This window comes from Cucumis melo, chromosome 2 (assembly GCF_025177605.1).
Source record: "Cucumis melo cultivar AY chromosome 2, USDA_Cmelo_AY_1.0, whole genome shotgun sequence".
NCBI lineage: Eukaryota > Viridiplantae > Streptophyta > Magnoliopsida > Cucurbitales > Cucurbitaceae > Cucumis > Cucumis melo.
In genome coordinates, this window is record NC_066858.1 from 19,785,028 (window position 1) to 19,857,116 (window position 72,089).

The 72,089-nt window shown below is 33.8% G+C and overlaps 2 protein-coding genes across 2 annotated transcripts; both read right to left on the minus strand.

Annotated features, from left to right (window-relative positions):
* Window positions 1-20,407: 20,407 nt before the first annotated feature.
* Window positions 20,408-29,256, minus strand: LOC103503066 (probable glycosyltransferase At3g07620). The gene is made up of 4 exons (XM_008467240.3): window positions 27,927-29,256; window positions 27,705-27,841; window positions 21,730-22,075; window positions 20,408-21,455 (listed from the first exon to the last, which is right to left on the minus strand). Exons 1-4 carry the CDS (start codon window positions 28,650-28,652, stop codon window positions 20,787-20,789), a joined length of 1,878 nt encoding a protein of 625 aa, XP_008465462.1. The 5' UTR covers window positions 28,653-29,256; the 3' UTR covers window positions 20,408-20,786.
* Window positions 29,257-36,330: 7,074 nt separating this feature from the next.
* Window positions 36,331-41,152, minus strand: LOC103503067 (sugar transport protein 14-like). Its single transcript, XM_008467241.3, has 4 exons — window positions 40,589-41,152; window positions 37,746-38,068; window positions 36,999-37,628; window positions 36,331-36,895 (listed from the first exon to the last, which is right to left on the minus strand). The coding sequence occupies exons 1-4, from the start codon at window positions 40,731-40,733 to the stop codon at window positions 36,425-36,427; spliced, it is 1,569 nt and encodes a 522-aa protein (XP_008465463.1). The 5' UTR covers window positions 40,734-41,152; the 3' UTR covers window positions 36,331-36,424.
* Window positions 41,153-72,089: the final 30,937 nt, after the last annotated feature.

Genomic DNA, 72,089 nt, shown 5'->3' on the forward strand with positions numbered 1-72,089 from the left:
ATCAAATACGATTAAAGAAAAATTTAGATCTAAAACAAATATTTACTAAAATCATGGAAATGGAAAATTATTTGAATACATGTTTGATTGAATTAAACAAAAACATGGAAAGACCTACAATTAAAGAAGGCAAAAGGATATAATTCAAGTTTATGATATATATAAAATATTACTTATGAGATAAGTTAATTTTATAAATCTTTCAAGTTTCAACAATTGTTTTAGACCATAACTATTTTGTTTTTGAAAATTTTTAAAAATAGCAAAATGAACCAAAACATTTATAAAACATATTAAAATTTTAGATTCTATTAATGATAAGTAATGATAGACGTTGATAAATTGGTGTCTATTAGTGGCATTGATAGACATTTATAGAAGTCTATCAAATCTATCACCTACCATTGATAAAATCTAAAATTTTACTATATTTTGTAAATATTTTTAGCATTTTGTAAAAAAAAATTTAATTTTTGTTTATGAAAATTAAACTATAGACACTACTACTACTTCAAATCTTCTTCTTTTGTTATTTACATTCTACCAATAGCTTAAAAAACTATACCAAAATTTAAAAACTAAAAAAACTAGCTACCAAAAAAATTAGTTTTGTTTTTTAAATTTGGCTAAAAATTTAACCATCGTACTTACAAAGATGCAACCGTTACAGGACAAAAAGAGGAAATAAGTTTAATTTTCAAAAACAAAGAGAATGAACTTTGATAATTCTATAAAAAAAATCATTATTATAGGATGTGAAAGGTTTAGTTCTTACACTCATGGATCCCCTAATTAAAACTAGAGTAATATCTAAAAGAATTTTTTTAAAAAAATCAATTTCCTAAAACTAGGGGTGAAAAGACCCGACCCGAACCGATTCGGTTCGGTTTTGGTTGGATCTGTTAGTAACAACAGCATTACCGAACCGAACCAAACCGATTTGATTCGGTTCGGGTCGGATCGGGTTTAAAATTAACCGATTAGGTTAAAATTATTTCTTCGTCTGCGACTTCATTTCCTCTTGTCTTCGACTCTTCTTCACTTCTTCGTCTACAGACTCAGCGTCGGCATCATCTCTTCGTCTTCATCGCTTCGCCATTCCATCGTCTTCATTACTTGAGTTTTTGGGAGGTGGGTGTGTTTACCTATTGTTTTTGCCTTCCTTTTCGACCTTTTCTGTGTTTACCTAACCATGTCGGCCTCCGATTACAGCTTCCTCAAGCTTTCTCAAGTTTCCTCGTAACCTTCAAGATCTTCAGATTCTTAGGTATTGTTGGGTTTTTTTTCTGTTTATTTGGTGTTATTGCCTATTGGATGTTCATATAGGAACTTGGATGTTGGGTTTTTTTTTTAAAAAAATTATTGGCTATATAATCGGTAGACTGTGTTGTTTTCTCAATTTGTCATCTAGGTTCTCATAAATTTCTCAATTTCTCCGAGAAAACCAGAGTGTTTTAACAGATATAGAGAGGAGTTTGGACTCTTGTGAGGAGGTCTAGAAATACTAAACTTTAATGTTCTTCCATGTGGGGTTTTTGCGCCCGAAACTTCAGTACTACTTGTTTTGTCATCACTATGATGCTACCAAAGTTAACATAAACCACAGAATTGGGTTCCTTTGAATTCAACCATTCAATGCATTCATATTCCTCCACCCAAAGATTTGAACCTACTGCTCTTGTTTTTTCATCCTCAATTTGTTTGACCATCATGTGAAGTGGACCAACTGTATAATGATGAGGATTGGAGAAAGGGAAAGTGCTAGCCATTAATACATCCTTTTCAAGTTCATCATATGTGTTTAATATCATTGCAGTTGCTTGGTTACGTATGTTTATGAATTGAATAACAAGATTTAGCATGAAATCATTTGGATCTATTGTTCTAAACAAAGTAGGAAGATCCTTCAATAGTATATTCTCCTTTCTTATGCATTGTTCTTAACCATTTGCATAGAGAGAGAGAGAGAGCAATCACAGCCAGCCTTTTTCTTCTTCTTTCTTCTTCAAAACAAAATAGTGTTTTTGTTAAGGGACCACAGCCAGCATTGATGTTTAAAATCTACTCTCTCTCTCACTACACTAATTTAACTTCCACCTAGGATTAGTTGGTACTATGTGACTGTTCTCTCTGTGTGTTTGTGTGTGTGAAGATCATGCTTTCAACTGCGTGTTGTGTGTTGTGTGTCTCATCCTCCTAATTAACTTTATCATTTATCTACCTCCTCATCCAACAGTTATTCTATAATTTACATGTCAATTATGTGTGTACGTGTGCACATTAACTTTATTTTCTTACCTTCACATTTAACTTAACATTACATCATTATTAACAATATTGTTTTGGAAGGCTTTCTTATAGACTTTTGGCCTGATCGTGTAGTTTTTTTAAGATTTATGGCCATGTGAAATTACTCTTCAAGTTGAATTATAATCTACTCTTGAGGTTGAATTACATTAATATTATATTTACTTCTTTGTGATGGATTGTGTTAGGCATTTATGCTAATTGGGTATAGATAACTTGTTCATTGTTTGATTTCATGACTAGATTTTCATATATTTTAGTATATTTAATTTAATTTAAAATTTTTACAACTGAGTTTGAGAGTTTTTTTTATTCTGAGTATATTTAGTTAGGTTGACTTTTAAAAGTAATTTGCTAATTTGATTTTCAACCATTCAACTTGGTTTTCATATATGTGATTGCTCTCTCTCTCTCTATACAATTGTAAGCACTGGCTGTAAAGAACAATGCATAAGGAATCTTAAACGTACCTTGGCCAATAATAATTGTACTATGTTTATTACTTTGATTATATAAAATGAAAGCAAGTTATATGTTATGTGGATAATTTGGGGTTGTGTATGGATTACAATTAAGAGGTTTATTAATTTGACTTATCCTCACTCTATTTCCATTCACATAAATCAATCTTTTTAAGTGTATTTTGTTTTTAGTTTTTAGTGAAGTGTTTTTTTAGTGAAGTGTATTTTGTTTTTAGTTTTTAGTGAAGTGTTTTTTTAGTGAAGTGTATTTTGGTTTATGTTTTTAGTGAAGTGTATTTTGGTTTATGTCAAATCTAAAGACTTTATCTATAGAGAAGTCTTAATTATATCCATATACACGCACATTTTATTAATAAATTAAGTTTACTCGACGGTGTCCAATAGTATGAAACATTCCATCCTTCCTTCTCCTTGTCATTTTGAATTATGGAGTCAATTAGATCTTGGCTGGTTTGTGTTATTGCTTATAATTCAAGTGTTTGTATGAGAACTCGTAGTTATTGATTTGAGTGTTTTTTTTTCTATGTGTTTTGTTTGATGATTATTAGGATAACTTCATTCTCGGTAGATGAGACTTCAAATCAGAGTTGTTCTAGTCCAGTGTTAGGAAAAAGAAAACTGGTTAAACCACCATCCTCGGTATGGGAACATTTTATAAAAGTAGAAGGATGTGATCCTGAATATTCTAGGGCTGCTTGTAAACATTGTTGGGGGGGGGGGGGGGGGGGGGGGCTTCATATGCTTGTGATTCCAAAAGAAATGGTACCACTAATTTAAAAATACATTTAGAGAAATGTAAGATGTATGTAAATCCATTGGAAGATAACGTTGAAGGAGAGGGAGATTTTGAAAGTAGTTTGATGGCTGCATCATTCACTCAAGAAAATTATAGAAAAATGCTTTCTAGGATGGTTATCTTGGATGAATTACCATTTAAGTTCGTAAAAAGTGAAGGGTTTCACCAATTTTGTCGGGCATTAAATCCAAAGTTTGTGATTCCATCAAGAGTAACTATTGCAAAAGATTGTTTTCAAATGTATATGAGGGAGAAAAAAAGTTAAAAAATGCATTAACTCGAAGTGGAAAAGAGTTTGTTTAACAACGGATACATGGATTTCTGTGTAAAATATTAATTATATGGTTATAACGGCTCATTTCATTGATGATGATTGGAACTTGCACAAAAGAATTTTGAACTTTTGTCAAGTAGCTAATCATAAAGGAGATACCATAGGTAGAGCCATTGAAAAGTGCTTAGAAGGTTGAGGTACTGATAGGCTCTTTACTGTAACGGTTGATAATGCGAGTTCAAATGATAGCCATTGCCTACTTGGTTAAAAAATTTAAAGGCAGAAATGGGTTGGTGTTGGATGGTGAATTTATTCACATTAGATGTTGTGCCCATATTCTTAATTTAATTGTTAGTGATGCCTTAAAAGATTTGCATGTGTCTATCATTCGAATCAGAAATGCTGTGAAGTATGTTAGGTCATCTCCTGCTAGATTGCAAATATTTAAAGATTTTGCTAAAGAAGGTAAGATGTCAACAAAAATTGTCTTACAATGGATGTTCCGACACGATGGAATTCTACTTTTACTATGTTGGATGGAGCAATTAAGTGTCAAAAGACTTTTGAAATATTGGAGGAGCATGACTCTAGTTATTTGCCAAAGGATGATATTCCTACTACTGAAGATTGGGATAATGCAAAAGTGTTTGAAAAGTTCCTAAAGACTTTTTTAGAGGTAACAATGAAGTTTTCTGCATCTAAGTCTGTGACTTCAAACATATTTTTTCATGAACTTTGTTTGATCCAAGAAATAATTTGTGAATACTCATCGTATGAGAATGCATTATTGAGTCAAATGACATTAAGCATGCAGACAAAATTCAACAAGTATTGAGGTATAACTACAAGTGAGAAGACCAATTTATTATTGTATGTTTCTATAGTTCTTGACCCTACGTACAAGCTAGCTTATGTGAATTATTGTTTTGATGAATTTTTGGAGGAAGATTGTGTAAAAATATGGACGAATAAGGTTGAAGAAGCATTTCGTCGATTGTGTGATGATTATTATATGAGAATGTCAAAAGAAAAATATTCACAAACACAATCATGTACACCTATCGAAGGATTTGGCTTTCAAAGTCAAAGTGAAATACCTTTTATCTCATTTAGTGGATCTTATAAGGCATGTGTTGCTATTCATGATAGATTTAAACAAAGTAACAAAACATGTCTAGATGATGCTAAAACAGAGGTGGCTCGTTATCTGATTGAGGATCGTATAGATTCTATAGGCGATGAATATTTAGATTTGCTAACTTGGTGGAAGGTGAATTCCTCTCAATTTAAGATCATTAGCCAAGTAGCTAGGGACATCTATAGTATTTCTGTATCAACTGTGACTTCTGAGTCCACCTTTAGCACTGGAGGACGGGTGTTAGATTCTTTTCGAAGTTCTTTAACTCCTCAAACTGCAGAGGCACTCATTTGTGCTCAGAATTGGATTCAATCTAAACCTTTGGATGACATGACTGAAGAAATTGATGAAGGTAATATTCTTTTAGAAGTACACATTTAAAATTTTCAATTATCCCATATAAGCTAACTGTTTGTCATTTTGATCTAGAATTCATAAACATAAGAAAGGAGATGGAAGCCGCATTTGAGAATTTGAATAATGACTCTATGGTTTAAATCCCTACTCTCAAATATTTATTTATATTTTTTTAAAATTGTTAACTTGTTAAATATCGAATCTTGTTTTTTTAGAGTCTTGAAGCACAGTGATGGAAGCACAATGATGGAAGCACTTTGGGTTATACGAACAAGGTGGTCTCGTGAAGATGTTCATTAATTCGTACCTTCACAATTGTAAAGGTTGTGATCAAGAGGTTGATGTGTGATCAAGAAGCACTTTAACTGTAGGAAGTTTTTTGATCAAGAGGTTGCTACAATTGTTGTGGCAAGATTAATTCTATATTAGTGATGTGTTACATGGCGTAGGTTTGTAGAAGAATTATTTTGTTTGCATATTGTTTGAGATTTGAATAATTTTTTTCTTTTCCTTCCAGAAATCTTCATATCATGTGCATGTGTAGTTAGAAAATCAAATAGTTTATGTGCAGTTTTTATCCAAGTGCAGATATATGTTTTTCTCTCCTAGGTACTAACTATACTTTATTTAGCTTTTGATTAGAGATCTGCCACATTTCCCTTTATGTTCCATTTCTTTCGTCCTTATATTAAGCACATGACAATTGATAATCTCTTAGATGAGTTTACTTAAGAGGAATGAGCAATTTTTGGTGCATACCTGTCTTTCATCGAGAAGAAAGGATCTCTTGATGTCGTTTAGGATCTCTTGATGTCGTTTTGAAATTGTTGGAATTTGATGACTACATATTTTGTGTGGAAAATCATTAGATCTCTTGACTGGATTCGTATTGTTGTGTTTTGAATTGTGTGTTTGAAGAAGAAGAAGAAGAAGGAAAGAAAAAAAATGACCCGAACTTGGGTCGGGTCGGGTCGGGTTTGAAGAAAACCCGACCCGACCCGACCTAATTACACCCCTACCTAAAACAATACTCAATTAAAACCGTTTTGAACTATTTTATTAGTCGCCACAGTATCAATATAGAAAGACTAGCAGGAGCAATGACACTACATTTGGAATAAATGACATTCGCTCAAACTCGACAAGCTGAAAATGTGAGAGAGGTAGGCTTGGGGCAAGAGAATCACCAAAACAAATGTCAAAATTTATAATAGGAAAGCAAATAATAATAGTAAAATAAGGGAGAAACGTTATATTAAAAGGTATAAAAGAATCTCAAGAAGGCAACTAGGTGTAGTTACAACTATAGCTCATATTCCATCCCAGTTCCTCGAAAGGGACAAAAAATATAAAGCTGAATTATGATGAAAAAATTGAAAAAAAAATTGCACCAGTTTGTTGAATTATTGGATGTGTTGTCTACCAAGCTGCAGTAGTTGGTGCATAATAACAGATTCAATGAACAATCCTCCTGAAATAATCAAACAGTTTTTTTTATCAACTTTTGGCTGTGGCCTAGAGTCCAAAGACAATCTAACTTTGTTTAAAAGATAAGCTAAACATACCAAGACTACTTTTTATAGTGGCGCATAAGCTGTATAAAATTATCAATACAACAAAACAGGAAAACATATATGTATATAGATATGAGCCCAACAAATTCACGTTGTCTCCTTAAGACAAATTTACTCACCCTAGTGCTTGAGTTTTTAGAGTAATTGTCTCCTAGGATAGAACAAATTACCTTTCTTCTAAGAGTAGCACCCCGTCTAGAAGATCAGCGAACAAAACTTTGTGAATCTACCGAAGTGAAGATTGTGGATAATGGAGAGAAAATAGTTTTTGGAAGAAGACAAATGATAATCAAAATTTTTCTCTTTTTTCAACCAAATAGAAAATGACCTATTTATAGACTTATTCGTAGTCATTCGAAAAGTCGTGTCCTTTTTTCTATATCACTTTTCATGAAGTGATGCATCCACTCATGATGCATCCATTCATGAAGAAACATAAATAGTTATCGGTTTTTCATGAAGTGATGCATCCATTCATGATACATCCATTCATGAAGAAACACGAACAATAACCATTTATTCCAACAATCCCCCCCATAAATGGTAATTTGACAAATGGAAGAAAATAAGTGTTCGATGTTTTCTAATGGAGAACTTGCATGAGGATAGGTAGTATAAACTTTGAACTTTCCCTAGTGAACATCAATCGAGTTTACTTGGTTAATCAGTGGACATGATGCCTTGAACTGTCAACCGTTCTAGAGTAAACTAAAACAATAGATATCACACAACTTCTCATTATAACAAAGTTTGTTCTCATAATTGTGTTCGTTTTGGCCTTAAACACCGCCTGGTCTCATGAGTGTTTTAGAGAATTAGCCTTAAAATTTCATAGAAGCGGCTTCACACTTACATAGGTGATTCATGTACAGAACATCGTATATGCTCTTTTTATTAGTAAATATCACTCACATAAATAATTAAAAGCACGATGCTTACCCTAAACTCATACTAGCACTACTTCATCATTCGTAGAATGGGTAAAAGATGTTAATGCAGTGCTCATTCTGTTATCTAGAGATTGGTTTTCCCATTGAACCTAGATCTTGGGATCTCCAGTCAACTAGGTTGGGTTGCCTCTCTAGGTCACTTCATATTATAGGCTTTAATCCCATTCTTTTTTATGAACTTTCAACCAACTCTCTAGTTAGGCCTTTAGTAAGTGGATCAGCAATATTATCATTTGACCTCACGAAGTCAATTGTGATAATTCCACTAGAGAGTAGTTGCCTGATTGTATTATGTCTTCGTCTTATATGTCGAGACTTACATAATATTTCATCTTATACATAATATTTCATGCCCTTCCAATAGTTGCCTCGCTATAACTATGTATACATATTGTAGGCACCAGTTTAGACCAATTAGGAATATCTTCTAAAAAATTACGAAGTCGTTCTGCTTCTTCCCCAGCCTTTTCTAGAGCTATAAATTGAGATTCCATTATAGATCGTGCTATACATGTTTGTTTGGAAGATTTCCAAGATACAGCCTTACCGCCAAGGGTAAAAATGTAACCACTTGTGGATTTGGAGTCTTTAGTACTTGATATCCAGTTAGCATCACTATAACCTTCAAGTACAGCAGGATAACAAGTATAGTGTAATCCATAATTTTTAGTATGCTTTAAGTATCCTAAAATTCTCAAGATAGCTTTCCAATTATCTTGACCTCGATAACTTGTATAGCAACTTAACTTGTTTACAGCATACGCTATATCAGGACGTGTACAACTCATAATATACATTAAACTACCAATGATGTGAGAGTATTCTAATTGTGCTATACTATCTCCATTAGTTTTACCTAAATGGAGACTAGCATCAATTGGGGTCTTTGCAAATCACAATGTCATGTTTTTTATATTTCTACAATATTGTATCAACATAATGTGATTGAGACAGCATTAACCCTTGTGGGGTTCTAGAAATTTTAATACCTAGAATAACATCTGCGATACCCATGTAAAGAATCTCAAATTTATTGGCCAACATTTGTTTAGTAGTCTTAATAATGTTGATATTGCTACCTATAATTAGCATATCATCAACATACAGGCACACAATGACATGGTCATTCTGATTGCTTTTGACATATACATATCTGTCACATTCATTGATTTTAAATCCATTGGCCATCATTACACTGTCAATTTTTTCATGTCATTGTTTTGGTGCTTGTTTTAGTCCATAAAGAGACCTAATTAATTTGCAGACTTTCTTTTCTTGACTGGGGGAAACAAACCCTTCAGGTTGTTGCATGTAGATCTCTTCATCTAACTCACCATTTAAAAATGTTGTTTTAATCCATCTGATGTATCTCAAATCCATGCAAAGCTGATATTGCTATGAGCATGCGAATGGAAGTAATTCTAGTAACTGGTGAGTATGTATCAAAATAGTCAAGTTCTTCTTGTTGCTTATAACCTTTGGCAACAAGTCTTGCCTTATATTTATCTATTGACTCATCGGTCTTCATCTTTCGTTTGAAAAATTTACAACTAAGTGGTTTACTTCCTAATGGAAGATCAACTAGCTCCCAAGTATGGTTATGCATAATGGACTCAATTTCACTATTCACAGCCTCTTTCCAATATGGAGCTTCAGGAGAGAACATGGCCTCTTTAAATGTTTGGTTCGTTTTCTAACAAATATGTTAAAAAATCAGGCCCAAATGATTTTGAAATTCTCATCCTTTTACTTCGTCTAAGGTCCTCATCCTTGTTTAACTCATCATTTGATCTATTTTAAGATTCACTCATTATAACATCAAAAGAACGTTTTTGTAACCTTGCTTCACAAAACATTTTGTGTGGAAAAATATTCTCAAAGAATGTTGCATTCCTTGATTCCATGATAGTATTAACATGTATATCTAAGATATCTGATTAATGAACTAGGAATCGATATGCACAACTGTTGATAGCATAACCAATAAATATGCAATCAACAGTTTTTGGTCCTATTTTGACTATTTTGAGTTTAGGCACTGCAACCTTTGCTAGGCACCCCCACACTTTTAAGAATTTGTATGAAGGTTTTCTTCCTTTCCATTTTTCATAAGGAATATTTTGTGACTTCTTATGAGGTATCCTGTTTAATAAGTAGTTAGCTGTCAACAAAGCTTTTCCCCACAAATTTTGGGGTAAACCTGAACTTATAAGTATTGCATTCATCATTTCCTTAAGTGTTCCGTTTTTACGTTCAGTAATTCCATTAGATTGAGGTGAGTAGGGAGCAGTAGTTTGGTGAATAATACCATGTTCTGAACAAAATTGTTCAAAAGGAGGACCATATTCACCACCTAGATCACTTCTTATTGCCTTAATTTTTGTGCTAAGTTGATTTTCAACCTCTTATTTATAAAGCTTAAACACTTCAACTGCCTCATCTTTGCTTTTCAGCAGATAAACATAACAATATCTTGTGCAATCATCTATAAAAGTAATAAAATACTTTTTCCCACCTCTAGTTTGCACAAATTTCAAGTCACAAATATCACTGTGAATTAACTCTAAAGGTTTGGTCATTCTCTTAGTGGAATGAAAAGGTGCTTTGGTCATTTTTGATTCCACACATACTTCACATCTATGACTTGTATCAAAGGTGAATTTTGGAATCAAGTTCATATTAATCAGCCTACGCAAAGAATTGAAGTTGACATGTCCTAGTCTGCCATGCCAAACAAATGACTTAACAATATAAGCAAAAGTAGATAGTTTATTATTATTAATACTTTTGGGTACAATTGTGAGTACATTTAATTTAAACAGACCATCACTCAGATAACCTTTTCCAATGTACATCTCATTCTTGGAAAGTACAAATTTATCAGATACAAATACCAACTTAAAAGCCATTCTTACTAAGTAATGAACCAGAAATTAAGTTCTTGCGAATGTCAGGAACATGAAGCACATTGTTGAGAGTGAGTTCCTTCCCCGGGGTCATCTTAAGAATTACTTTTCCTTGTCCCTTGACCTTTGACGTAGAGGAGTTACCCATAAATAATTGTTCTCCATTAGAGACTGACACATATGAAATGAACAAATTCTTGTTGACACAAATATGACGAGTAGCACCAGTGTCTACCCACCATTCCTTGGAATTGTCCATCATGTTACACTCTAAAATGACTGCACAAAGGTCAATATCTGCAACACCATCTGATACTTCATCAACTTCTGTGATATGAGCTTGAGCATGTTTTTTCTGAAAGGTCTTTGGCTTACGACAATCCTTAGATTGATGTCCCATTTTTTTACAGTTGAAGCACTTGCCATTGAACTTTTTCGTGAATCGCGGTTTTTATTTGGACCTTCATCAGAAAATTTCCTTTTCTTGTTACTTTGTGGTCTATTTTCCACAATGTTGGGCTTGGGATCTATTGTACTATCTATAGTACACTTTTCTGCCTTTCTATTATTCTCTTCAATCCCAAGTCGAACTACAAGTTCCTCAAGCTTTATCTCTTTGTGTTTATGCTTGAGATAATTTTTGAAGTCCTTCCATGAGGGTGGCAATTTTTCAATTATTGATGCTACCTGAAAAGACTCACTCAAAGTCATATTCTCAGCATGTATATCATGTAGGATTACCTAAATTTCTTGAACCTGACTGATTACAGTTTTGGAGTCCACCATTTTGTAATCCAAAACTTTTCCAACGATAAATTTCTTTGCATCAGCAACTTCAGTTTTGTACTTCTTCTCTAATGAAGTCTAGAGATTTTTTGCTGAATCAACACTACTATACACATTGTATATAGTGTGTTGTCCAATCCATTCAGAATGTAATTCTTGCAAAGATATTTTGCATGTTTCCATGCATCAACTGCAAGTTGCTTTTCTTTGTCAATTCTCCCTCAGATAAAATGGGGGCATCCTCTGTGAGAAACTTTGCCAAATTTAAAGTGGTGAGATAGAACAACATTTTTTTTTGCCAACGTTTGAAATCAACAGCACCAAATTTTTCAGGATTCTCCCCATGAGAAACACCAGTTACAGGAATTGAATTAAAGTTTGTTGAAGTCATATCTTCAAAACAAGAAAATTTTAAACAAGTAATTAAAGCAAATCTCTCACATACAAACTAATGTAAAGAAAAAAAATAAATCTCACTCAAGTTAATATGCTACTGTGATATTTGAATTAAAAAGGAAACAAATTAAAAGCACTTAAGTTAATATGCTACTGTGATTTTTGAATTTAAAAAGAAACAAATCTAAACAATATATATATATATATATAACAAACTATGATATATAAAAACAAAAAAAAATTAAACAAAAGAAAATAATATAGAAGAGATGTATCCTTAAAAAAAAATACATAAGTGTTTTGTTGTGTGAATGATGGAAAATAACTATGAAAAAAAATTAGAAGAATTTCTAATAAAAAAAATTACGAATGATGAATAAAGTCACCGTGATTGAACCATTATCAACACATATAAGACCACTATATTGAAAAATAAAAAAAATACATATTTTGATTTAAATTCGAACTAAAGAAGATATACTAAATTTGTCTTAAGATTGTATAAAATTATCAATACTACAAAACAAGAAAACATATATGTATATAGATCTGAACCCAACGAATTCACGTTGTCTCCTTAAGACAAATTTACTTACCCTAATGCTTGAGTTTTTAGAGTAATTGTCTTCCAGGATAGAACAGATTACCTTTCTTCTAAGAGTAGCACCCCGTCTAGAAGATCAGCGAACAAAACTTTGTGGATCTACCGAACGTGAAGATTGTGGATAATGGAGAGAAAATAGTTTTTGGAAGAAGACAAATGATAATCAAAATTTTTCTCTTTTTTCAACCAAATAGAAAATGACCTATTTATAGACTTATTCGTAGCCATTCGAAAAGGCGTGTCCTTTTTTCTATATCACTTTTCATGAAGCGATGCATCCACTCATGATGCATCCATTCATGAAGAAACATAAATAGTTATCGGTTTTTCATGAAGTGATGCAATCATTCATGATACATCCGCTCATGAAGAAACATGAACAATAACCATTTATTCCAACATAAGCATAGATCAAATAGTCAAGCCGAAGACTAGACTCTCGGGGTTAGATATTTGAATTCTTCGCATCAAATTTTGCATGAAATGTTGTGTTGGACGAATAAAATGCAAATATTCAAAGGTAATTGTGAAACATAGGACCTGACATCAAAAGGGGAAAACTGACCTGAGATTGACTATGTAACTTCCCGTAGGGGACAGTGGAAACGATTGCCAAAGAAAATGAGGGCATTGGTCTTCCTTGACTAAATATTCCTCTGGAATTGAATACTATCTCATATGGAATATAAGACTGATGATTGTTCAAGTAGTAGTATATCGGAAGACGGGAATTGATCAATTCAAATACCCTGATAAAGCAATACATCACCACATAATTTGGTATCACATGATGATATTTGAAATTAGAAGTTTGGAACAATACATCACCAGGTTGTGACAAGCAAGCTTTCAGTGAAGAAGAAGCTAATTGAGCTAAAAGTAACTTATCAATCTGTCATTGAAGACCTTTGGCAGTTGGCACACACTGGTCACCCCAAGAGAAATTCAAAATGATAATACCTTCTATCCAGTAGTGTATGACATGATGCGTGTAACAACAGATGGAATGTCGTGCTTACCTTTTCCTCTAACCAACATCAGACTGGAGAGATTCAAGTCAAGCTTCCTTTTGTCAGGAGGGTGTATGATGTTATGGAAGCTCGACATACTTGCCCTTGCACCACATCCTTTGTTTCCCCCTTCACTTCACAGTTTTCTCATTCATAGCCTATTTATGTGGCTTTCCAACACCAGAGTCTAATTCTATAAATCAATTACTTTTCATCTGGAAAACTCGATTATACCATACTAAGTGAAGAATCATGTGAAATAAGTCATACTTCACTGGAATTTTGTGCCAAATGAAATGCTTTTGCACCATTTTCAGCCTTGCATGCTGATAGTAAATGGTAAGTTTTGGTCAAGATCATCATCATCATCATCATCATCATCATCATCATCATCATCATCATCATCATCATCATCATCATCATCATCATCATCATCATCATCATCATCATCATCATCATCATCATCATCATCATCATCATCATCATCATCATCATCATCATCATCATCATCATCATCATCATCATCATCATCATCATCATCATCATCATCATCATCATCATCATCATCATCATCATCATCATCATCATCATCATCATCATCATCATCATCATCATCATTTATTTATTTATTTATTTATTTATTTATTTATTTTTCAATTTCTATAATTGCGCAAAATGTATGAAGAATTCATTTGTTTTTTGCCATATGGATATAAAAGTTTGAGACAGGAAAGAATAATGTTCATTTATGGATTTTATGGTTCTTGGCTTGCAACTAGTATGTTACATTTTTTTATTAGTAAAATAATTTCATTTTTCCTCACTTAGGTGACTTTTTTTGCTTTTTCGAACTTCTGTCAATCTATAAAGTATCATGCTGTGTAAGTTTCATTATCATCTAATTTTAACATTTACGAATAGTGATAGACTAAATTAAAAACTATAAGAGGATAAGATAGAAAACTAGGACTTCTCAATTTAAGCCATTAAAGATTTGCTTATGTGTTGTATGCCAATGATGATATTTTCTTGTGCTATGGTTCTCAGGAAAAAACAAGGATTATTTAGATCAATATATTGTCTACTCGATTTTTTGGGTTGAATTTGATAGAAGAGGAACTATAAGAGATCTTTGATAGCAACACTTCCCAATCCTCATGGTAAGAAAGTTTTGAAACTTACTTATTTTGCAACTGGATTTTATATATTATTTGGATTTTTGGAGTATGTAAAATTTTAAAGTATTTGTTATTTGTTACATTGTTTGTTGTTTTCTCATAACATTGGTTGCAACTTTTGTTCTTGGAATAACTTTGAGAATGATGTTAACTTAATTTATCATGAACTCCGTTAGAGATCAAATAATGTGAGTTAATATATTGCATATGAAACAATAATTGTATAACTTACGTAGTTTGCTATTCATTATTAGGGCTTTCGAACTTACAAGAAAGAAGAAGCCCCTATGGAGGGTAATCAAGATATAGGGGTGGGGATTTAGTAAAAGAAAGACGTAAGCGTGCTTTATGTTTTGTAACATAATTTAACTATTTTATTTTAGGAATCATGATAACATGTACTTATGAATGTTGCTTTGACTATCCTGCAGTGGTAGCCATTGAAAATATATTTTGTGCAATCCACTTAGACATATGTTTTAGGAATCATGTTGACATGTATTTAGAAATTTGATACTTTGTTATGTTGGCTATTCTGCAGTTATGGTAGTCATTGAAAAGTTATTTTGTTCAATCCGCTTAGACATATGTTATAGGAATCATGTTGCTTTGTATTTACTTTGGAGGAGGGGGGCTAAGGGTAAGTTTATGCTAAGTTTCAACTTGATGCAAACTAGAACATTGCTCGGTCTGTAAAATATTGAATCGAAACTTACATTTGCAACATTTATATACTATGCTTATGCAGGCTTATGTAGTCGGTGCTTTTTTTTTTAATATTTTGCATTCCTTATGGGTCTTTTATTAAAAACCTTGGATGTATGAACTTTGGACGCTTATTTTGAAAAGTTTATTGGTCTGCTTATTAAGAAGGTGATTTTTGTTTGACGTGTACTTAATGTTTATGTTTATGCTTATGCTTATGCATTTTCCGTAATGAATGTTGGCTAAGGTTCATTTTCTTCAAACTTGCAGGTAGTTGAAGAATCCATGGACCATGGTATCGATCAAGTTCTCATTTATGCATCAGTTTGATTAGATTAGGTCACACATACATACAATATTACAGTAAATTTATCTTTTTTATTATTGTAAAATCTTTACCAATAATGTAAGTTATATTTTTTATTATCAATATAATATCTTTCCAAACATATATGGGTAATGCTGAAATTTAGTATTTGATTTTTTTGAAAGAAGAAGTATATGACAGAAAAATATGTGTTGCGAAAATGAAGAATAACGACACCAAACATGTATCGACATATAAGCCTTTATTAAACAGAAATAGTGTTGTTAAAGCACATTTCTTGATAACAATTTTGTGTAACGAAATATTTACAACGACAATATATAATTGTCGAGTTATATTGAAAGGTGACACACTTAAAGCGTCGTTATAAGAGTATTAATGACAATATATTGGTGTCGAGTGATAGATAACGGTGACACATTTAAATTGTCAATGTAATAGTATTAATGACAACATATTTGTGTCTAGTGACAGATTACGGTGACACATTTAAAGTGTCAATGTAAGGGTATTAATGACAATATATTTGTGTCAAGGTTTAAATTACGGTGACATATTTAAAGTGTCAATATAAGGTTATTAATGACAATAAATTTGTGTCGAGTAATAGATAACGGTAACACATTTAAAACGTCAATCTAAGAGTATTAATGACAATATATTAGTGTCAAGGTATAGATAACGGTGACACATGATTTGCGTCAATATAAGGGTATTGATGACAATATATTGGTATCGAGTTATAGATAACGATGACATATTTATTGCGTCAAGGTAAAGATATTAATGACTCAATTTTGGTGTCATCTAAGCATATTTAATGACACGTTTTTCAAAGTGTCGTTAGCATTTCTTGACAGTGGCTTCAATGATGCCAAAATTGTGTCGTTGAAAGTCTTTATGATGCAAACCTTGTGTCGTTAAAACCCAAATTTGTAGTAGTGGTGTGTTATCTTTTCCTATGTTACTTTCTCTTTGTTGCATTTGTTAATTGTCTTGTTACAAAATTAGATCCATCATTATATTGTTAGTCAACCCTTGTTGTTTTCTCAATTAATACCAAAGCGAGTTCATGTGCATTAGCAATGAATACAATCAAGAAAAACAGATCAACTATTAGACCTCTTGTGTTTGATGGGACGAACTATGCATATTGGGAAGCTAGATAACTGCTTTTCTCAAGTCAATTGACAACAAGACCTGGAAAGCTATTGTAACTGAATGGTCTCACATCCCACTGTAACCACTGTTGAAGGTGTTTAATCTCCTAAACCTAAGAAGGATTGTAAGATGTTGAAGATAATGCTGCTCTTGGAACTCTCATGCTCTAAATGCTCATTTTAATGGAGTTAATCAGAATATCTTCAAACTCATAATCACATGTGTCTCGACAGCAAATGATTGGAAGATTCTTGAAGTTGCTCATAGAGAAACCTCCAAAGTCAAGATCTCTCATCTTCAATCTAAACTTCTTAATTTAAGGCTCTAAAAATGAGGAGGATGAGTCTATTGTTGAGTATAATGTGAAACTTCTTGACATTGCAAATGAATCTTTTTCTTTTAAGAGAAAAATTGTCGGATGAAATACTTGTGAGGAAAGTTCTTCGATCCTTTCCAAAGAGATTCAATATGAAAGTGACAGCTAATGAAGAAGCCAATGATATATCCAAAATGAAACTTGATGAACTTTTTGGATCATTACACACGTTTAAATTATCCCTAGATGAGAATGTTGGTTTAGAGGGAAAAGGGTTGGCTTTGCATAGTCTTCTGAAGGTTCTCAAAACTGCAAAGATAAAGAAGTTGATGATGGTCTAGCTGAATCTCTAGTTCTGTTAACTAAACAATTCACTAGAGCCGTAAAAAGGTTTAATGAACGTCTTGCGAATTATGGAATGTCTTATGCTAGAAAAAGGAATACTCACAACAATACTAATGTGACAAGAAGTTACTTTCAATTAAAAGGAAGAAGAGAAATGATAGAAACAATGAAGTTGTCCAGAGCATAAGTGCACGAGATTTCAAGTGTAAAGAGTGTGGAGGTTTTGGATACTATCAAGTCGAGTGTCCTAATTTCCTAAGACGTCAAAGGAAAGGGTTTACTACATTGTTAGATGATGATTTTGTCTATAGCTATGACTCTGGTGATGAAGTTTGTGCATTGGTTGCTTATATATATACGAAAGTTTATGTCACACCCCCTTCCAGACCACCTACTCTCAATCCGAAAGATGACGTGAAGTCAATCGATATCATTCATGTTTTGAAACAACACCCAACTGGCCCTTAACTACTAACTTTTAACATAATAATGAAGCTTAACACTTTTAGAATTTAATTAGTGGGTCAAAACTAACTTATAGATTAAAGAAATTTTTATTACACAATCTAGGAAACAAGTTAGACTATATGTCATTAATTACATATCAATGCTAGAAGAACAAAACAAAAGCCAAAACAACTTGACTAACTTAACTTAAGACATGACGTAGCTTTATCTTGAAGTACTAACCACTAAGTAAACAAAAGCTAACAACAACTGGCACAACAGACTGATGACAACAGGTGAGGTATGTGGATCACAATCTCTTCTTAGAAAGTGGAAAACATTTGGAAAGGGTGAGCTAAATAGCCTAGTGAGTGATGGCTTTATTAAAACATGCTTTCAGAACAGTAAAGCTTTAAAGATTAATTCTTAATATAAATAATTATCAAACTTAAACAATTTATTTTAAACTTTCTCTTCCTGTTGCTATAAATAATGGGTTCATGCTATGCAATAAGAGTTGGGACAATTTGAAAGAAAAAAGTATGGACTTTGGTTCTTTATCTTGCAGATGCAAACATCATTGGAACTAAATGGATATTTAAGAACAAAACAAATGAATATGGTGTGGTTACTCGCAATAAGGCTAGGTTGGTTGACCAAGGATATGCTTAGATCGAAGGAATAGATTTTGATGAAATATTTGCTCCTGTCACTCCTTTGGAAGTCATCAAATTACTCCTAAGGCTTTCTTGCTGTCTAGAATTCAAGTTGTTTCATATGAATGTTAAATGTGCATTATACTCTTGAATGGTTATTTGCAAGAGGATATTTTGGTTACTCAACCAAAAGGTTTTATTGATCCACATCACCCAGGTCACGTCTATAAACTTCAAAAAGCTCTTTGTAGGCTTAACAAGCACCTCGGGCCTGGTATGACAAACTTGCTAGTAAGAGCTTAAAAGGTTTAGGAACATTATCTTTTAGGCAATGAATTCATTTTATATTCTGACCATATCTATCTCTCAAATATTTGCAAACCCAAAAAACTATTAGTAGGATGCATGCTAGATAACTTTCTTTTATCCATCATTTCCATTTCGTAATAAAACATAAAGATGGTAGTATCAATGTAGTGGCAGATGCTTTTAGTAGAAGAGTGTAGCTTTCGACTCACTGTTGACGTACTCACTGTTTTAAAGACTCAAGTTGTAGCTTTCGACTCCTTACCAAATCTTTACAAAGATGACCCAGATATTGACAATATTTGGTCTTTATGTGTTGATCATGTAAATTGTAAAGATTTCCATTTGACTAATGAATTTCTTTTCAAGAATAACCTTCTTTGTATCCCTAGAACATCATTCCATGAGGCTTTGATTAAAAAACTTCATAGCAATGGCCTTGTGGGACACTTTGGCATTGACAAGACCTATCAACTCCTTAGTGAAAGGTACTATTGGCCTTAACTGCCTAGGGATGTCATGAAGTTTGTCAAACACCATTTTACATGCCAAACTACTAAGGGACAACAACAGAATACGGGTCTTTTACATCCCACTACCTATTCCTAAAGGTATTTGGAAATGTTTGTCCATGGACTTCATCCTAGGCCTTCCAAAAACGCAAAAGGTGTATGATTCCGTACTTGTAATAGTTGATTGTTTGAGCAAAATGTCTCACTTTTTATCTTATACGAAAACTTTAGATGTCGTTTATGTAGCTAACATATTGTTTAAAGAAATTGTACGCTCATTGACTTAGAGATCCCAAATTTAAAATTTTGGGTGAGCTTAATATGAAAAATATTTCATGTCTACTATATTTAGGCCTTGGGATTAGTCACTAATGATCACTTGTTATACTAATTGATTACCTATACTCTCTTACGTTAAAAGTTTCAAATTTCCATGCCTCGCTCATATTACTTGTACTAAAAAAAATTGATTAATAATTTCAACATTCTTACTCAATACTTAAATCCATTGTTATAACTAGAACATAACCTAACATTACTATCAACATGAGTTTAGCTTTATTGACATATGTATATTTTCAAAAATAAGATATCTCAAGTTCAAATCTCTCCACCCTTAAGTTGTACTTAAAAAATCTTTTTTAAGAAATAACCTTATGAAAAATATTTGGATACGCATTTATAAAACTCATCTAAGTTCTCAACTACAAATTGTCATTTTATAAATTTAATATTTTTTCCTTTGTGATGGATAAAGATGGATCCAACCATGCTAGTTCTAAAAGTTAAACATTCAAATTCTCTCTCCCTTTTAACTAAAAATGGAAAAGATCAAATGAACAATCATAATAAGGTTTCTATAAAAATAAAATATAAAAAATACCTGAAATAAGGTAGAATCATTTTGTATAACCAAACCAATTTCCTTCCCTTATTCAAGATTTGTACATACTACATTCTCAACAAATATACTCCCCAGTAACAAAACTGTCATCTTAAATACCTAATTCATGGCCTATCTAAGGCGGCAAGGCCTGAGCATGATCAAATCTTTTTATGTGAAAAGAATGTTTGTTCTTGACATGGTAATATATGACTAAACTATATATCTTGTGGGTCAATGGGACCTCACTGTTTGAGCTCCACAGCTTGTCAATACAGTGTCTTTCTAGTTTTCTACCCACTTCATCTTCTATATCATTGATAATTGCCTAATTGCCCTTGTTCAACCCATAACCAAAGTTTGCCAATGTTAGTTGCTTTTGATCTGAAACACTCTTGTGTACCAAATAGAATGAAGGATCATATGAAACGCGTCGTATTTCGCAGGCTTCTCATGCCAAAGAAAATGTTGTTGCACCATTTTCACTCTTGAATGCATTGCACGGTAGTTCTCCTCTGGGATTGAGAGGAGAATGTCTCTCAAATTCGGTATCTCTCTCTCTTTAACAAAAACCGAGAACGATTTCCAATTCAATACTTCGAAAAAGGGAGGAACATAATTATCTGATATGATCACTGGGATGCACTCGTTAAGAATCGCTTCAATTACTCGAGGACTATGAACTTGGTAACCTCGAGCACATATGCAGTACTTACTGCTCTTCATTTGCTCCATGTAGGCATTTTTCCCTTCAATACTATTTGGCATTGGGCCAACAATCATCATGTCAGGTTCTTTGTTTTCCCAGTAGTGTAAAAGAATTGACCGGAGATAACCGTGCATGCTGCCTGCAAAGAAGGCCAATGTGGTCCTTTCAGAAGGAGGTTTCCCTCCAATTTCGGTTATAAGGTCTTCCGTTGAATGTACAAATGTCACTGGTAAACTGGTGTCTTTCCCAATTTCGAAGTCTCCAGCAGCATTGGCATTGCAAAGCGCTCTGATGCAATTCTTCACCAAACGTTTAGTGAGCTTTGGGGCCTGAAATTGATCATGTCAGTCAAAATAAATAAAAGTGCATCAGAAAACACAACTAGAATTGGAGTTGATAACAAAATTAAAGCGATAGTGTCAATAAGAAAGGGAAGCCATTTTCATCTAGCCTACTGTTGGATTCACATAAACATTCATATCAGTGATATCACATAATGAATTGAAGCAAAATTTATATGATTAGCGAAAACCAAAAAAGGCAGAAAGAGTAGTCAATAGTACAACTTCAAACTACATCAAGCTATTGCGTTAGAATGTCTACCCAGTCATGACAGGCAACTAAAAAATGGTCTGATCCTCCATTTTTGTTCCAAAAACGATACTTCTTACCAATTACATCAACGTAGTTCTTGAGAGGTTTCTGTAGATCCCTCTTGTTGCGGAATTTATTTCCAAATGCAGACCTTAAAAACTGTGAACTGAAAGGCAAATAAAATAAATGAGCTTTCTCAGGGTCCTTCACAACAAACTTTTTGTTATCTTCCAGCAATTTCATAAACCATCCTTCTGAGGCGTAGATTCCAGTCAATATAGGTTGATGGAAAATGGGTTTTTCTCCTTCATCATATATATAGACTTTAAGCATTTTTTCCATCAACTCATAACTCCTGCAAAGATGACATGCTATGAGCTTCGCCATAGTAAACTGTGATTGGTATTTTGTTAAGGTAACAGGGAATGAGCAAATATAATCAAAGGTGTTATTGTTAGACCTCCTCCTATTAAGTTTGTATATAAGAGAAGAAATAAAAAATAAAATACTGTTAGTAGGTTAGGCAGTTAGGAGTTTGTTAGAATCAATCGGTTATGGGGTTGGTATAAATACGGTTAGTAAGATGGGAAAGAGTATGAGAAAATTGAGTAAAGAAATGGCTGTTGATTCTAGAAAGCACAACAGAGATTGTAACAATTCTATACTGAAATATAGTCATTTTCATACCAAGGCTGGAGTTCCATCATTTTGGTATAAGAGCTTTCGAAATCTGGGAAGCAAAATGGTGCAAACAAGGATTGAAGAGAGGCTGGAGCAGATCGATCAAGAAATTCTCGCAATGAAGAAAGAAATAATGAAAGTGCCGGCGATCGAATCAAGCTTAAACGAAATATCAAGAAATTTGGAGCTGATGCGACTGCAATCCGATAAACAACAGATGTTGTTGCTAGTTATGGAATCAGTGACGCACGAATCAGTATCTACGAAAGGAAAAGAGAAAGAAGCGTCAACCAGCAAATCGGCCGATATTGAAGGAATCGCCGAAAATGGCCGAAATGAAAGAAAAACCGAGAACGATGACACTACGACAGACCGGAGCAAATTTAAAAAGGTTGAAATGCCAGTTTTCTCAGGCGAAGATCCCGATTCATGGCTATTTCAAGCTGAAAGGTACTTTCAAATTCACAAACTCATTGAATCCGAAAAGATGCTCGTTTCTACTATAAGTTTCGATGGCCCGGCCCTAAATTGGTATCGATCGCAAGAAGAAAGGGATAAGTTTCTTAGTTGGGCTAATCTGAAGGAAAGGTTGTTAATCCGCTTCAGATCGAGCAGAGATGGAACTCTGTTAGGTAAATTTCTCCGAATTAAGCAAGAAACAACTGTCGAAGAATACCGAAATCTATTTGATAAGCTGGTGGCACCGCTATCTGAAGTACAAGAAGATGTAGTTGAAGACACTTTCATGAATGGACTGCTGCCTTGGATTAGAGCAGAGGTTGCATTCTGTCATCCGAAAGGATTATCAGAAATGATGCAAGTAGCTCAATTAGTCGAGAATAGAGAGATCATTCGAAACGAAGCGAAATTGAATAATACTTTTGGCGTGAAAAATTCTTCTCAATCTTCAGCCGTAAATAAAAATGCGGTAACAAACACTCCAACGGGAAACAAAGAGAATACTACATTTCCCATTCAAACAGTAACTTTACGAAGCTCTAACGCCAATGAAGTTAAAAAAGAGACGAATTATTGAAGACTTCCCGATGCGGAATTCCAGGCGAGAAAAGAAAAAGGACTCTGTTTCCGTTGTAATGAAAAATACTCCGCAGATCATAAGTGCAAGATGAAAGAATTACGTGAATTGAGGATGTTTGTAGTGGCTGGAGAAAACGAGGAATATGAAATAATCGAAGAAAAGGAACCAGCTGTAAAAGAGTGAACATCATCAGAGGTGAAGGAGAGTAATCAAACTGTGATAGAACTGTCAATCAATTCAGTGGTTGGGTTAAACGATCCGGGTACAATGAAGGTAAAAGGGAGAATCAATAATAAGGAGATAATAGTGATGATCGATTGTGGAGCAACGCATAACTTCATCTCAGAAAAACTGGTTAAATCTCTCCCAATAACCATCAAGGAAACAGCTCACTATGGGGTAATCCTTGGTTCCAGTACAGCAATACAAGGGAAGGGAGTTTGCGAATCAGTGGAAATTCAACTGGCTGATTTGAAGGTAACGGAAGACTTTTTGCCTCTTGAATTAGGAGGAGTAGATGCCATTTTGGGAATGCAATGGTTGCACGCCCTAGGAGTGACTATTGTAGATTGGAAGAATCTCACCTTTTCTTTCACTTGCAATGGTAAAAGTGTTTGTATCAAGGGTGATCCCAGCTTAACCAAAACTCGGATTAGTCTCAAAAGCATGTTGAAAACATGGGATGATCAAGATGAAGGGTATTTGATCGAATGTAGAGCCATTGAGGTAAAAGAAGACAGGAAACAACAGATTGTTGAGAAACAAGAATCACCCTGGGCAACTAACTCAATACAAAACGTACTCAAAGGGTTTGATGATGTGTTTACTTGGCCAGAAAAACTGCCACAAAGGAGGGAAATTGAGCATCAAATTCACCTCAAAGAAGGTACTGACCCCATTAATGTTAGACCGTATAGATATGGTTTCCACCAAAAGACAGAAATGGAGAAATTAGTGGAAGAAATGCTGATGTCAAAGGTAATCCGCCCAAGTAAAAGCCCATTCTCCAGCCCGGTATTGCTTGTTAAAAAAAAATGGTAGTTGGAGATTTTGTGTAGACTACAGAGCAATCAATAATGTCACAATTCCGGACAAATTTCCAATACCAGTTGTGGAAGAGCTTTTTGATGAATTGAATGGAGCTAGCTTATTCTCCAAAATAGACCTTAAATCGGGGTATCATCAAATAAGAATGGTGGAGAAGGATATTCCGAAAACAGCATTTAGAACTCATGAGGGACACTATGAGTTCCTTGTCATGCCGTTTGGATTAACTAATGCTCCAGCCACCTTCCAACCCTTAATGAATACTGTTTTCAAACCTTATTTGAGGAAGTTTGTTTTGGTGTTTTTCGATGACATATTAGTCTACAGCAAGAACGAAGATGACCATATAGTTCATTTGGGGAAAGTCCTTTCTTCCTTAAGGGAACACTCATTATATGCCAATAAGAAGAAGTGCAGCTTTGCACAACTGAAGGTTGAGTATCTCGGACATATCATATCAGGAAAAGGAGTTGAGGTAGATCCCGAAAAGATTCGTTCTATTGCTGCTTGGCCAACAACGACGAATGTTAGAGAAACCCAGGGGTTTCTTGGATTAACCGGCTATAATAGGCGCTTTGTTAAACATTATGGTTCTATAGCGGCACCATTGACCCAGTTGCTCAAGAAAGGAGGTTTTACGTGGAATAAAGAGGCCGAGGAGGCATTTGAACAATTAAAGGGTGCCATGATCTCATTGCCGGTATTAGCTCTCCCAAACTTTGAACAACCATTTGAAATAGAAACGGATGCTTCGGGAGTTGGAGTAGGCGCGGTATTGACACAGATGAACAAGCCTATTGCATTTTATAGTCATACATTGGCTATGAGGGATAGGGCAAAACCAGTGTATGAAAGAGAGTTCATGGCTGTAGTGCTTGCAGTCCAACGTTGGCGCCCATATCTCTTGGGAACGAAATCTGTGGTTAAAACAAATCAGAAATCATTGAAGTTTGAACAAAGAACAATTCAGCCACAATATCAGAAATGGGTAGCTAAATTGCTCGGATATTCGTTTGAAGTGGTATATAAACCCAGTTTAGAAAACAAGGCAGCTGACGCATTGTCAAGAAAACCTATGGAGATAATGAATTGTGGAATGTCAGTCCCTACCTTGGTGGATCCGACTACTATCAAAGAAGAAGTAGAAAAGGATGAAATGTTACAGAAGACTATTACAACGGAGCAAACCGATACAACTAAGAAGAGTCTTAAATTCTAAAAAAAATGGTATGTGGCATTATAAGGATCGCTTGGTTTTGTCGAAGACTTCAAAATTAATCCCAACTATGCTACACACCTTTCACGACTCAGTAGTGGGAGTACATTCAGGATTCTTACGAACTTACAAGAGATTAGCAAGTGAATTATATTGGCCGGGGATGAAAAGAGATGTTCAGAAATACTGTGAACAATGCGTAGTTTGTCAACGAAACAAGACCGTGGCTTTATCTCCAGCGGGCCTCCTAACTCCTCTAGAAATTCCCCAGCAAGTTTGGAGCGACATCTCTATGGACTTTGTTGAAGGATTACCTAAGACTAAGGGATTTGAAGTGGTGTTAGTAGTGGTTGATCGGCTAAGTAAATACAGTCACTTTATACCGCTCAAACACCCCTATACAGCTAAAACAGTAGCAGAAGCATTTGTTAAAGAAATTGTTCGGCTGCATGGATTTCCCTCATCAATTGGCTCAAATAGAGATAGAGTTTTTCTCAGCAATTTTTGGAAGGAGATGTTTAGATTAGCAGGAACAAAGTTGAATAAGAGTACCGCATACCATCCACAATCGGATGGCCAAACGAAAGTGGTAAACAGAGGGCTTGAGACCTATTTGCGCTGTTTTTGTAGTGAGAAGCCAAGGGAATGGGTATGGTGGTTACCATGGGCTGAGTATTGGTACAAGACTACCTTTCAACGCTCATTAGGTGTGTCACCTTTTCAAGCGTTATATGGTCGAAAACCTCCATCATTGATATCATATGGGATCAAAGCTACATCTAATTAACATTGGCCGAACAACTGAGTGAAAGAGATACTGTTTTAGCTGCCCTTCGAGATCATTTGTTGTTGGCACAGCAACAAATGAAACAGTACGCTGATATGAAAAGAAGACATGTGGAATACGATGTAAGTGATTGGGTCTTTTTGAAAATAAGGCCATATAGACAACTTTCTTTGAGAAATAAACGAAATGAAAAGTTATCCCCCAAGTTCTTTGGCCCCTATGAGATTGTTGATAGGGTGGGAACAGTGGCATACAAGTTAAACTTACCAGCTACTACTTCAATACACCCTGTTTTTCATGTTTCGCAACTAAAGAAATTTGTGGGAGACAAAGCTGGGGTACAGCCAACTATTCAATTTATCAATGAGAATTTGGAATGGCAAGCTCAACCAGAAGAGGCTGTGAAATACCAAACAAACAGTAAGGGGGATTGGGAAGTCCTAATCTGATGGAAAGATTTACCCAAACATGAAGCTTCATGGGAGTATTATGATGAAATTCAACGTTTGTATCCTACTTTTCACCTTGAGGACAAGGTCAATTTAAAAGGGGAGGGTAATGTTAGACCTCCTCCTATTAAGTTTGTATATAAGAGAAGAAATAAAAAATAAAATACTGTTAGTAGGTTAGGCAGTTAGGAGTTTGTTAGAACCAATCGGTTATGGGGTTAGTATAAATACGGTTAGTAAGATGGGAAAGAGTATGAGAAAATTGAGTAAAGAAATGGCTGTTGATTCTAGAGAAGAACAACAGAGATTGTAACAACTCTATACTGAAATATAGTCAATTTCATACCAAGGGTGGAGTTCCATCAGTTATCTTCTACTCTTAATACAAGTTAATTGAGATAAAGTAAAACAAGCTTGGTAATTAGATATAATTAAGAACCTTTAAGACTGATACAGGAATGAGATTTAGGTAGAAATTTTTAGGATAGGGAGAACTTTTGATAGAAACAGAATATATTAGCCTCTCTTTCAACTGCAAAATATATAACCCCCAAAAAACGTCAAAAATGTGCTTCCTTTTCCCCATAGAGAACCATATATTCAGGGATAGTCTTCACTGTTTTCAATTCTAAAATCCAAGTTAAATATAGGTGGCATTGGGCAGAATCAAGAATGTTAAGTACAACATTGTCTCCAACAAACATATGAATATGCAAGAACAATGAAACAAAAATATTGTCATGTATACTGTTAGCATAGAATTACCTTGTAAACATTGAAATGTTTCTGAAAACAGAAGCACTAATGTCTGGAGTGCTCCTTAACGCAGAAGCATTTTCAATCTCCAGTCTTGCATTAAGTAGTTCTCGGTCGCGCTGGGATGTCTGCCTACACTGCAACCTCTGCTACCAGCGCAACAAGTGAAAATTTTAGAACTCCAGATGGTTTCAATTACTCAAATGTGGAACCTCGAAATGTAATCCATACCTTCGAACAAGCAGACTTGTGAGCCCTTGATAACTTTGAGTATATTTGAGATATGGATATAAATGGCCCATTCAATGTTGATACGTCAGGCCCGACCATTCTATCTTTGAAGACAAATAAACCTTTCTTCACTAGCTCAATCCTATCATTGTTTTCTAATTCTTCACTAATGTTTTTTATCTTCTCTTTTTGGTCAGAAGATGTGTTAGGAATCACAGAAATGTCAGAATATGTTTGATCAACCTTTTTAATGCTATTGTTCATAGTTCCTTCGGATTGATTTGGAACAACCATAATTTGGTTTCTAACTTCATTCATCCCTGGACTGCTATTGGCTTTAGCTTCATCAGCTGTCATGTTACTATTCTCTAAAACTCCCTTCATCCGGGGATTGTAACTTAATTCTGCATTTGTTTCACTTTTAGCAGTATCTTTATTCAAGAATTCTGATGTCAAATCAACTACTTCATCTCTTACTCCTTTGTTACTATCATAATCAAACTTTTTCTTTGTATCCAATTTGTTAATACCCGAATCGATTGGATGAAATCTACAAAGTCCAGCATTGTTCAAATGACAGACATTCTGAACCACCATAAAAGTTGAGGCCTTATCCCCAAACGATAGGGATAATTTTTTTGTATAACGAAACACAGAATATTGAAAAGCAAATAGAATAAGAAGAATCATAAATGTAATAATGAACACCCGCCTCCGGATCTCCATATTGCCAAAAACCTAATCAATTACCAAATGGATATTCCAAATCTCATGATCGAAAGAAACATAGCTTCATGAAATTGCCACAAAAAGACACAAATTCCTCTATTCCCAGATAGAAATTGCAAACTCTAGTCATGAATCCCCATCGCATCGATTGTGAACTTGGTTTTTATAATTATATCTGAAATCTGAAATCAGTGTGTCCATTACATGGTAACAAGCAGGAAAAAAGGATTACATGAATGTGTAAAGTGCTTTTGACCAAGGAAAAGGTAGGTCCAATGATTTTAGGATGAGAATATAGTGTAGATGATGACAAGAGAGGAAAAGAACCGGAGTGAGGAGCATCTTACAAGTTCGTTAATGGCGGAAAGTGGATGGGTTGGCCTGCCATTTCAAATAGATTGTAGCAGCAATCATTGCAAGGTTTTTTACAGGGCAAACGGTGGGGCTGAGGTGAGCCTTAGATCAAGTACTAGTTCAAGAATCAATCATTTCCGGTCGGAAATCTTGAATCATCGATGACATTGAGGTTGATTTGAAGTTTTGATTAAAAAGGAATTTGTTCTTTTCTAACAATCCAATCCGAAACACAAATGAATTGCCCAAAAGGTTTATCACCTGACTTTTGAGTGAGGATATATTTTTTAAAAAATATAATAAAGCATTAAAATATATATTTGATAGATGATCGCTTAGATCTGTATACAATTTATTTTTTCGTAATATATTTGGTACACGATCCTCAGATTTGGCGACAATTTACTTTTTCAATTTTATCATTTAATTTCCTTTAGATTTGTCATTATTTTTTTACATGATCGTTTACCTTTTTTTACACCAATCATTTATATTTGGCTACTCCAATTTAAATGATTTTTTTCAAAATATTTTATACTTGATTTTTTAGATTTTGCTATTTCTATCCAAATCCTCGTTTTTTCCGGTCTTTTTTATTTATTATTCGATCTTGAATAACAAAAGAAGAAAGTTTGAAAAAAAATACACGATGAACTAAATAACATTTTGAAAAAAAAAGAAAACAAATAGACAGGATGGAAGAAAAGAAAAAAAACTTCTATATTTATTACATGATTTTGAACAACTAAATAAGAATGTTTGAAAAAAATAATACCCAATGAACCAAAAAGAAGAAAAGGAGCAAATAAAGATGGAAGGAATGAAAAAAAAAAGAAAATAAGAAAGACAATGTAACAAATAAATAGGAGAAGAAAGACGGCAAGACAAATCTGAAATATTTAAAAAATGTGCGAACTGCGGATCCTGAACCTGACAACCATTGGAAGAAAAAGAGACAGTGAAGCCAAGGTCGCATAATTGACCAACAGATACTAGATTAAAAGTTAAGTTTGGGACACAGTAAGTGTGAGGAAGATTCAAACTAGGGGTATTGATGGTGCCCATGTGAGTGATATTCATACAATTGCCGTCAGCAGCATAAATGGGAGGTAAAGATTTAGTAGGACTAGGAGTGTTCATAAGAGAGTAATCAGATGTCATATGATTGCAACAGCCAGAGTCAAGAAGCCATCGATTACCTGGTGAGACGACAAGTGCAGAGGAAGGTGATGAAATCAACTGATTTAGTAAACTTTGAAGATCACTTATCTGAAACTGGGGGATGGTGGATTTATCCGGAGCAACAGTAGCAGCAGAGGAGTTACTGGGTTTAGTAAAGTTCTTTGCTCTTGTAGAATAGTTGCGAGGTCGAGGTGGTTTTATGGGGCAATTATCCAGGATGTGGCCTGGCTTATGGCAGTACCTGCATTCTATTTTAGGACAATTAATAAATTTATGACCAGTGAGCTTACAATTTTTACAAAATGTGCTTGATGCTCCAGGTGGTGAATAGGTGCTGGCAAGAACAGCATCAGAATGTTTAGAGAGATTGATGCCAAGACGTCTTTCTTCAAATAATATTTCTTGGATAGCGGCATCTAATGAGGGCAGGGGGCTGCGGTGTAATAAGGCAGCTCTAACAGATTCATATTCTGGACGAAGTCCCATAAGGACTTTAATAAGACGAAGATGATCTTTACTGATGGTGGCTTGATCAAGTTGAGTCCATATAGGTTGAAGCACGGCTAGATACTCATTAACCGATTGACCAGCTTCTTGATTAAGATTAACAAGGCTATTGTGCAACTGATAGTAATGCGCTAATCCGACGGACTTGAATCGCGTGGACAAAAAATTCCATAACTCCTTAGCGTTTTCAAAAGCATCAAATTGTGTGTGGATAGCAGGGATTGACGTGTTACTAAGCCAGGTAATAATTTGATGATTTTTGCTGTCCCATTCTTCAAGGCGTTCTATAAATTTGCTATCATCTTCCTTGTCTTGTTTGGTTGGTTTGGTAATATCTCCCGTGACAATGCGCCATAATTTTCGTCCAATTAAGAAGCTTTTCATTTGATTGGCCCATGTAATATAATTAGAGCCATCAAGAATTGTGCTAATCGGACGAGCAATTTCACTCTTCTCCATCTACTCACAAGAGAAAAAAAACCAAGTCAGCGAACGACAATAATTAAATAAATAATAAAAAAGGGGATTTTCGGGTCGGGTTTCAGATTGGGCTGGGGCGGGTTCGGGTTAGGGTGACTGGGCGCGCGTTGGGGCTGGGTTCGGGTCAGGTAACAGGAGATGGTTTCGGGTCGGTTTTCGGCGTGACTGGGCGCGCGTTGGGGCTGGGTTCGGGTTCGGGTAACAGGAGATGTTTTCGGGTCGGTTTTCGGCGTAAGGAAAGCAAGAGATGGAGCGGGTTTCGGATTCGGGTCTTCACGGAGATGGAGAGCACGCTCGGATTTCGGGTGAGGAGACGGCGTCGCACGCTTGGCTTTCGGGTCTGTGAGGAGACGGCGAAGACGAAACGCGAAGAGATCTGGTGGAGTGGGTTTCGGCTTTCGGCTTCCACGGAGATCGGAGCGTCGACGGAGGTCAGAGACTGTTTGACTGGGAGTGGGTTTCTCGGAGATCGGCTCGTACTAGTACAAACTGGGTTTCGGCTTTCGGCTTCCACGGAGATCGGAGCGTCGACGGAGGTCAGAGACTGTTTGACTGGGAGTGGGTTTCTCGGAGATCGACTCGTACTAGCACGGACTGGCTCGGCTTCACAGATCTGGAAGGAGTAGAGACAACGCGGGCGACAGATGGGTGTTGGCGGCGGCGAACGTGGGCGTCGGATGAGTTGCGGCGGCGGCGGCGGTTTGAACAGTAACCTAGGTTAACTTTGGCTCTGATACCATGTCAATTTATTTAGATGAATATTCTTGTATATATTTACATCAAGGAAAAAGGGGTATAAATACAAGGTTGAATGGAATGAAAAAAGCAACAAATAATACAAGATAATACAAAATAAAATAAGATAATATCTTCAATTTTCTTAAGGACAAAATATACATTAATAAGTAATTTTTTCTATTTGAAAATAGAAAAATGGTTATTTACTGATTTATTTATTATTTTGAAGTTTTTTGTTTTTATTATAATTTTTCTGGAAATGTTCAATAAAATTGATATTTTGCTATTTCTATCAAAATTTGAATAAAATTATTACGACATGAATCAATATTTTAAATCTGGATTAAAACTGCTTTTCCTTTTTCTTGTTTGCCCTCCTCCCTCTTTGAAGTTTTTGATGCTCCCTACTCAATACTTGGTATGTTCTAAAGAAATGATAACTTAAGAAAATGTAAACAGAGAAAAAATTCAACACACAAGAGACCAACCAAGAATCGACGTATATGCAATGGGACGGTTCTGTAATTTCACTTCCGCAAGCAATTGAGTTTTTAAAATATAGAGGTTAAATTTTATTTTAGAGAAAATTGTAGGATGACTCGTTTGACAAGGTCGAAATTGGACCCACTTTTTTAAAAATTAAGTTTTAGAACCTTTTGCTTTCATAATCAAGAAGTGAAATTACCAAATAGGTTTCTTTGAGGTTGATACTTGGGTATTGTTCTAATTGTTCAAAAATATTCTTAAACTACCGATAATGACTCAAAAAACAGTGAAAGTTTTGTTTCACAAATATCCATGAACTATTGAAAATTTTCATAAATATCCTTAAACTAAAAAAATAAAAAATACTCTTATTAATTCAATTTTTACACCAAATTTTTTAACAAACTTTGTGACTAACAAATTTCATTTATTTTATTTTTAATTTATTTAAAGATTTTAACTGACCGCAAGATACTAGGAAATACGATCATTTTCGATTGTTGTTTCTCACAATTTTATTCTTGATTATAGCATGCAGATGTTAGTATTTATATGTGGGTTCTGTCAAGTTGTAGGTTTGGTTTTTGTGTGCTTGTTAGAGAGTTCATGATATATATTTTGTATGTGCAGTGAGCAAATAGAGAGCCAAAGTAAAGAAATCACATGTGTTAGGGAAGTGTAGTAAGAAAAGTGATATTGAAGTATCATATCTCAGGGGAGCCTCTATAATGTGATATGAAACTGAACCAGAAAGCAATCCTGTGAGATCCCTTAGTAAATCTGGATTGTTGTATAAGTTTGCTTAGTATCTTCAGGATATTAATTTTGAGAAGAAACTTGTACTTATGAACTTTTTTAACATTCAATATATGATCTCTTCAATCTAGTTCAAGACCCCCAATTATAGGTGTAGTTGCACTAAACAAGGTTACCTACGTGTTTGTGTTATGTTTTTTTTTTTTTTTGTCTTGTTACTCATTTTGTTTTCTCGATTATTAGCTTTAGTGTAATATTGATTTTCCAAATTTAGTTTGTGCTATTTTTCAAAAACCATTGTTTTAATTTACATCGATATATCAATATTTTTCACATTTTCACGGGTTCAATATCAATAGAAGGGGAGAATCGATATTTCTACTACATCATAGAAAAATCCACGAACCACAAAACATAAACATAAAAATGACACTAATATAAATAATAGACAAATTTATTTATTTTAAAACAATAAAATATATATTTACTAATTATTTTTTTTAATTTTATGTTTTTATGATTTTTCAAAAATTCTGTCTATTATAATAATAAAGGAAAATGTTACTTCTGAATTGATCTCATCCTTTAAAAAAAATTCTTTGTTGAGTAATAACTTAATTCTTTACTAAAATACTATTTATTATAAATATCAATAACCCATCGTTCTCAGTTACGAAAAAAAATTTGGCTATTCTATTAGTTCATGAATTCGGACATGAATTCTATCTCAAAGAATAGGGAGATAGGAAAGAAATGCATATAGTAATGGAGATTAGAATTAGACTAATTTATTCATATAAATGAAAAAATGGATTTTTCCTATTTTTTCAAAAAACTTCATTTCTTTCTGATTCTGAATTGCTTCAAAAAAAAATTGATTCAGACCATCTCTTTCGCGATCGTATCGGTCGATACTTTAACCCTTTAAATAGATTAAAATATACTAATGGAATTTTCTCTAGAATATCTACCTAAATGGAAATTTCAAGTAAAATTAAGACTTCGGTATATTTAATGTCGATATTTTAAACCTTAGTTAAAGTACGAAATTCCACAAAATCTTTATAAATTAGAAAATAAAAATTATCCTTTAAAACATACTAAAACATTAATCAGTTGGATAAAAAAATCTCACACGCATATTAATATTCAAATACATTTTTTTATATGACAATTAACTGGATGTTAATTACAACAATAACTATTGAGATTGATTGTGCTTGCGATCTATCATTCTATGTTAATAGTCAAATAAAGTTTTGGTTGGTAAGAAAATCTGTCTAAATTTTGGATCAATGAGATTGTTTTTAAAAAATTTTTAAGCTCATGTATAAAACTTTTCAATAATTCAAAAAATTGTAATGGATAGTCTTTTGAGAATATAATATAGCAAATATAACACATTGTTTTTAGAATTTTGCAAATATAACAAAATTCTCACTTTTTAAAATACTCTCCATCTTAAAATTGTTATTATTCTCAAACTACCATTTAATAATTTATTTCTTCTCTTCTTTTTAATGCCCTAATCATCTCCTATTTATTCCCACTTTTAAGGCCTAATCATCCTTTCTTATACAGGAAAACCGATATGTTCTTCCTATCTTAATCTTGATTTTAGGATATCAATGGTACATTAATTGCAATAATAAAATAATGGTTGTTGATCAGAGTAATTTAATTTTGTTTGTGATTTTTCTTTACTTTCTTTGATATGCATTTTGAGTTTAATCTGATTTCAAATGATTTTGTTTTATTTTTTTAACATTGGTTTTGTTTTGATTTTGCTTTGTTCTCAGTTTTGTATATGTTGTGATGTACTTATATTGTATGTATTAGTTGGTTGATATACTTACTACGTAATTTTCATTTTTTCAAATTTTATGCAATTCATTATAGTATTATTAGATATATGAATGATATAACACAGAGTATCATTATCAAGTATATCAACATTATATTATTAAAGCATATCATCATGTAAGTAAAGTGAATCATTATCAAGTATATGAATCAAGTTTACCAAGTGTATATCAACAGTGTATCAAGTGTATAAGTAGGACTTCTAGCACATCAAATGTATTTAATCAATAAAGTGCATCAATGAAGAATACCAAGTGTGTGTATCTGCAGTTCATCAGGTGTATCAAACATATCATGTGCACCAAACGTATCAAATTTGTTGAGTGTACCAATGAAGCATAACAAGTTTATTAGTAATGCATTAAGTGTATCAAACTTATCAGTGAAATCCTTAAAAGGTATCAAGTATATCAAGACCTAAAAGTATAAGTGTATCAAGACCTAAAAATATCAAGTATATAAAAAATAATCAAGTGTAATAAAGAGTATTAGGTGTATCAAGGTGTTTCAAGTGTATTAAATGGTATTGAGTGTATCAAAGAGTATCATATCATGATGTATCAAGGTCCAAATATTATTAAGAAGTATCAAATGTATATCAAGTGTATCAAAGAGTATCAGGTGTATCAAGAGATATTTAGGCATGTCAAGTGTGTATTAACTGTGTATCAAGTGTATCAAATGTATATCAGTGTAATAAGGGCATTTGTAACATTTTACGACTTGTATATGTGGGTTGGGATTTGTTTTTGCTATTTTTGCAAACAATATATTTGTGTGCTATGGATTTAATTATTATAACTTGTTTTGCCATTTTTTTTCGAATGTCCCTAGTTTTTAATCAAAATTTTAAGTGTTTCCATCCGAAACTAATCTCAAGAGTATCCTTTAATTACCTTTTTAAAAGTTCTGGAGTATTTTTTTTATACAAATTACGAAGTTAAAGAGACATTTGGACAAAATGATTGACCTATAATGTCACTTCATGATGGATAATGAAGCAAAACATAAAACTTATGTTTTTGAGATCCTATTTCATTCGGAGTTGGGTTTGGTTCATAGTACCCAAAAAAAAAACCCAAATTTGGGAGTGGTACAAAGAAGAAATTTCCATAATCAGAATCCATACAGAGTTTGTTTATTATTCAAAATCCAAATGTAAGTATTATAAGTACAATGTAACTCAAATCAATTGAAAACAGAACAAATATTTTATAATAAGTATATCCTAAAGTTGGATTTTACTTGGCTCAAGAAATTATTAAAATAATATTGACTGGATGGGATATATTTAATTTGCACCAGAAAATTAATGAACACGAAATAGTAATTTAGTATAATATGCCTTTTGTAAACTCAGTTATAACCATTTCTTTCGATTTTTGTATTGTTTGTTCTTGTTCCTACACATTTTGATTCCCTCGTCCATCTCCTTTAACTTTCCCATTCACTCCATTTGCACCCTCTTTTCCAACAATTCTCCTCCAAAACCAATGATTCTCCCACAACAAATACACTTCTTCGATGGGAACCTGTTTAGTTTCTGGCAACAAGAAGAAAATGAAGCTGCTCATAATTACAATCAATCCAGCGAACAACAGGAAGATTCCGTACCGGAGATGGCACATAGCTGCAAGGAAACACTGCGCTATCAAAGCCGTGAAAAGCATGTTGACACACACCACCATACTCTGCCCGGCTGATCTCGTTTCTAATGGAAATAGCTCGCTCGGCACCAGCCAACCAAGCGGCCCCCATGACCTTCCATAAGCCAACACAAATATGCATATCACTATCACAAGGAAGATTCCAATTCCTTTTGGAAGCTCCTCCCCTTGTCCAAACTTAAGGGCTAATGTCACAGCTACTGCGATCTGTAGAAACATATCATAGTGTGAGGACCTATTCCTGTTAATTATGATACATCACGTTAAAAATGAAAGTTGATTTAAAGGAGATGTGAAGTTATGAAGTTACCAAGCAACATATCATTTCGGCTCCGGCTTCAAGGAAGAAAGCTCTTCTTCCAAACTTATCAACCAAAAGCATCGAAATGAAAGTAGCAACAACAAGGGCACCACTTGTGATGGTAGATGAATAAAGGGCTGCATCAGAACCAAATCCCAAACTTTGGAACATTACAGGAGCATAGAACAGAATGGAGTTCATGCCAGTGAGTTGTTGAAATGCAGGAATTCCCAATGCACCAATCACGAGCTGGGGTCGGTTTTTTCGCTTCAAGAGGTTCTTGAACGGGTGTTTAATTGCTTGTGCCTCGTTGCTAGCATCAATCAGATCGTCGAACTCGGCATCAACTTTTTTCGTCCCTCGAATTTTCTCTAGCACAGCTCTTCCTTCCTCCATTTTGCCCTGCTCTACCAAACTGTTGGGTGTCTCAGGAAGGAAAAGTCCCCCAATGAACATCAAAGTTGCCGGGACTGTGGCCAGTCCAAGAGACAATCTCCACCCCCATGGATGAATCTTATCAGTTCCATAGTTTATGAAGTTTGCTATCAAAATCCCCAAGCAGGTTGTCAGTTGAAACAGTTGGTTAACCGCTCCTCGGATCTTCGCGGGGGCCATTTCGGATAGATACAATGGCACTGCCTGGAAAAAACATTTGAGGGTTATTTCGGGCAATTTCTCTCTCTCAGACATGAGTTTTAAATGGTTCATGTTAATTCTACATTACGTAATTACATAATTAAGTAGTAGGTTTCTTACTTGGTTGCCGAAACCGATACCTACGCCGAGGAAAATCCGTCCAATGATCAGCATTGCGATGTTAACTGCAGCGGCATTGATGACGCCGCCTAAAAAGAAGCTGATGGATCCGACGAGGATACTTGCTCTTCGGCCTCGATTTCTTGTTACATAAGAAGCAGCAAAAGTGGAGACAAGACCAGCAAAGTATAAAGAGGAAGTGAAAAGTGTGAGAATTTGGTTGTCATATTTACAGTAATCTGTTTCTTTTAGATGAAGCTGCTTTCTTCTGTATACTTTTGGGAAAAATTCCTTCAGAAAATCATCCATAGACGTAACTCCACCTGAATTTTTAACAACATAAAACTCCATCATTCTTTTCCACACATCCTTTTATGTTTGGAAAAGTATTGCAGATGTATACAACTTCTATCTTATTTTTGGAAATTGAATACAGCTCATATTTTTGCCTTTTATAACATAGCAAAAATTAATAATACTTTAATTTTTCATTAAAAAGATTTATCATCTGGTTGGGTGTAGCCCAAATATAGATACAGACACTTGGCATATATCCAAAAAAATTTTGGGATTTTTCAAAATAAAAAAAATTAACAAACTATCTGGCTTCCTAAAATAAAACCACTGCAAATAAAATTAATTAGACTAGATTTTTCTGGAGCGTAATAGTTTTTCAAATGTTCTATTCTTGATAATTTTTTATATCTTACAATGATTTCCTCTTGTTATTAAATGTGTTGAATATTTAGTTAAACAACAAAATAGCAACTTGTTTGAAACTATTTTTTAGATTTTAAAAACTCAACTTGGTATTTGACAACATAGTTAGAAAGTAGCCGACAAAAAATATGAAATTTAGGATTGGGAGGAGTAATTATAAGTTAAATTTTTTAAAATTGCCAATCAATTTTCAAACAAGACTTAACTTTTGGTTTTTATTAATTATTAAATTACCTATAGTATGTATAAAAGGTGAAACTTTTTTCGCTCCATTAAATTACCTTTAAATTTAACCACACCTAAATATACACTTGCAATGTTTACTCTAATTTAAAATTAAATATTATACATGTCATTTGTCTTTTATACTGCTTATAAACAGACTTTTTAATTTTTACCCTTAAGTTGGAAATTGGTAAGTTTTTTTTAAAACTAATAAAACTTTTTTAAAAATTATTTTTAAAACTAAAAAAAAGGGGGAAAAAACACAACAAATAAAATATGATCAAAGGCAACGGGAAATCTTGGTTAAAAGTAATTGAAAAATATGGCATAGGAGATAATACAGTGATTGGGAAATCTTGTATTTAATTTTTCTATCTAAAAAAACTCTAAAATTTTATTAAAAATGGAAATGATTATAAATAGAAAGAAATTGAAGGAAGATTTCAAATTCTACACATTGTAAGTATTAATATACTTCTATAAGTTTTCATTAATATCACTAAAAGTCTATTCGTAATGGAACGGAGATTTTGATATATTTAAAAATATATATATATATATATCCGTAGCGTCATTAGAAAATAGGAGGGGAGACGATTTGACTTCCTTACCAAAGTGTTGGTCAATAATTTTAACGGGAAAATGACTGCGAAAAATGAAATTTAAAATTTATTTTTGTTCACAAATTTATGCACAACTTTAAAATGTTTTATTCTCTCTCCACTGGAGGTTTGGTATCCAATTTGGAGTGAGTTGGATGAGGCAAAAAAACTCAATTACTGAACTCAAATTAAAGTATTTATCTTAATTGAATATATAAAAACAAGTAAATAAATTTTTTACAAATTAACATTTTATGTATGGAGTGATTTGAATGTACCTAAACCAAATGATTTATGTTAAAAGAATATTTGGAACCAACCCAATTCAAACCACCAGAACATCACTTTAAGGACACTTTTGGATAAGAATAATTTTGAGTAGAGAGAAAGGGGAGGAAGAAAAGAAAGCTTTTAACATGCGGTTTGAAAAAGGAAATCATCACAAAAGGGGCTGAATGGAGAAGAAGAAGCGTAAAAGGGGCAGATTGAAACGAAAAAAGAAAATGTGTTTTCTTGACCTGAATATGGGTACTTAGGTAATTTTACTTTGTTGATCACGTCACCTAAGTTCAAATAATACTATTAGTTTTCGTGTTGTACTTTTTCATTTTTTTCACAAAAAGAAAAAGAAAAGAAAAGAAAAAACTTTATAAAAATTTTGGAATTCTTCTGTGGGTGAAAAACATTATTTTAAAACAATGACAGAAATAATGAAAGAAACAAGTAGAAATTTGGAAACGTAAAACAAGAAAGAAAATCACATGGCCATAGATAGCCTAAAAAAAAAAAAAGGTCATATTTTCTCTATCTTTATAAAATTTCGTATTTTTTCATATTAATTTGCGAAACATTTTTAAATATAATATAATAAATTAAAATATTTAAACTATATCAAAATTTTGGATTAATTTTATATACATAGATCCACCTGTAATAATAATAATAATGTGGAATTTAGAAAGGGATTTATGAATTTTTTGTTGTAATATGATAAAAAAGAGTATCTAAAATCTACAGTAATGCTAAAAAATTTCTTCCTTTCTACCCAAAGGAAAGTTCCCAAAAGCAAAAGGAAAAAATTAAAATAAAATAAAAAAGAAAGAAGGAAAAGGAAATCCAGTCTAATGAACACATGTTGAAATTGAACAAGCAGAAATTTTCTAGGTTTTCTTTTGCTTTCTGGTGAAGTAATTGGTTGCTAAAAAAGATTGAGATGAACAAAAACAACCCAGAAAAGAACTCTTCAGGAATTAGAATAAAAAAATAATTCTGTAAGAAAAGAAGAAGAAGATATACCAGAAACTCCAAGATCATAGCCAAACAGCGATCCACCAAGAGCAGCAACAATGCAAGAGGTAATAAAATATGAAGTAATCCGATACTCATAAAGATGAGCTCTCTTCAATGGAGCTCCACCATCTCCAAATCCACCACCAGCCATCTTTAATTTCTCTCTATTTCTTTTTCTCAACCTTCTTCCTCTCTTCTGTTTTCTCCCCAAAAATGTCAGAAAAAGAGAACAGCAGCTGCTACTGCTAATAGTCAAAACTCCAACCACCAATTGCGAATATAAATTATGGACACACACACACACAAAATTAAAAAAAAAAAGAAAAAAAAAACGAAGATTCAAAGGGACAATGGAATCGGGACCATGATTGGCATGTGAAGACAAGAGTTGACTATTTATTTATCTTAAGTTTTTTTTTTTTTTAATTTAAGAAAAGATCTTCCTTTTTCTTATCTTATTTATAAAAGTGAACAAACCTTGGGTTACCCCCACCTAAATGATGACCAAAATTAGGAAACACAGCTGTGTTTTTGCAACCCATTACTGGATGATGAAACTGACGAGCTGTTTTGAGTAAGATCTCCACTTTTTATTCCCTATAACTTCGCTAACTTTATAACTTATAATCAACCAATCCAAATCCTATTTTATCTAATTTCTTTTTACTAACTTCATCCCTATCTCCATTTCATCTACCCCAATACATTATTCTTATCCCCATAATTATCTTTTTTCATCTCCCCATCATGCTATCAACCTCTTTTTATTTACTTCTTAAATTTTTAAAGGCAACCTTCAAAATGTTAACATTTAATTTTTGTTTTTATTTAATTCCTAATTTCATGATTTACCATAATTTTAACCTTGATTTTTAATTGAAATATTCATTATCTTTTTGTTTTTAAAATGTCTTTCTGATTTTTGTATGTTTTACTTCATAAATGAAAAGGATTATTTGTTGTTTGGTTGATGTGTATTTTAAAATCGATGATTTTGGTCACTCTTTACAAAGAGGGTCTTTTCGAAAGTATACTGTGGGGGGTTTAATTTGTAAAGTTAGAAGAATTGTTTAGTCTCTGCATAACTCAAATTCAAGACTAAGGAGTCATAAAATTGAGGGGTTTAATTTGTAAAGTTAGAAGAATTGTTTAGTCTCTGCATAACTCAAATTCAAGACTAAGGAGTCATAAAATTGATATTTATTACTGACGGGATCAACACCTCCAATTTCTTCTTAGCACAATTATATATGTATTGGAAAATTCAAACCGCAGAATGTTCTTGTATGCTAGTTGAATTATATTTGGTTTGGCCTTAATGTCGGTTCTTAAGTCGGCTTACCAAATGTATGTATAATAATGTTAATATACTTTAATATAAAGATATAACGCTATGCATGATTTCATTAGGGTATCGGGTGTAGTGTCACGATGGAATGAAACTATTATCGAAAATTTGGAGTCTAATTAAAATGATCATTTTCTAGGAATACAAAAGTTAAGGTTCTATTTAGCAACTCATTTTTTTTTCTTTTTTTCTAAAAGAAATTAATTTAAAAAAAAACAAATGTGTTTGGTAGCTAGTTCACTCTTTCGGTTTTAAAACACGTTTTTGTTTTTAATTAAAATTATGAAAGAAAATTAGAAACGAAAAAAAGAAGCTTTCAAAAACATATATTTTGGTTTTCAAAAACATAAAATAAAATCCTTTACTAAACATATATGATTTTTATTTGCTTTTAATAAACAAAAATTTTAAAAACAGAAAAAACATAAACAAACAATTGAGATAATTATCAAGGGTCTAAATCAGAATTTTTAGAATAAAATACCGATTAAAATGAACAAATACTAAAAGTATATAAAGTGAAATAGAAATTTGAAAAGTACTTAAACCCACTTATTGCACAAACAATACTTCATTTTAAAACTTGTGTTTTGTGAGCATCAAAAGTTGGGTTATATGTTTAGCCCAATCGAAACTAATTTTAAATCGACACCCATCTTAAAAGTTATAACTGCGTACTTACAAATATAGTAATGAATTTAAATATTAATACATAGGTTAACATTTTAAAAAATTATAAATATATCAAAATTTGTCAATGTTACAAATATTAGTCTATCACTTATAGATTTTACTATATTTTTAATTTTTAAAAAATGTTACTACCTACTTAATTATTATTCCTAACATTGCTATCAATTGTAATTACCTTCTCTTTTTATATGGTATGGGTATGACCTAACAAGAAGGAAAAGAAAAGATATATAGAAAGGTGAGAGAAATAGAGTTAATTCGGTTTTTCTAGCGCAATTTTCATGAAGTTGTCAGAATTAAACTGTTGGATCATGCTCAAATTTCTTTAGTTGGTTGGAAATTCATGGGATCATCGTTTTGAACTTTGGTTTGTCCATAATTATTAATGAACAAAATTTGCAAAACTTGGTGTAATTTTTTGTTCTTTTTTATCTCTCAAAGTGTTATCTCTTATATACGTATGTAAGTACTGGTGGGTAGTGAATTTTTGTAGGACTAATTTGAGTTATTTATTTATTTATTTTCTTTTTATCATAATAAGAGAAAGATGATCACAATTATGGTGAACTCTTAAGGACCGTTTGGGGGAAGGGTTGGGTTATGGAGGGTTAGGGTTATGATAAACCTAGAATTATGATAAGATGTGTTTGGGGAAGAGTTATGAAGGAAGTGTTATGATAAAATGTGTTTGGGGGAAGGGTTATGAAGGAAGTGTTAAGATAATATTTTGATAAGATGTGTTTGGGAGAAGGGTTATGTGGGTAGGATTATGATAGATTAAGGAAGAGTTGAAGAAGAGTTAAGGAAAAGTTGAAGAAGGGTTAAGAAGTGTTGAAGAATGATTGAGGAAAAGTTGAAGAAGGGTTAAGAAGTATTAAAGAAGGGTTTGAGGAAGGGTTACGGGGCTAAAACTAGGGTTACATAACCCTTCCCCCAAACGAGAGTTGGATTACATAACCCTGACCCCCATAATCCAACCCTTCCCCCAGACGCCCCCTTAAAGTCTTGGTAAAAGGGTTTCCACTTGTAACTCACGTGTGTTTCTTTGCTTTTAATCTTCCAAAATTCTATAGTTTCATTTTTATCCATTATTAGACGTTGATTTGCTTGGGTGATTATTTGGTGATTAATTTGTGGTGTAATTGGTGGTACAACTGTTTAGTTGATTGTCTTGGGAGGTGATCATCCTAGGAAGATGTTAATTAATATATTAGTTGGGTCCTATCAAAAGGATGATAATTAATATATTAGTTGGGTCCTATCAAAAGTTAGAGAGATAAAAACGTTATCTAAACATAAAAATATAATTCGATTCAAAATTTAGTTTAAATTTGGTCAATATAATTTTTTTTTATAAATTAGTTGTCTTGTCTCTATTGTAGCTACACCTTTGATATAATATATGACCTTTGTCATGTGGGAACAGATTACTCTTTGCTGTGTCTAGCTATATGTGCTGGTTGACTTATTAAACCATTTAGAAATAATCATTTATGATAAATGTTTCACAATTCTAAAAGCATGGACTTAAAATAGAATTATCAAAAAGCATAGATAACAATTTGAAATTTAAATTCAAATAATACGGAGATCAATCCATCAACAACAAAGAGTATAATTCCGACTTAAATATCTACCTATTCTCTTGTTGACTTGACTTAAAATATTTACTCATTCTCTTGTAATCATTTTTGGTATAATTAGATTTTTAGATGATAAATACGAAAGATGAAACTTCTAATTTTAAAGGAGAAAATACGTAAAGTATTTTAACTCATCTAAATTAACATTAACCTTATATGGTATAAATATTAATTTTGATAACCGAACATAGAGAAACTCTCGTAAATATAGCAAAATATCAAATTATTTACTGCTTATGTAACAAAGCCCTGAAAGTTAGTCATTTTTTAAATATTCCAGGTTTACTCTTCCATCTTTCTTCTCTTCCTTCCGATGAAATTGTCTTCCTCCTACGATTTCTTTCATCTTCCTCCTGTGATTTCTTTCATTGTCTTTATTCTTTCCTCTTTTTTTTTTCTGCGATTTATTTTCATCATTTTTCTTATTTTTCAAATCTTTATTTATGTTGTTTAATATGTCTTCCTTATTTTTCTCTTCTTTTTTCGATTTCTTTTCATCGTCTTTCTTCTTTTACGTCGTTTATATTTGGTTAACTAAATCTAAATGCCTCGTCAACAACGGGCGCATAATATATTTGCTACACGATCGGTTAGATTTGACTATTGTTTGGTGCACAATCGTTTAGATATGACTACAATTTATTTTTTCAATTCTCTCATTTAATTTTGTTACACGATCGTTTAATATGGTTACATTTAAATTTGTTTATACGATCATTTATATTTGATCGGTTTAGATTTGGACCCAAATCTAAATGATTTGTTTTTCAAAATTTGGTTACACAACGTTTAGATTTGGCTAAACGATTTTTTTTAATTCTTTTGGTACACAATCGTTTAGATTTGTTTACATGATCCTTATTTGTTTACACGATCTATTCTTTTTTACACGATCGTTTAGTTTTGGCTAAACGGTTTTTTTTAATTCTTTTAGTACACAATCGTTTAGATTTGTTTACCTAATGATTTATTTTTTTTACACAATTGTTTACATTTGACTATTCCAATCTAAATAATTTTTTTTTCAAGATTCTTTATACAAGATCTATTAAATTTTGCTATTTTTGTACACGATCGTTTAGATTTGGTTACCCAAATTTAAACGACGTAAAAAAAAGAGGAAAAGAAGATAGACGATGGAAAGAAATCACAGCAGAAAAAAAAGAAGAGGAAAAGAAGGAACACAATGGAAAGATTAAACGATGTAAAAAAAGAATCAGAAAAGAAGACGATGAAAGAATCGCAACGAAGAAAAGAAAAAAAGCGGAAGGACAAACTTGAAATATTTAAAAAATGGTTAATTTCATGAACTTTATTACACACAGTAAATAGTTTGGTGATTTGTTATATTTACGAAAGTTTTCCTATGTTTATTATTTATTATTGTGGTAAGGAAAAGTCCGTTGATGTTATCCATCGAAAGATATGTGGTTTATGGGAGGACTTTTCCACCTTGACTTTATAACCAAAATGATGTGGGATCTCCTTCATTTAACCGGAGATAAGGAAAGATACTCAATTACTTACTAGTTGATGTTTTGTGCTTATCCCAAAATATAATTGATTATTATTATTAATTTCTTTTTAAGATTAATGAACTTTTCTTCTACTCAATTTCTATATTTTTAACGGATTGTTGGAAGTACATGGATAAAAATCATCTTTCTGAAGTACATACATACAAATGAAACTTAAGTTAAAAATCTATAATGGGTTTTATGTCCTTAAAACTGATAGATAGTAAATATAATCAATTGACTTTTATTAATAAAATGATATTATTATAATTTCAATAAGTGTTATTGATCAAATTATTAGTTTTGTCTTAATAACCTAAATCTAATAAAATAAAATTCTAAGTTGTTTAATGAATCTTGAACAATATGTAGAGACATACATGACCAATGTTCGAGATACAACTTAAAGGGTCGTATAGGGACAATGTTGGGTACCTTATCCTAGTAACACTATAGATACGACTCACTTTGTATTTGATACAAACACAATGCATGATCCAACACGTTCGTGTAGGTGACATGCGAGTGAGGATATCCTATGCAATGAGTTTGCGTAAAGACCGGACCATGAAATAGTAACTATTAGATGTAACTCCGTTAACTAATTTAGTTTTTATTTCATTAGGATGACATAGATAACTTAGTCTTAATTCTGAGTGTATTATGAATTATTATTAGATAACTAGTTTATTATCTAGTTTATGAATTCTGAGTGTATTAGATAACTAGTTTGCAAGGGATTGTCCTTTGATTTGTACGAGTGAGAGTGGCCAGATTGCCGACTCAATATGTTTATCATTTTGGGGACAAAACCGAGTGGAGAGTTGGGAACATAATCATATAAGATGAAATTCACTCCTTTCTAACTTTAGGGTAAGTAGATAAATGTTTCCTTAAATGGTATCTCCGGGACTTAAACTCAAAGAGCCCTACCCTCTCTATGGCATAAGAGAGGTTTCTGTTTATTGATTGTACCATAAACAAGTTGTTCATTAGAGGATCGCTTATATTTAAGAACTAGAAGTAACACGGGGTAAAATAGTAATTTGACCCAGCTGGTGTTACGAACATTTATGAAGAATTAACTTATTGATATTGACTTATATCTATGAACATAGAAATATATCTACTGTGAGAATAGTTCAACTGTGAGTCTTTAGTAGAGTGTACACATAGTTAAAGAATATTGATTAATGTGGTTAATGAATTTAGCTAATTAATTGCATATATGGTTGTAGCTTCTGATCAGTAAGTCCCCTTCCTAGCTCAAAAGATAATGAGATTTAATTGTATTGGTTGTAATTTGAAATGTTCAAATTTACTTTGGAAACTAAAATAATGTATGGTGATATATTATAATATAAAGTTTATATTTTAATTAAACTTTATTATATAAATTTAATTTTGAATATGATTCAAAATTAATTTACGAGATAATAAAATATTTAAATGAGTTCAAATATTAATTTAGTGTGAATCAGATTCATATTAAAGCTATATGTTACAATTTAATGTGCATATGATATACATTAAAACTATAGATTATGAAAAAAATGTATATTTAAATTAGTTTTTTTAATTAATTAATAGTTTAGTTTAATTTTATTTAATTAAATTTGATTTGATTAAATTAATTAAATTAAAACTATAGGTTATGCGAGAGATATTCATTTAAATATGATTTTAATGAAATATTAATTAAATATGATTTAATTATTTAATTAAATATGATTTAAGTAATTAATTAAATAATTTGAATAATTATTTATTTTAATTTAATATTAATTTAATTGGTTAAATTAATAAGAAACGTGGGTGGTTTTCCACGTTCTCCGTTTTATTCTCTAATTTCCTTCTTATTTGGAGATATATTGGTATGCAAAACAATTGACAGTGGAATGCGTACTACAATTCTTTAAAGAAGAAAATTCTCGATCTCTTAGAATTTCCCTTGTCCAATTTTAGTTCTCACAGACCAAAATGTCAACCTAGAGAATCGAAATGTTTCTAAATGGTGGTACCATAAATTTAGAGTTTAGTAAATTATGAGTCGTTAATTCTTTTTCTTCTTTCTAATCTCTAATTTTAATTTTGAAGGCATTCTTAATCTTAAAATTTAGAATTTAGTTCGTATATTTTTAGTTTCCAATTAAATTGGGTTTATGTTAATTATCGTCCCTTCAAAAATAATAATAGTTGTATCTCAATTTAGTAATTTGGTGGGTTAGTGGTTTTTCCGAATAAATCGTATATACTTACTTATCCATAATTATTCTTTGATTATGTTTCCAAAACTGTTTTTGTTTCCTATCTAAATATTATACGTACTTATGATATCACTTGTTGGACTTGTAGTTTAAAATGGGGGATTGAGATGGCTTTAGACTTGTCTGTTAATGAAGTTAGTGTTTTCAAGAAATTAAATTAAGTTTTTTTTTTTGGGAAATTTGTATAAATGTAACAAAATACTAAATTATTTACGCCCGCATAACAAACTCATAAAGTTAACCATTTTTTAAATATTTCAGGTTTTCCCTTCTCTTCCTCGCGATTTCTCTATATTTCTTTCATCGTCTTCCTCCTCGATTTCTTTCATCGTCTTTCTTCTTTTCCTCTTTTTTTTTCCATCATCTTTCTTATTTTTCAATTGTTTTTTTACGTCGTTAAATCTTTCCATCGTAATTCTTCTTCTTTTTTCTCGCTGCGATTTCTTTCCATCGTATTTCTTCTTTTCTGATTTTGCAATTTCTTTTAATCGTCTTTCTTCTTTTTTGATTCTTTTTTTACATCGTTAAATATTTACATCTTTTTCTTTTCTGATTCTTCTTTACGTCGTTCAATCCTTCCATCGTCTTTCTTCTTTTCTTTTTTTACGCAAATGTAAACGACTGTGTACAACAAAATAGCAAAATCTGTATAAAGAATCTTGAAAAAAAATCATTTAGATTGGAGTAGCCAAATGTAAACGATCGTGTAAAAAAAAAGATTGTGTATAAAGAATCTTGAAAAAAATCATTTAGATTGGAGTAGTCAAATGTAAACGATCGTTTAAAAAAGTAAACGATCGTGTAAAAAAATAAAAGATCGTATATAAAAAATCTTGAAAAAAGATCATTTGGATTGGAGTAGCCAAATGTAAACGATCGTGTAAAAAAAGTAAACGATTGTGTAAATAAATCTAAACGATCGTGTATCAAAAGAATTAAAAAAATTGTGTACCAATTTTTTTTTAAAAAATCATTTAGATTTGGGTTCCCAAATCTAAACGACCGTGTAACAAAAAATGATGGAATTGAAAAGATAAATTGTAGTCTATCGAAACGATCGCGTATATATTGAACCATATCTAAACGATCACGTATGAATTGAACCATATCTAAACGATCGCGTATGGATTGTATCCATATCTAAACGATCACGTATAAATTATAGCCATATCTAAATGATCACCTTGTAGCCATATTTAAACGATCGCGTATATATTGAACCGTATCTAAATGATCGCGTATGTATTGAACCATCTAAATGATCGCGTCGTAACCATATCTAAATGATCGTGTATAAATTATAGTCATATATAAACGATCGCGTATAAATTATAGCCATATCTAAACGATTGTGTATAAATTATATCCATATCTAAACGATCGCCTTGTAGCCATATCTAAACGATCGTATATATATTGAACCGTATCTAAACGATTGCATATGTATTGAATCATATCTAAACGATCGCGTATGTATTGAACCATATCTAAACGATCGCGTATATATTGAACCATATCTAAACGATTGCAAATCTATTACGCACGCGTTATTGATGGCGTAGTTGACGGGACATTTTTGGTATTTTACACGGTGGGCCTGTAGGCTTTTTCCGTTTTCAAAATTATTCTATACAGTGTAAATATTTTACCGTTTTGTTCTATTTTCGAAAAGACCTCTTTTTTTCTCTTTGGAGAAAACATTAAATTTAGTTTTAAATCAACTATTTGATTGTATTTAGTCACTGTATTTAAATAAACAAAATAAAGTGTATATATGAATTTCAATTCATTTTTACTTTCATAACACCTACTTTTATTTAATTCATCTACTCTTTGTTATAATTATATTTATCGAAACTATGGAAAGAGGTACTTATACCAATGAAATTAAATTTCATTGGCAAGAACTTCTCCCAACACGAATAAAACGTTAGTTTTTTATATTTTGGCTGATTCTTTTTTTCCGTTGGTAAAAATAAAAATTCTTGTAGTTAGTTAAATAATAATAAGAACAAATCTTTTGTCAACCCATTTTTTGTAATAACTCACTCCACTCCACCTCAACCATCAGCCCAAACACCCCCTAATTTGTAAAAAGTTAGGTTATGAAGGTAAGAGAATCTCATACTTAAGAGAGTCTAAGTATGTTGTATTGAGAAGATCTCACACAAAACTTCAAGAATCGTTATTATGAAAGGATCTCATTAAACTTTGGGGAGCCTAAGTAGTTTTGAGAAAACTCATACAAAGCTTCTAAAAGTGTTACATTATAAAAAGTATTGTTGTAAGGAGCTAGGGGTGTTGAGACGTTAAGAGTCCCATGTTAGAAAAACCAACGAGACTCACATTTTTTATAAAATAGATTGAGTTACTCTTCTCATTATCAATTGATTTTGAAATGAGACCTCATGTTATCAAACAAGGGGATCTTAACAAACTCAGTAGGGGTTCGTCTAAAATCTCAAAAACATGTTTTGTAATTTAATCTACCTAATTAAAGTCACCGATTAAATAGTATCAGCCTTTGTTAAAACAAATAATAAAATAAAATAACAATAGAACATTTCATTAAACACATTTTGTGATGAAAAGAAAAAAGTAAATTGATTTGGATTTGATGAAAAAGAGTTCTCCTCTTTTAGAATGTTTTAGAAATACTCCATTTCAATTAAAAATGTGTCTAATGTTTCTGTACCGATTACTAATAAATTTTGTTAGAAAATTAATATATATACAATTTGGGTGGAGTGGGAAGCTATAGATATATCGATAAATTGTATTTTATTCTAACATATTGAGTTATGTTTAGATTATAAAAACTAATTTATTAATTGTATTATACTGCATTGTATTTTTTGTTCTTCAAAATGACTATGCTGTTTATGATAATTGCCAATTGCAATAAGAAACAATTTTTTGTTTGAATAAAAAAGTACACCAATTATTTTAGTTATAATATAACAAGATTCCATGATGAATAAAAATTTGAATATGGTGGCACATAATTAATAATAATAATAAAAAGACTTCTGAATATAGTACTAAAAAACAACGTTTGAATTATATGCTCTTAAATTAAAATTGTTTGCCAAGATGATGTAACGATATGCTGAATAATTATCTTGTCTGTGAAGAAACTATTTTTGGTGAATTACAGAGGTTGATGCCAAAATTCTGGCAGGAAGACTTAACTGATCTACACATGTTTATTTTTTTACAGTGAATAATAATTTTTGGTCAAGGATGACGACTTGCAAGGCAAAAAAAGAAAACAATGTGTGATGTTTGCCATATACCTTTAATGTTTAAGTCAATATTTGAGTCAAAGATCATAGCAAAGTTAAGATGGACAAAAGAACACTTACCTCTATGTATGCATCCGACCCTTATTTATAATGCAATGGAATTGAGATTTCAAAACTAAAGAGGATTAGGAATAGTTGATTTGAGCCGACCACGGGGACTTGGATCATGGCCTATGCGAAACAAAGCTTATGGGATGAAAAATGATCTACTTTGGCCTTGACCTCTAAGGTACTACAACTTTTTTCGTTTAGTGAATGGAACGTACTATTCGACCTATTTAATTGGGTCTTGAGAAGATGATGTTGGTCAAAAGTCCAAATCAATCTCCTTGTCCAAGGATAAGGTTGAGGTCGACCTACTTCGTATAATGAACAAAGCGTACTATAACCTATTTGAGCCTTGTGATGAGGATGGTTTTGGCCAAAAGCCCAAAGGCCAAAACCATCCTTGTCGACCTGAACTTAGACAAGAATGAGGTGGAGGATAAGACATGGAATTTGAAGAGCAAAACATGCATGCTAAATGCTTGTTCGGGCCCATTCAGATCAGGAGATAATCTAATATGATTGGAAAACTTGGATAAGGACTATAGCTCGTATTATTCTACTATGAATACATCATTATGACCTCTAAGGAAGTAAGTCCATTCTAATATTAAAACTCTCTACTTGCTACAAATATATGATTTTTGACTTGAGCATCAATGTCGGTGTGGGAAGCATCACATGGACGTGGAGATCTTTTCATAATTCAGGTTACATATTTTCCCAAATTACTGATCTACCATTGTCAATACATGAAGGTCAAATATGCTTTCCTCTATCTAGATTTTGAGATCAATAATATCAGTAATACACATTAGTCTATCAATGATTATAACTTTTTACCATATAATCTTAACAGTTAAAAAACGTTAAGAGAGTCTGCTTTTATTGTAATGCATATTGTTATGTTCGTACAGAAATAAATGGCAATAGCAAAAATTATAGCTAAAAAATTTCAAGAATGATTAAATACTTGCTTCCAAACTAAGTTTCCAATCAGTGGTGAAACATTACAACCTTTCAAGTTTGAAGGTGAAAAGCACAATGAATCTAAAAATTCATATTCATTAATATTATGAATTATATTCTAATTTAGCTTCATGTATTAACATTTATACAAAGGTTCATGTATGAAGTTCGAAGATCGTTAGGTAAACCTAGATAACGTAAATAAAAGGTTGTCACCTTTCTTAGTGGTGTTTTATTTAGTTTATACAGTGATGGATTTTTTCACAATTGAAGTATCATCGTTATATTAGAATTTGAATGAACTTATCATAACTCAAAATTTTATGTTTTCTTTTATATTCTTGTGTTTAGAATGTATTATGCTTTAGAACTTTCAAACTATCCGATCAATTAAATTATTGAGAGATTGAAAATTTGAATACAGGAACAAAGTTTTCCTTTATTCTTGATCTTTGATTAACCTTTTCGAGTTAAATCTAATGAAATTTCTTGGAGTTGATTATCAATTTGTTAATGAAGATTGTTCTTGTTATCAGTTTGAGGGTTCACCTAAATTAAAGGAAATTTTCAAACATAATTTGAGGCCATTCTCTCAACCATTTGGTATCAGTGACTCTAAACAAATTATATCATTTCTTAATTTCTTCTTGATTCTATATAATAACTTACTTATTCCAAATTATATTATCATGTATAGTTAGTTTGGTATTAGGCAGTTAATATTTGTTATTGTTTCTATTATAAGTTAATCTGGTATTAATCAGTTGTATAAAGAGTTATTATAAATGCTTTTAAGCATGTGTTGTGAAGTAAGGAGAAATAATACGTCAGTCAATGTCATTGACCATTAGTTCGCATGGTATTAGAGTATCTCTGACCTACATCTTTTTTTTTTTCTCCTTTCAACCTCTCATTCCGCCATGGGAACCGAGGCAAGCTTTTCGTCTTAAACCTCCAAAGAGTTATTGTCATCACTCTTCGTCTTAACCAATATATGCATTTTGATATCCGTTCATTTTGATTCCACCAACTATATACACTCTAGAAGTTCCAATTTGAACAAATGTTGAGAGCATAGAAGCTGTATGGCTTTATTAATGGATCGAATGCTGCTCCTCCAAAAACGGTTTCGATTTCTTCAAACACTACTACTCATACTTCTTACTCTTTGAAAAACAAAATGTTAATGTGGAGAATTAGATCTGCATCAAGGCTATTGACAAAGTAAATGACATAAGTAACGATAGAAGAAAAGAGCATAGCACAATCATGTTGGTAACTCAGTTTGATGCAATCACACCTACATCTGGGAGGCCTGGGACCTAATTGAAAAGATACTTTATGATGGAAAATTAGGCATTCGTAGCGGCAAAACTGATCAAAATTTACTCTAATTGCATATAATCTAATTAGAAATTAACATGCATCAACCTAATTAATTCAAAACTAGAATTTAGTTGAACATAACTTCATAGCTCCCAAATTGCTCATAATCTCATGAACACGTACAAACTGAACTACCACTAAAATTAACCGTTATTCTCTTGACTTAATTAGAATTGAGTTGTGGGATCCAATGAGTGAAAGATTTATGAGAGGGAGAGATGAGTGAAAGATTTATGAGAGGGAGAGATGGAAATTGGAGGATAAAGTTCGGAGAAATTTTTTTTTTTGGTGTGATGGTTGCACAACGGTGAAGTTAGGTGGTAGGGCTACACCAAGAGATTCATTGATAAGAGCTAGAGTTATATGAAAGCACAAGCCTTGAACATGGACCTGCTTGTGTTCATGACTGTTTAGATCGTCACACTCAGTAGGCAGATTGACAATGACTCGCGAATTAAATGGGGATAAATTGGGCTAACCTAGAAGATTGTTTTAGTTAGGCAAGCACGGTGTATGAGCTCCATGATTGCAAGGCAAGAGTGATGTTTGTTAGAGATGTTGACTTCATTCGCTATTCGACGTTGGGCTACATACTTCCATCATGGAAAGTATCTTCATAATGAAATGAAACCCCATCAATGGGTACAATGGGACATTGGGGGAATTTTACGGTGCCTAACTTTGGTTGCAACAATCTTAGGTCCCTTGGAGAACCCCTTACGAGGAGACTTGGGTTTGGAAGACTTAGTAGCATGACTGGGCTTAAAAGGGGAAGGCAAAACATCAGGATTCTCACATACACGTTTGAACTTGTTGAAGATTTTGTCTAAAAGAAAATATGAGATTATTTTTCTAAATACAAGATAATTAAAAGATAAAAAAATTCTCCTTTATTTTAGGAATCTTGCAAGATATCTTTGTGAAAATAGGAAATATATATATAAGTCATATGTATATATATAAAAGACGGTTATCGAAGTGTTGTGACTAACGATGGAACGTAAAAATGATACATTGTTGAAGGTCGATAGAACAACTAATTGCAAAAGTTGCAGGTACGAATCAATCGTAGAAGCTATAAGTATGAAAAGGTAGTGCAATCTTATGTCTAAAGGTTTTGGATGTTGATCTAAGTTGATTTATATGATGAGTAATAAAAAGGACAAAGAAGTGATTTGAATGATCATAGCAAAAATTTTAGTAGAGTATGAAGATATCATCCAGGAGATTCACTCATGAACTTAGGGGGAGTTTGAAGTCAGACACCATCGAGAAGGATTACTCATGCATTCAGGGGGAGCCTGAAGTCTGAAGTTATTGAGCATATTAAATAGTCATATAGTATAACAAAGTTCATATGCTGTTTCTATGTATTTTGACTGAAAGTGAATCATAATAAAATTACTCATCAGGACTGTGTGCAGCTCTCCAGACGTAGGCATCATTGGCCGAACTAGGTTACCAAATTTTTTTGTGTCATTCTTATCTGTTGTCCCTCTAGCTATCATAATAGTTATTTACTTATGGATTAACTGAAGATTATTTGATTATCTCACATTGTTTTTTCAATTGGTATCAGAGCGGGTTGCAAGATCATGAAGATAATCAGAGAGGGACCTTCAGCTTCATGTCCTCCTGTACTGGACGGTAAAAATTACTCGTATTGGAAGCCTCATATGATATTTTTTTATTAAAACATTAGATGGGAGAGCTTGGAGAGCTCTTGTGGCTGGTTATGAACCTTCGATGATTACTGTGGATGGTTTATCAATTCCAAAACTTGAGGTTGACTGGACTAATGCTGAAGAACAAGCATCGGTTGGGAATGCTAGAGCTCTAAATGCAATATTCAATGGTGTTGATCTAAATGTGTTCAAACTTATAAATTCTTGTAGTACAACCAAAGAAGCATGAAGAATATTGGAAGTTGCTTATGAAGGGACTATTAAAGTCAAGATATCCAGACTGCAGCTGATAACATCGAAATTTGAAGCCTTGAAAATGTTTGAAGATGAATCGATTTCAGATTACAATGAGAGAGTTCTGGAAATTGCTAATGAATCACTGTTGCTTGGTGAAAAAAATTCCTGATTCTAAGATTGTGCGCAAGGTATTACGATCTCTACCAAGGAAATTTGACATGAAGGTCACTGCCATAGAGGAAGCACACAATATAACTACATTAAAATTTGATGAGTTATTTGGGTCTCTGCTTACGTTTGAAATGACTATATCTGATAGAGAGAACAAGAGGGGCAAGGGGATCACTTTTAAATCTATATATGAAGAAGAGACAATAGTAAATCAGTCTGATAACGAAGCCTACATGAATGTCTAATAGCTCTACTGACGAAACAATTCTCTAAAGTGGTTAGGAAATTAAAAAATATGAATACTACTGGATTGAATGCTCAAAGCCTAAATCAATATCGAAGAAAATATGGTGAAAACACTACAAAAAGGTATAATGAAGTCTCAAATAGGAGGGGTGGTGACTATGGAAAGAAAAAGGAAGAAGAAGGAAGGTTTTTCAGATGTAGAGAATGTGAGGGAGTTGGTCATTATCAGGATGAATGTCCCATGTTTATAAGAAAACAAAAGAAAAACTTTCGTGCTACCTTGTCAGATGAGGACACTGATGATAGTGAAGATGATAGTGGCATGAATGCTTTCATAGCATGTATTACATAAATCGATTTTGAAGACGAAAGTGAGTGTTCTGAAGAAAATTATGATAATTAAGAACTGACTTTTGAGGAACTCAAAGTGCTGTAGAAAGAAGACTCTTAAGCTAAAGCAATACAAAAAGAAAGAAATCAAGACCTTATGGAAAAAAATGAACGGTTAATGTCTGTCATATCATTTCTAAAGCTGAAATTGAAAGAAGTCCAGAATTACTACGATCAGACAATAAAATCTGTGAAGATGCTAAATTCAGGAACTGAAATTTAGACTTAATACTAAATTCAGGGCTTAACAGTTCAAGTATGGTCTTGGTTTTGATGCTTTAGCAAGAAGTTTTAAACCTACAACTGAAGTAAAGTTTGTTTCTGCTTCAGTAAAAGACGAAACTGAAACAGTTTCTATAACTACAATCGTTAGCCCTCTAACTAAAACTACCAGATGGATTTGTCATCACTGTGGTAAAAAAGGCCATATTAGACCTTTTTGTTATAAACTCCAAAGAGACAAATGGTGTCAGTGGAAGGTAGAGTATGGCAGTCAAAAGCATAAATCAAATTTGCCAAATTGAAATAGAAGAAAAAGAAGTCATATGGTCTGGAGAGTTAAATAGTCTGAACATTGCAATATTGCTTTTGCAACTATTCAAGCCACGAATGATGCCTGGTACTTTGATAGTGGATGTTCTAGACATATGAATGGAAACAGATCTTTCTTCTCTAAGTTGAAGGAGTGTGCCTCGGGTCATGTTACATTTAGAGATGGTGCAAGAGCAATCATAGCCAAAGGAAACATTGATAAAAATAATCTACCATGTCTAAATGATGTTAGATATATGGATGAATTAAAAGCCAATCTATCAGTGTGAGCAAGCTATGTGATCAAGGTTACAGTGTGAATTTTAGCAAAGGCAGTTGTGTTGTAGTTGACGAAGATAATCGAGTTCTTATGAGTGGTAGTCGATAGGCAGAAAATTGTTACCATTGGATCTCTAATAGCTCAGACGTGTGTCACTCAACTAAAGAAGATCAAACCTAGTTGTGACATAAGAAGCTAGGATACATCAGCTTAAGGAGCATAGATAAAGCTATAAAAATGAGGCCTGTTGTAGGTATTCCAAATATAGACATCAAAAGTAAATTCTTTTGTGGAGATTGTCTAATTAGAAAGCAAACTAAAGTGTCTCACAAAAGTCTAAAGGAATGTTCCACAAATAGAGTTCTTGAATTACTACATTTGGATCTTATGAGTCTGATGCAAACTGAAAGTCTAGGAGGAAAGAAGTATGTTTTTGTTGCTGTGGATGATTTTCCAAATTGACATGGGTTCATTTCTTGAAGGGTAAATTTGATACTGCTAAAATTTGTATCAGCCATGTTTGAATTTGCAACGTGAAAAAGGGAAAAAGATTATTAGAATCAGAAGTGATCATGGTAAGAAATTTGAAAATGAAGATCTCAATAACTTCTGTGAGTCGGAAGGAATACATCATGAATATTATACTCCTATAACTCCTCAGCAAAATGAAGTAGTTGAGAGAGAAAATAGAACTCTACAAAAAATGGCTCAAGTCATGATACATGCCAAAGATTTGCCATTAAATTTTGGGGGAGAAGCTGTTAACACAACATGTCACATTCACAATAGAATTACAACTCAATATGGAACTACTGTTACTTTATATGAACTATGGAAGGGAAGAAAGCCTAATGTGAAATATTTTCATGTTTTCGGAAGTACTTGTTATATTCTTGCTGACAGAGAATATCATCAAAAGTGGGATGTTAAATCAGAACAAGGAATCTTTCTTGGATATTCTCAAAATAGCCAAGCTTATAGAGTATTTAATAATAGATTTGGAACAGTTATGGAAACAATTAATGTCGTGGTAAATGATTCTGAACTCACTACCAAACAGACTGATGAAGAGGATGATGTAGCACCGAAAGTGACTGTGGTTTCTCCTACTGCTCCTACTGATGGACCTAAAGCTGATACTAAGGTTGATAGTGCTGACATAAACTCAAAATCAATATATAAAGATGTAACAACTGAAGTCACTTAACCTATTCCATCATCGCATGTGAGAAAGAATCATCCATCAAGCTCGATTATTGATGATCCTTCAGCTGGAATTACCACCAGAAAGAAAGAAAAAGTAGATTATTAAAAAATGATCGCTGATTTATATTATATGTCTGCTATTGAACCCACATCTGTTGATGCTGCTCTTAAGAATGAATATTGGATAAATGCAATACAAGAAGAGCTACTCTAATTTAGGCGTAACAATGTATGAACGCTAGTTCCTAAACTTGAAGAAGCAAATATAATAGGTACAAAATGGATTTTAAAAAATAAAATTGATGAAGCAGGGTATGTAACAAAGAATAAAGCTCGTTTGGTAGCTCAGGGTTATGCTCAAGACGAGGGAGTTGAGTTTGATGAAACATTTGCACCAGTTGCCAGACTTGAAGCTATTCGCTTATTGCTCGAGATATCGTGTATCCGCAAATTTAGATTATATCAAATGGATGTCAAGAGTGCCTTTCTGAATGGTTACTTGAACGAAGAAGTTTATGTTGCGCAACCTAAAGGATTTATTGATTTTGAATTTCCTCAGCATGTGTATAAGCTTAATAAAGCTTTATATAGGCTTAAGCAAACTCCTAGAGTTTGGAATGAACGGTTGACAATTTATGTGGGTTGCAAAGGATATTTCAGAGGCAGGGCTGACAAGACGTTATTTATTTACTGAACTGACGATAATCTAATTGTAGCACAAATTTATGTCGATGATATCATATTTAGGGGTTTCTTAAAGAAATTGTTGATAACTTCATTGAAATCATGAAATCAGAATTTGAGATGAGTATGGTGGGAGAATTATATTGTTTTCTGGGCCTACAAATCAAACAGAGAAGTGATGGCATATTCATATCTCAAGAAAAGTATGCCAAGAACATAGTTAAAAAATTTGGGTTGGAACAATCTCGACACAAAAGGACTCCAGCTGCGACACATGTTGAAATTACTAAAGATACTAATGGTACAACAGTAGATCACAAACTTTACAGAAGCATGATTAGGAGTCTATTATATTTAACTGCCAATTGATCTAACATTGCTTATGCTATTGGGATATGTCCTCGATTTCAGTCTGATCCTCGTACTTCACATTTAGAAGTAGTTAAAAGGATAATTAAGTATGTCCACTGAACAAGTGATTTTGGAATTTTGTATTCCTATGATACAAATTCTATCTTGGTTGGATATTGCGATGCTAATTGGGTAGGCTCTTCTGATGACAGAAAAAGCACCTCTGGAGGATAGTTCTTTCTTGGAAATAATCTTATCTCATGGCTTAGTAATAAACAAAATTGTGTTTTCCTGTCTACTGTAGAAGCTGAGTATATTACTGCAGGGAGTGCTTGTACTCAATTAATATGGATGAAAAATATGCTGCATGTGTATAGATTGACACAAGATATTATGACTCTATACTGTGATAATATGAGTGCTATTGATATATCAAAAAATCCAGTTAAGCATAGTCGAACCAAACATATTGATATAAGACATCATTTTATTAGAGAGCTTATTGAAAATAAGATTATTATACTGGAACATATTCGCTCAAATTTTCAATTGGCAGATATTTTCACTAAGCCTCTTGATGCAAACACATTTGAGCACTTACGCGCTGGATTAGGAGTGTGTAAAATTTAACTTGTAATTAGCTAAAAAGACGGAGCACCTTTACACGATAAGAAATCTTAGTGGTGTCAGCGTCGTATTAGGAATTAATGACTATCTTTACGGCGTCTGAAATTTTTTTTTCTTGATATGAGAAATTTAATTAAGAAGGATTATGAATTATTTAAGCTGAACGTTTCGACTTCAGCATCCTTCATATTTTTTTTTTGAAAAACTGCTTTGTGATTTGGACTTGGATCCAAAATGGTGAACACTCGAAAGGGTAATTATGCGGCCAAGTCCTCTGAAGAAGTTCTTGAAGCTCAAGTTTCGAAGACATCCATGGATGGTATGAAATAGGAGGTCATTGTTTCAAAAGTACTCCGCCATGGAGACCTTATCGGCTTCCGTCAAAAAAATCATAGGCTTATGTTTTCGAAAGACCTCATGAGCCTGTGTAAGAAGATGTTTGTTCTTGAGGACCTGCGACAAATGCTGAACATGCACCAAGTGCTTCTGAGATTCATATGTCCGATATGGATTCCGATGACCTAGATAATGTTCTACTGACCAAATTGTTAAAGAAGAATTTTGTTCCTGATGTTGTAGCTGAAAAATCTATTAATCCTTCTATATCAGTTCATTCTCAGGAAAGCTCATCGACTGAAGGTGTGTTTGTTCCTACTTCTGGCCTTCATCATACTTCAAATGTAGAACCTGATCCATCCCTTTACTCCTCTCTAGTTAGGTCCTCCATTCCAGACAATACTACTACATCTGGTCCACATATTGACTCTGCATCTGCTCCTGCTGATGAGTCTATTGCAACTGGAAGGATTGATGTACAAAATGATGAAGATGAGGTTGAACCTGTCAACACTGGCGTCCATACTAGTGAGATCTCTGTTGGTGACAATAGTGACCCAGATGCTCAACCTGAGACATACATTTCCTGAAGAATCCAGGCCAGCAAAGAAGAAATTTCGGCAGAACCGGCGAAATATTACTACCAAGATTGGAAGAAAGAATATCCCTCCTAACATTCCATCTGTTCCAATTGATGGAATATCTTTTCATCTCGAAGAAAATGTTCAGCGTTGGAAGTTTGTGGTCCAACGGAGAATAGCTGATGAGGTAAATGTCTCAAATAAACATCATTCTTGCTTAAGTATCATGAGTCTTATTGAAAAAGGCTGGTTTATCCAAGACTATTTTGAATGTTGGCCCATTTTATCCTCAGTTAATTAGGGATTTTGTAGTTAACTTTCCAGCTGATTTTAATGATCCTAGTAGCCCAGATTTTCAGATTGTTCACATTAGATGTTTAAAATTCAAAATCTCTCTGGCTGTCATTAATGGTTTTCTGGGTAATAATATTGCTCCTGACTGCTCTCCGACTGTTCCATCGAATGAAGTTTTGACATTTGTTTTATTTGGTGGGACCTTGTCTTCTTGGCCTGTTAATGGTATTCCAGCAGTTGCTCTAAGTGTTAAATATGTTATACTGCATAAAATCGGAATTGCAAATTGGTTCTTCCTATACCTCTAGTGTGTCTATTACCTTGGGGACTTTCTTGCATTTGATTTGTAACGACGAAATTGTAGACACATGATCGTTTATATATAATAAGCTCCTAAGGCATGTGGGGTCATTTGGGGGTTAAAATTCCTATTGCTTTGCCACAGTTCTTCTCTAGTGTTCTACTTCACTTGAATGCTGCTATATTGCGAGAATTTGATGCCCCTGGACCTGAACCTAAGACCTTATCCCTCAGTTACAGATTGTTTTAAGGGAGTCTTGTGCACGATATAGTTCATGATATGCATCCTTCTTAAGGCCCACGCATTTTCGACACAAATGATTGAGATGAGGATGCTGATGGGTTCTTTGTTGATCACGAACTAGCTTCCAAAATTGTTAATTCTCTTACAGTTGAGTCTCGAGCTCTTTCTGCTTCCATTAATTTGTTATCTGAACGTCGGTTGGAAGTTGTCTCTCTCATTCGTCATTTGAAGACGTTTGCTCCTTCTACAAGTAAGGGGATCGTAATCTTGAATGATTATTTCTTTCTGGTCCAAAGGGGGAGTGTTGATCTAATTTTGAAGCCAATTACAAATCGCCATGTCATTTACTAAAATAATTGTATTTGGGATTAACTAAAAATTGGCATGTGTCCCAAATTAAATTTAAAGACAAATTGGACAATGTTAATGATGTCAAATGTCTTTGTTATGACAATTGGATCAAATTAATTATTTTGGTTCAATTAAATATTATTTACTTGGGCTAAAATTCAATTAAGTAAAAAAAAAAATAAGCTTAATTTAGCCCAAAATTAAATATGACTTAAATCCATATGATTGAACCCATGAGTATGGTTCTTGGACCAGACCAAGCTCAAGTCCATAAAAGCCCTCTAGGAAACTTTATACATAGAGGAGTTGTCTTCATTCGTGGGAAAATTTTTTTTGACTCTAGAAGGTCTAGAGAGAATTCTCCCAAGATATAGAAGACTCCTCAACTTCTGAAGTCGACCACTCTCGAAGATTGAAGCTTCTTTGAAGATACAAGCTTTCTTCCAAGACTCCAACTTCAAGAACACCCTTGAAGATTGAAGCTTCTTTAAAGATACAAGCCTTCTTCCAAGACTCAAACTTCAAGAATATCACATGCTTCGCTTCCTCAAATCAAGCGTAAGCATCCAGCCGAGAGAGAATTAGAGGATCAAATTCTAGAGATCGAACCACATCACATCAAATCAACATAAATACAACATCAACACAAGTTCAACTCCACGAACCAAATTTTCTCTAGAAATCTCGTGTGAACAAATTGGCACGTCCAGTGGGACCTCTCTACCTCTCATCTCTCTCCCGTCATCCAAATCTACAAAAAAATCAATGGCATCAAAGAAGGCTACATCCAAATCTTCTGTGGAAAGTGATGTTTACACAGGACCCATCACCCACATTCGTTTTAAATGGATCACTCAAGAGCAGAATCAAGGTTCTAACGTCGCTTAGAGCATTCTTAAGCAATTGATGGAGTCTCCTAAAGCTAGGATTGTCCTCAAAGAAAATCCTTTGTATGATAATTCTAATTCTGCCTCTAGCAAGTCAAAGAAGAAAGCACACCCTAACGTGATGTCTGTCATGATGGCTGATATAATGATCTAGGCTGCCATGGCAGAGATGGAGAGGAAAGTTAACTTCCTAATGAAGGTTATGGAGGAACGAGATCATGAAATCACAACTTTGAGAGAGTAGATGCGAACTCTTAAAACTGCTGAGTCAAGTCAAACTCCTGTTGTCAAAGCTACTGATAAAGGGAAGAATGTGGTGCAGGAAAACCAACCATAATAACAATCAGCTTCTGTTGCTTCTCTCTCAGTTCAACAGCTACATGATATGATCGCGAATTCCATTAGAACTTAGTATAGAGGACCGCCGTAAACTTCTTTCATGTACTCTAAGCCGTACACCAAGAGAATCGACAACTTGAGAATGCCACTTGGGTACCAACTTCCAAAATTCTAGCAATTTGATGGAAAGGGCAACCCAAAGCAGTATATCGCCTACTTCGTCGAAACATGTGAGAATGCAGGATTAAGAGGAGACCAGCTTGTCAGACAATTCGTTCAAAGCTTGAAAGGAAATGCTTTCGAGTGGTACACCGATCTAGAGCCGAAAGTCATTGACAGTTGGAAACAATTAGAAATGGAGTTCCTCAATCGTTTCTATAGCACCAGACGTACTGTGAGCATGATGGAGCTTACAAACACCAAACAACGGAAGAGAGAGCCAGTCATCAATTACATAAATCGATGGAGAGCTCTAAGTCTTGACTGCAAAGATGAACTCACTGAACTGTCAGTTGTAGAAATGTGCACCCAAGGCATGCATTGGGGACTCCTCTACATCCTACAAGGAATAAAGCCATGAACATTTGAAGAGTTAGCAACTCGCGCTCATGATATGGAATTGAGCATCGCCAGTAGAGGAACTAAGGATTTTCCTGTTTCTAAAGTAAGAAAAGATAAGAAGGAGACGAAGAGTGCTGAAAAGGTAGTGAAGAGCACTGTGAAGGAATCTATGGTCGTAAACATGACCCCACTGAAGTTCTCTAAAAGAAAAGAAGGGAGAGCTAAAAAGAAGGATGATGGAAGCGAGAGACGACGTCTGACTTTAAAAGAAAGACAGGAAAAAGTTTAACCATTTCTTTATTCAGATATTGCTGACATGCTAGAGCAACTACTGGAGAAGCAGCTAATTCAGCTGTCGGAATGTAAGCGACCTGAGCAAGCAGAAAAGGTGAATGATCCCAACTACTGCAAGTATAATCGGGTCATCAGTCACTCAGTAGAGAAATATTTTGTGTTGAAAGAGCTAATTCTAAGGTTAGCTCGTGAGAAAAAGATCGAGCTAGACCTGGAGGAGGTAGCTCAAACAAACCATGTTGTGGTAACGATAATGTCAGAGGCTCTTTTGCCAAGATTGATTTTTGAGCAAAGGAAAAGCTTGGTCCAGTTCGGAACCTTTGAGCCTGTAGTGGTCCAATTCCATCAGAAAGTTGCACCCCTAGGATTCTCAAGAAAAAGAAAGATCAATCAAAGAAGACGATGAAGGGTGGATCGTTGTGACCCGCTGAAAGAAAAGAAAGTCAACTCTGATCTAAAGAGTCTCGCTTCTACAGAAATTATAGAAGAGGGAATAAGGCTTAAAAGAATAATAAGAAGAAGAAGACTCGAAAGCTTAAGCTCATGCACGAGGAAGATAAGGATTTCCCTCGACCTCAGCGCTTAGTAACCTTGGCAGACTTCTTTCCAACAAGATTCCTTTGTGATCATCAGGATAAAAACCCAGGAGTTGTTGCATGTCATGCTATTAATGCAACGGAGGAAGAAAGCATCCCACTAAGATCATTAGAGGAGGAGAGAGTGTCAAAAGACCTATCGAGGTTCAATGTGGATGATTTGTTATCACTTTCTCAAGAAACCAAAACCATCCTTATTAATGCATTGTTGAATTCAGCAGCATCAAGTTCGAGTGCTCCAACTGTGACATACGAGAGTACTTCTATTGCATGTCTATATACTTCTCAGATGAGGAACAACTATTGGGATCTAAACTTCATAATAGACCCTTGTATGTTTCTGGATATGTTTGAGAACAGAGAGTCGACCGAATTCTCATCGATAATGGATCAGCTGTCAACATAATGCCAAAGTCGACTATGAGGTAATTAAGCATCTTAATAGATGAACTCTCAAATAGTAAACTGTTAATTCAAGGTTTCAACCAGGGCAGCCAAAGAGTAATAGGTATGATATGCTTAGAACTCATAATTGGTGACCTGAAGGCTAGTGCATTGTTTCATGTTATAGATTCGAGGACCACTTATAAGTTGTTATCGATCGTCCTTGGATTCATGGAAATGGAGTAGTAACTTCGACAATGCATCCATGCTTTAAATTTTATCAAGATGGTATAAAGAAGGTTGAGGCCGACTCTAACTCGTTCTCAGAGGCTGAGTCTCACTTTGCAGATGCAAAGTTTTATTTGAAGAATGACAATAGCCCTGAAGCCGTGCCTGTAGAAATTCCTCTTGTAAACAGAGAAGATAATTTACAGCTGAAATCACTTGCAAGTAGGGAACCACATAAAAGTATAGGAACCTTTCATTCTGGAAAGGGTGAGGCGTCCACGAGCACCACAAAAGTATGATCTTGATGGATGAAAAGACTTCAAACCCACCGATTTTGTGCTATGTCCCCTTGTTGAGGTGCAAGAAAGGCGAATCACCATTTGTATAGTCCCCATAAGGCTTGCAAGTTGGTGACATTGAAGTCCTAAAAGAAAGCTTCACTACACTGCTTACCAAAATAACTAAGCAAGAAATAAAGATAGACCTGACAGAAGCAAGCTTGCCTCAAAGGCGGATGAAAGACGGGTTGGACCCCAAGGCTTACAAATTGATGGTGAAAGTAGGTTATGAATTCACAACGCACACCGAGTTTAAAAGCTTGAAAATTGACAAACAACCCGAGCTCTCCTCAATCCAAAAGAAGCTATTACGGGAAAGACATGCTATACCCGTGTCAAGAAAAGGACTCGGATACAAGTCGCCAGAACCAATCCGTATAATTAGAAAGGGGAAGAAAAAAGTGGTTGACAACAATCATATAACTGTAGAGGAGGTTGATTGTATGGAAGAAAAAGAAGGCAGCAGTCATAGAACCTCAACATTTGACTGAATTAGATCGCATGTTGCATGCACCCCAATATTTGAAATACTAAGCGTGATAGAGATAGAAAGAAAAGGTCACTAGTCAACATCTAGCCTTAACCAATGATCGACCCTTCAAAGGCTAACTATGACTTTTGAAAAAGAGAAAGGCATATGTCAGGCCTTGATAGCTACAAGACCATCAGCCTTTGAAAGGCTAAGCGTGGCTAAACAGAAAAATGTACAAACACCCCGGGATCTAATTTTTAATCGTATTGGGGATGGAGGCCCACATGTCAAGACTGGTTCTACCATAGATACAAAGAATAAGGAACCAACACCTCGCATGTCAGTTTGACGCCGAATTAAGCATACAGATGTTGAGAATTACCATGGTAAGGAGTTTTCTTGTGAGGTAAAGGGAGAGAGAGAAATTCGTAGCAATGTTCCTTCTTGAATGAAAAGAAAAACTTTTGTTATTCTCAATACAAGACAAGGTTCCTTGAAGGTGAAAAGACATGATGTTATACTAACTAACCTGAAAAGGAAGACTCAGAACAAGGAGAAGGTGAAATCTCATGTCATCACATCACCATTTTTAAGGAATTAGATATTGAAACCCCTAAAGTAAATGCGAAAGATGCCCACAGAGTCTAGAGGATGGTGGCCAATCTACCGTAGATGAGCTGAAAGAGGTAAACCTTGGTACAATAGAAGAACCACGCTCAACTTTCATTAGTGCATCTCTCTCTACTGAAGAGGAGGGTAAGTACATGAGTTTGCTCATAAAGTATAAGGACATTTTTGCTTGGTCGTACAAGGAGATGCCAGGACTTGATTCAAAGGTAGCAATCCATCATGTCGCAATTAAACCAGGGTATCGACCGATTAAGTAAGCACAACGACGTTTTCGACCAGAGCTTATTCCTCAGATTGAGGTTTAAGTCAACAAGTTGATTGAAGTAGGATTCATTCACGAAGTAAAATATCCCACATGGATAGCAAATACTGTCCCTGTCAGAAAAAAGAATGGGCAGCTTCGTGTTTGTGTAGACTTTCGTGACCTGAATAATGCATACCCTAAAGATGATTTTCCTTTACCCATCACAGAATCATGGTTGATGCAACTACTGGACACGAGGCGCTGTCCTTTATGGATGGGTCGTCTGGATATAACAAAATACGAATGGCTCTTTTAGATGAAGAAATGATAGCTTTCAGGACTTCAAAGGGAATATATTGTTACAAAATGATGCCATTTGGATTGAAAAATGCTAGCACCACTTATCAACGTGCTATGCAAAAAGTGTTTGATGATATGCTACATAAGTATGTCGAGTGCTATGTTGATGACCTTGTGGTCAAATCCAAGAGACGACAAGACCATTTGAAGGATCTAAAAGTTGTGTTAGACTGTTTGCGAAAATATCAGCTGAGGATGAACCCTCTCAAATGCACGTTCGGTGTGGCTTAAGGAAAGTTTCTTGACTTCATTGTAAGGCACCGAGGGATTGAGATAGACCAGTCCAAGATTGATGCCATTCAGAAGATGCCAAGGCCAAAGAGTTTGCATGACTAAAGAAGTCTTTAGGGACGATTGACTTACATTCGAAGGTTCATCTTCAACCTTGTCGGCGGTGCCAACCTTTTCAAAAGTGGATGGGAAAAGGTGAAAATTTTGTGTGGGATGAGGCTTGTCAGAATGCTTTTGATAATATAAATAAATATTTGCTTAATCCCCAAATATTAGGAGCTCCATACCTGGCAAGCCATTAATTTTGTACATTACTGCACAGGAAAGGTCTCTAGGCACATTGTTGGCGCAGTAGAACCTTAGTTGGGGCTGAAGTTAACTATTCTCCCATTGAGAAAATGTGTCTTGCACTTTTCTTTTCTATCGATAAGTTGAGGCATTATATGCGGCATTCACAGTTCATTTAGTAGCAAAGGCGGACCCTATAAAGTATGTTTTGTCTAGGCCGATTATCTCAGGACGTTTAGCTAAATGGGCGGTTCTACTCCAGCAATACGACATTGTCTATATTCCCAAAAAGGCATTAAAAGGACAAGCGTTGGCAGAATTTCTAGCAGAGCACCTAATTCCTTCAGATTGGAAGTTATGTGAAGACTTGCCAGATGATGAAGTTTTTTTTTATGGAAATTATGGAACCTTGGACTATGTATTTTGATGGCACAGCATGAAGAAGTGGCGCGGGGGCAGGCATCGTTCACATTTCTCCTAAAAACTATATGTTGCCCTACAGCTTTGCACTTGCTGAACTTTGCTCAAACAATGTGGCTGAATATCAGGCCTTGATAATTGGCCTTCAAATGGCATTAGAGATTGGAGTATCATTAATAGAAATTTATGGTGATTCAAAGTTGATAATTAATCAACTCTTGCTTCAGTATGATGTGAAACATGAAGACTTGAAGCCATACTTCACTTATGCTCAAGAATTGATGGAAAGGTTTGACAGTGTGATGCTGGAGCATGTCCCTAGAACAGAAAACAAGAGAGTAGACGCATTGGCAAATTTGGCCACTTCCTTGACGATGCCAGATGACGTAGCTCTGAATATACCACTTTTTCAACAATGGATTATGCCTCTAATTTTGTCTGAATGTCAAGAAGCGAACATAACAACATCCCATTTGTTTGACGAAGAAGATTGACGTCAAGCTATCATAGAGTTTCTTGAACATGAAATGGTTCCAAAGGATTCTCGTCATAAAACTAAGGTACGAAGAAGGGCTGCACACTTCATTTATTACAAGGGAACCTTATATCGTCGTTCTTTTGAAAGATGCTTCCTTTGATGACTTGGAAAGAAAGAGTCGATAAAAGCTCTAAAGGAAGTGCATGCAGGCTTTGTGGAGCACATCAATCGGGACCAAAGCTTCAATTTCAGTTGAGAAGAATGGGCTATTATTGGCCTAAGATGGTTCAAGATTCAATAGACTATGCAAAGAAGTGTGGAGCTTGTCAATACCATGCAAACTTCATACATCAACCTCTAAAGCCTCTACATCTGTGGCTTCTTGGCCGTTCGAGGCTTGGGGACTTGATTTGGTTGACCCTATTACATGAAAAATCATCAGCAGGACATTCTTATATCCTTGCAGCAACAAATTATTTCTTAAAGTGGGCTGAGACCATTCCCTTGAGAGAGGCCAAGAAAGAGAACGTGGGAAACTTTATTCGTACCCATATCATCTATCGATACGGTATTCCTCGCCGGATCATGACAGATAATGGAAGGCAATTCTCCAATAGCATGATAGACAAATTATGTGAAAATTCAAGTTCAAGCAATACAAGTCATCTATGTACAACACAGCTGCGAATGGCCTAGCAGAAGCATTTAATAAAACTTTATGCAATCTTCTGAAGAAAATTGTCTCCAAGTCAAAAAGGGATTGGCAAGAAAGAGTTGGTGAAGCATTGTGGGCTTATCGAACCACTTATCGCACTTCTACAAAGGTTACACCATATTCGCTTGTTTATGGTGTAGAGGTTGTCCTTCCCCTTGAAATAGAAATCCCATCGTTAAGAATGGTAGTGCAAGAGGGGTTGACTACCGAAGACAATGTCAAGTTACGTCTTCAAGAGCTAGAAACACTTAATGAAAAGCGATTAGAAGCTCATCAAGCATTGGAATGTTACCAAGCGAGAATGTCTAAAGCTTTTGATAAGCACGTTAAACCTCGCTCCTTTTAGGTTGGTGATCTAGTACTTGCTGTAAGAAGATCGATCATCACAACGAGGCATACAGGAAATAAGTTCACACCTAAATGGGATGGACCTTACATTGTCAAAGAAGTTTACACAAATAGCGCATACAAGATTGTTGATTGAGGTGGATTAAAAATTGGCCCAATCAACGACAAGTTTCTCAAGAAAATTTATGCTTAACATCAATATCCAGTAAAAAAAAAACAAATTGAACTACGTTATGACTTGATCCCTATATTATAAAGGGTACGTAGGCAGCTTAAGGGAAACTTTATGTTCAGTCACACGTAAAAAGAAAAATCATGTTTCATTGTCATCTCATATGTAAGAATTGCAAAATAAATGTAAATGTAGCCACACTAGAATAAAAAACCATTTCTTTTGCATTATCATTCAACAATCTTTTTTTACATTTACAAGGATTGCAACAAAAGAAACAGGAGGGCGCCATGATAGAGACAATCGTCTATCATGAACAACCCTAAGCATGAACAACCCTAAGAAACAGGAGGGCGTCATGATAGAGACACATCGACTATCATAAACAAACCGTAAGAAACTGGAGGGCGTCATGATAGAGTTGCATCGCCTATCATGAACAAACCCTAAGAAATTGGAGGGCATCATGATAGAGTTGTATCGTCTATCATGAACAAACCTTAAAAAACAAGATGGTGTAATGATAGAGACACGTTGGCTATCATGAACAAACCCTAAGAAGCTGGAGGGCATGATGATAGAGTTGCATCGTCTATCATGAACAAACCTTATGAAACAGGAGGACGTCATGATAGAGACACATCGGCTATTATGAACAAACTCTAAGAAACCGAAGGACGTCATGATAGAGTTGTATCGTCTATCATGAACAAACTCTAAGAAATAGAAGGACGTCATGATAGAGACACAGCAACTATCATGGACAAACCCTAAGAAACTGGAGGGCGTTATGATAGAGTTGCATCGTCTATCATGAACAAACCTTAAGAAATAGGAAGGCGTCATGATAGAGACACATCGGCTATCATGAACAAATCCTAAGAAACTGGAAGGCGTCATGATAGAGTTGCATCGTCTATCATGTATGAACCCTAAGAAACAGGAAGGCGTCATGATAGAGACACATCAGCTATCATGAACAAACCCTAAGAAACTAGAGGGCGTCATGATAGAGTTGCATCGTCTATCATGAACAAACCTTAAGAAATAGGAGGGCGTCATGATAGAGAAACATCGACTATCATGGACAAACCCTAAGAAACAAGAGGGCGTCATGATAGAGTTGCATCGTCTATCATGAACAAACCCTAAGAAACATGAGGACATCATGATAGAGACACATCGACTATCATGAACAAACCCTAAGAAACTGAAGGGCATCATGATAGAGTTGCATCGTCTATCATGAACGAACTCTAAGAAACAGGAGGGCATCATGATAGAGACACATCGGCTATCATGAACAAACCCTAAGAAATAGGAGGGCGTCATGATAGAGTTTTATCGTCTATCACAAACAAATCCTGAGAAACAAGAGGGCGTCATGATAGAGTTGCATCGTTTATCATGAACAAACTCTAGAAGTTGACGGTCAAAGAAGTAGGACGTTAAGGAGACTGTGACCTCATATATACTTGCATGAGACCTTCAAAGGCTTGCAAAGAAACATAAAAAAAAACAAAAAAAAAAAGGAGAAAAGAAGAAAAACAAAAAAAAAAAAAAAAAAGAAAAGAAAAAGAGAGGGAGGAGAGAAGTTGTTTCTCACATACCTTTGTTCTGCTTGATGAGGAAAGAATGATCTAGGTATGAGTCTATTTATAAGGCTAACAAGTCCAATTCCTAAGAGGATTTGGAATGATTAAATAATAAAATAAAATTAGCATTGAATTATCTTATGTTATTTTATCTTGTAATAAAATATCGGATTTCATTTTTGAGATATTTAAACATACTTTAATAATTTAATTTTTTAAATAAAATTAAAGTTCAATTAG

Excerpts from the sequence above, each read along its gene's own strand:
- LOC103503067 (XM_008467241.3), bottom strand. The coding sequence starts at position 40,733 with ATGGCTGGTGGTGGATTTGGAGATGGTGGAGCTCCATTGAAGAGAGCT. Across the intron at positions 38,069-40,588 it reads CTATGATCTTGGAGTTTCTG|GTGGAGTTACGTCTATGGAT; the intron begins GTATATCTTCTT and ends TTAAAAATTCAG. Across the intron at positions 36,896-36,998 it reads CCGAAATGATATGTTGCTTG|ATCGCAGTAGCTGTGACATT; the intron begins GTAACTTCATAA and ends ATGTTTCTACAG.
- LOC103503066 (XM_008467240.3), bottom strand. The coding sequence starts at position 28,652 with ATGGAGATCCGGAGGCGGGTGTTCATTATTACATTTATGATTCTTCTT. Across the intron at positions 27,842-27,926 it reads ACAAGTCTGCTTGTTCGAAG|AGGTTGCAGTGTAGGCAGAC; the intron begins GTATGGATTACA and ends CGCTGGTAGCAG. Across the intron at positions 21,456-21,729 it reads TAGTTGCCTGTCATGACTGG|GCCCCAAAGCTCACTAAACG; the intron begins GTAGACATTCTA and ends GATCAATTTCAG.